This window comes from Vicia villosa, unplaced genomic scaffold (assembly GCF_029867415.1).
Source record: "Vicia villosa cultivar HV-30 ecotype Madison, WI unplaced genomic scaffold, Vvil1.0 ctg.000402F_1_1, whole genome shotgun sequence".
NCBI lineage: Eukaryota > Viridiplantae > Streptophyta > Magnoliopsida > Fabales > Fabaceae > Vicia > Vicia villosa.
Window position 1 is genome coordinate 615,687 of NW_026705181.1, and position 72,089 is coordinate 687,775.

The 72,089-nt window shown below is 35.7% G+C and overlaps 7 protein-coding genes and 1 pseudogene across 7 annotated transcripts; 4 read left to right on the top strand and 4 right to left on the bottom strand.

The window, feature by feature from the left end:
- Positions 1-7,014: 7,014 nt before the first annotated feature.
- On the bottom strand, positions 7,015-7,842 carry LOC131627783 (uncharacterized). Its single transcript, XM_058898638.1, has one exon. The coding sequence runs from the start codon at positions 7,840-7,842 to the stop codon at positions 7,015-7,017; it is 828 nt and encodes a 275-aa protein (XP_058754621.1).
- A 2,803-nt stretch (positions 7,843-10,645) lies between these two features.
- Positions 10,646-11,773, top strand: LOC131627784 (uncharacterized). The gene has a single exon (XM_058898640.1). It carries the CDS (start codon positions 10,646-10,648, stop codon positions 11,771-11,773), a length of 1,128 nt encoding a protein of 375 aa, XP_058754623.1.
- Positions 11,774-15,417: 3,644 nt separating this feature from the next.
- LOC131627810 (U-box domain-containing protein 15-like) lies at positions 15,418-18,563 on the bottom strand. Its single transcript, XM_058898670.1, has 4 exons — positions 18,107-18,563; positions 17,434-17,550; positions 16,639-17,073; positions 15,418-16,516 (listed from the first exon to the last, which is right to left on the bottom strand). The coding sequence occupies exons 1-4, from the start codon at positions 18,473-18,475 to the stop codon at positions 15,467-15,469; spliced, it is 1,971 nt and encodes a 656-aa protein (XP_058754653.1). The 5' UTR covers positions 18,476-18,563; the 3' UTR covers positions 15,418-15,466.
- A 4,533-nt stretch (positions 18,564-23,096) lies between these two features.
- On the top strand, positions 23,097-23,900 carry LOC131627785 (zinc finger BED domain-containing protein RICESLEEPER 2-like). Its single transcript, XM_058898641.1, has one exon. It carries the CDS (start codon positions 23,097-23,099, stop codon positions 23,898-23,900), a length of 804 nt encoding a protein of 267 aa, XP_058754624.1.
- Positions 23,901-26,352: 2,452 nt separating this feature from the next.
- LOC131627832 (TMV resistance protein N-like) lies at positions 26,353-30,695 on the top strand. The gene is made up of 5 exons (XM_058898694.1): positions 26,353-27,038; positions 27,146-28,241; positions 28,327-28,602; positions 28,697-29,752; positions 29,867-30,695. The coding sequence occupies exons 1-5, from the start codon at positions 26,503-26,505 to the stop codon at positions 30,341-30,343; spliced, it is 3,441 nt and encodes a 1,146-aa protein (XP_058754677.1). The 5' UTR covers positions 26,353-26,502; the 3' UTR covers positions 30,344-30,695.
- A 5,103-nt stretch (positions 30,696-35,798) lies between these two features.
- On the top strand, positions 35,799-37,669 carry LOC131627833 (probable receptor-like protein kinase At5g24010). The gene has a single exon (XM_058898695.1). It carries the CDS (start codon positions 36,000-36,002, stop codon positions 37,389-37,391), a length of 1,392 nt encoding a protein of 463 aa, XP_058754678.1. The 5' UTR covers positions 35,799-35,999; the 3' UTR covers positions 37,392-37,669.
- Positions 37,670-37,908: 239 nt separating this feature from the next.
- On the bottom strand, positions 37,909-40,047 carry LOC131627834 (heat shock cognate 70 kDa protein-like; annotated as a pseudogene).
- A 9,407-nt stretch (positions 40,048-49,454) lies between these two features.
- On the bottom strand, positions 49,455-59,753 carry LOC131627835 (uncharacterized). The gene is made up of 23 exons (XM_058898696.1): positions 59,391-59,753; positions 58,914-59,021; positions 58,470-58,618; positions 57,242-57,323; positions 56,653-57,068; positions 55,551-55,983; positions 55,245-55,468; positions 54,757-54,952; positions 54,466-54,611; positions 53,918-54,092; positions 53,724-53,777; positions 53,201-53,380; positions 52,919-53,031; positions 52,579-52,755; positions 51,905-51,962; positions 51,704-51,763; positions 51,572-51,613; positions 51,335-51,480; positions 51,106-51,241; positions 50,934-51,011; positions 50,481-50,597; positions 50,148-50,210; positions 49,455-50,050 (listed from the first exon to the last, which is right to left on the bottom strand). Exons 1-23 carry the CDS (start codon positions 59,535-59,537, stop codon positions 49,964-49,966), a joined length of 3,387 nt encoding a protein of 1,128 aa, XP_058754679.1. The 5' UTR covers positions 59,538-59,753; the 3' UTR covers positions 49,455-49,963.
- Between the last annotated feature and the right edge of the window lie 12,336 nt (positions 59,754-72,089).

Below are 72,089 nucleotides of genomic sequence, written 5' to 3' on the forward strand. Positions count from 1 at the left end.
TTAAACTTGGAACTTTCCGTTAATCTCTTCCCAATGCCTTTTCATACTAGGTAGATGCTTCCGGCCAACAATAGCCAGGATTGAGGGATTTTTTTGGAAATTTTAAATAGACCATCAACCATGTATCTGACCATCTGATCAAATGAAAAGGAAAAAAAATTATTTCTAAAACTAATTTTGATTAACAATATATTTAGGAATTAAGAACACTTTGTTATCTCTAAAATCACGGAAAATCTCAATAAAAACCTATATCGTAATGACATTTATCTGGAGAATAAAAATTAAAGATTATCATATTGATTTCTCTAATAAATAAAATAAATTATAGGTTACATTTAGTGCACACACAAAAATAAGCTGACATACCGATCTAGAGAGTTGCAATTTCGTCAATTTATCTATTCGTTTTGCTCTCATGACAAATTTAGACTGAAATAATTGAAATAATTACTCTGAAGATGACAACATTGATCACAACCCTAACCCTAATTATCTATATGGCATCTTCCCTAACTTTATATATCTGTGTCAATTTATTATAATATTCAATATTACATTAACTCTAATTTTTTTTACATGTCATCTTTCCTAAGCTTATGTATCTAACTCATAATAATAATTTAATAAAAAATTATAATATGATATTCATCTAATAATAATATCAAATAATAACACTATTAATAATATACATTTAATAATAATAATAAAATAATAATAATATTAATAACAAAAAGTTATTAATAAATATTATTAATAATAATAATAATAATATTAATCTAATATTAAATCTCCAATATTAATAATAATAATATAATAATAATAAAAATAATAATAAAGATCGATATAAATATCTCCCATTACAATTGGAATATCTAAACGCTTTAATTTTTTGTTGCAACATTGAACTAGCTGGAAGGCTGAAATATTTGAAAATTCAAATTATATTTCAAATACAACATATCCTGTTAGGTAGAAGTCGGGCTCCTGTATCGTCAGTTCTATGAATAGAATATCCGGCTTGAAGTGTTGCACCAGTGTTCTGGCATCATCTCTCGCCACATATGATACAAAATATTTTAAGCTGATATAAAGTTTTTAATTTTTTTATATATTTAATTAATATAAAATAAAGACAAAAATTAGTATAGCCGAGAACGAGTGACACCTAACATGTAGATTTTACATATTCCACTCATGACGGTGAATTTATTCGTCAAAATCTCTGCACACTCCGCCATAATAGGAGAACATGTCACCACATGGTGTAGAGGGATTATAAATATTATTATAAAATAAATTTCAAATGTCAAATAACAAGTAAAAATCTAAAAACAAAATTTTTAATTTTAATTATGAATTCAAAACAATTCATAAAATGTGAAATTTCACAATTGAAAATTTTGTGTTTAGATTTCTACTTCTTATTTGAAATTTGAAATTTATTTTATAATAATATTAATGATCCCTCTAGACATTGTGGTGGCGTGTCCTTCCTATTTTGGCGGAGCGTGCAGAGATTTTGACGACCGTCCCAATTGGAATATGTAAAATCTACTTGTGTGTCACTCATCGTTCTTAGCTATATTAATTTTTGTCTTTGTTTTATATTAATTTAATATATACAAAAAATTATAAACTTTATCTCAATTTAAAATATTTTGTATCATAGGTGGTGAGAGATGATACCAAAACACTGGTGCAACACCTTAAGTCGGATATTCTATTCATAGAACTGGACGACACAAGTCCGACTTCTACCTAGTAGGGTACGTTGTATTTGAAATATAATTTTTAGTTACTAATTTATGTTTTAATTGAAAATTATAAAATTGTTTAAATTTTATTACTTTATTCATAATTTTATATAATAACTTGTATGCCATAATTTCTATTTTCAAATAGTTCCATGTTGCAACAAAGAAAGTAAAGCGTTTAGATATTCGAATCGTTCTGGGAGATAATGATATCCGGCTTTATTATTATGTCTATTGTTAATAGTATTTTATTTGTTATTATTAATATTGGAGATTTAATATTATTATTAATAATTTTTGTTATTATTATTTATATATTAATATTATTATTACTAGATGTATATTGTTAATAGTGTTATTATTGGATATTAGATGAATATCATATTATAATTTGTTATTAAATTATTATTATGAGTTAGAAACATAAGGTTAGGGAAGATGCCATGTACTCCCTCCGTCCCAAATTATAAGAGAAAAAAACAAAATCACGCTTATTAAGAAAAGTAAAAACACATTTATTTGACTTATAATTTTCTTGAAATAAAGTGCTTTGGAAAATTATAAAAAAATTCTAATTGGTTGTAAGTTATGGAAATGATGAGAGAGAAGGTAAGTTAAATGCAATTTGCATTTAATTTTATCTTGAAAGAAATGAAAGATGATTTTTTCTCTTATATTTTGGGACAAGAAAAATACATTTTTTTCTCTTATATTTTGGGACGGAGGGAGTATATAATTAGAGTTAGTGTAATATTGAATATTATAATAAATTGACACATAGACATATAAGGTTACGGAAGATGTCAGGTAGATAATTAGGATTAGGGTTGTGATTGTCATCCTGACAACCTTCGGAATCAAGTAGAATAGATTTATAATATTTGTGTATTTATTAACAAAATAATTATTTCAGTCTACATTTGCCATGAGAGCAAAACGGATAGATGAATTGAGGAAATTGCAACCCTCTATATCAGTATGTTAGCTTATTTTTTTTGTGTGTGCATTAAATGTAACATATAGTTTATTTTATTTGTTAGATAAATAAATATAATAGTTTTAATACTAAAAAATTTGATAATCTTTAATTTTTATTCTTCAGATTAAGGACATTACTATGCAAGTTTTTTTTTATGAGATTTTCTGTGATTTTAGAGATAAGTAAGTGTTCTTAATTCCTAATTATTTTGTTATTCAAAATTAGTTTCAAAAATAATTTTTTTTTACTTCTCGAAGTCCGAAACGTTGTCATGACTATCCATATTGAAGTGCCTAGGTGCAGTAACAAATTTTAAAATGAGTTATTTAAAAGAGAAAATGATAAAGAAATTATGCATTTTAGAAAATAAACATAGTGTTACTTAAACCAACTCAGCAAGGTCTAATTTATATACTGCTTTTTCAATAATAATGTGGTATCAAATTATACTAATATTAGTCCACAAGATAGAAGATCAACACTTCGGTGAATTGATATTCTAATGTACGAGTGATTAGGAGAAAAACATGCACTTGTGAATTTACCTGAGGTTTCTCTACTTGGATATAAGAACTTATGGTTTTTCTATAGGATAGACAACCCTTAAAGTTGAACTGCACACTGGAACAGACATCCCAGACACACTGCCATACATTCAGCAGCATGCATCCAATATGCTAACCATACAAATTACATTTACAAGAAATAATTGTTCAGCAAAACAAGAACATTAGACTATGATAGTGGTTTATGCCTGTCATTGATACAAAATAAGCAATACACCATAACAATTTAGATGTTGTTGTTTAGAGTTGGATAATACTTATAGATTCTTTTATATATATAGTCCAAAAAAGTATATGCACTATAAGTCATAAAGACACTATGACTATTTTGTAGGAGATTTGGATATGATTATTTGTTTTATGACACTAACATGAAGTGCAGATTAACTAACATAAAAAGTGTAACTTTGTAATTTGTATCTTAAAAGTAAAGTTCCTTGAGTTGTTGACTGTTTGTAGAGTTTTAAACTTCCTTGAAATAAAAAAAACAGTGAAGTATATTGAGAGGTCATAAAAATAAATTTAAACTTCAGCATGTAAACTAAAATTTATATAGATCTATGTGATAATAATCATGTAAAACAATGATTCATTCATTCATTCCAGAAAAAGAGTATTAAACTGCATATAGAGTTAAACAAAAGGAACAAAATACACAATGGAATTCATAGCTACCATCCAAGACCAAATGACTTAACCTTATTACTTGAGACGACCCACCCAACCTTCTAGAGACACAGGCCTGGAAAATTGTAGCAGAGTTGTTGGAAAATTGCTTTAAAGTTAATATAATACCTAACACCCCTACTACAATTTTCACAATACATTTCTCATCAATTTTCACATTCAAAACACAAAACACAGCAAGCAAATAATGATTAAGGCAACAACAAGTAAGTTATTTCAATTCAAAGTGAAATTGAGAGCATAGATAGCAAGTTTACCTCAAAAAGAGTCAAGAGAAGACTTTGCACGAAGAAGATCAGAGTAGAAAAGGTGAAATCTGGTGAAATCGTTAAATTGAAATTGAGAGTAGAATAATCGCATTCCTCTAGCTACTATAGCAACCGCCGTAGCCTCCGCAATCAAAGTCACTCGTCAAAGTAGAAACCACCACCGAAGAACCTCTCAAAAAAGCTTGAATCCCTTGCCACTGCGAAACCCAAAAAGCACTCAAATTAGAAAATGAATCATAAATCCTCAAAACATAGCAAACAAACAATGATTAAGACAACAGGTTTACCTCAAAAAGAGCTTATGCGAACAAGATCGGAGTAGAGAAGGTGAAATCGAGAGAAATCGTTGAAATTGAAACCGAGTCGGAGTAGAGAAGGTGAAATCGAAATTGAATGAAAGCTAATAGAAGGTGAAAATGAAATTGAAATTGAATATGAGTTGAAGAGAAAGGTGGAAAGGTGTTTTCTGAAATTTGAGAATTTAGGGTTTACGATTCACATATTTGGGGAAGAACTGAGTAACGTGAAAATGTAGGAAAAAAAATTTGTAATTAAATTAATTATCATTTTAGTATAACGATTTTGAAAAAAATGCAAATAACCAAGTTTAAAAAAAAATTTACAAAAAAACTAGGTTTTAGGGAAAATTACCTGGATGACCAGGTTTGGAAGGTGCCCTACACGTAGGAGCCACCTCCCGTGGCGCCTAGCTTGAAACTTTTCTTCTTATGCGCCACCTGGGGTGGCGCCTTAGTTCTTCCAGAACTAATAAGCCACCTGGGGTGGCGCCTATGTGGTGTTCCTTTTTTTTTTTTTCACATATTTATAAAAAAAATCTATTAAATAAAAAATAAGATCAATGAATCAGTTAACATGAGCGTTCATGAAAAACATTCATTCATTCATTAATTAAAAGGTACATTGAAAATCACCAACACAAAAAAAAAACTAAAACATCTAAGAAATTACAACGGTTAAAACAATGTCATTTGGTCCATTCATCATTTGAATGCAATCAATGTCGTATTCCACCTTATTCCAAAAACTTATCGTTGATCCGGTCATAACATCGACCCTTGTTTTAAGCCTCTTGATGCTTCTGATCTATTCGTCGGATTCGTACTTCCCCTCTAAAAAAGACATGAGAGTCCTCTTGAGTTGCTTGACGGGAGAGATATTCCAAAACATAACCGGCATGGGAGGTTTGACGGGAGAGAATATCACATAACGGCATGAAGACGGCTTAACTACAAGACAAATACATGAGTAGTTGATTTAATTAAAGATAGTACAAATACATAACTAGTTGTTTTAATAAAAGATAGTACAAATACATGAAATACTAGTTGATTTAATAAAAGATAATACAAATACATAAGTAGTACAAATACAAATATAAATATTTAAGTAGTACAAATACAGGTACAAATACATAAGTAGTACAAACACATGACATACAATTAACTGTTGGTGGAGGTTGCTCCACGATTAGGACAAGTATTTTTATTGTGGCCGACTTGACGACATATGCCACATTTTCTTATCATTTTCTCATGATCATCCATTTCGGTTCGGATCCGTGTGCTGTTTGGTCGACCTTTTTTCTTTCGCCGCATGTTGTCATTATGCCAAACCACGTCCCCCTCATATGCAGGCCAATAATCCTCCTTTGCCATCACTTGAAACGCATTGTTGTATACTTCGAGCAAGGTATCCGCCTTGTAAATGAGAGATAAAAGTGCTAACGGATCTCGGTGCGCATACGAACATGCTGCTATAACATGAGAGCATGGCATGCGAAAGGCTTGAAACTTTCCGCAGTCGCACCACCCTTCGTCTGTAAGAACCCTGTATTGTTGTCTCGGAAGGCCCTCGTTATGGTCAATTGTTTCTTTGACACTGAAGGTCCGGTTGAATCGGTCGAAAGATGTAACAATGTGGCTGTTGGCTTTGGCAGATTGCTCTTTCATGAATTTGACGTAGGTTTCGCTGAATACTTGTCCGGATTCTAAAACTGCACTCCAACGCTCACCTCTTCGTGCGAAAAGAGAAGCCATCCTATAGTATGTTGCTTGCACCAAGGCAGTAAACGGAAGGTGTCTGATGCCCTTAAACACTCAGTTCATAGACTCCACAAGATTTGTAGTCATGTGCCCCCATCGCTGCCCGTTGTCGTATGATCTGGTCCATTTCTCTCTAGCAAGATTATCTATCCATCTGCCTGCATCTGGATTTGACGATGCAATTTCATGTCGATAATATTGGAACGTCGGTTGAGTCAATGCATATCCAGCACTGACAAGAGTCTTCCGAAGAACCTTATCCCTTATCTCTCGCATGAAATTTTGTGCGATATGTCGAATACAATAAACATGCGTTGAATGTGGGTTTTGCCACCCGTTTGCTGGATTGTTGTACGCACTCTCGATGGAAGCATGCCTATCTGAAATCAAACAGGGCCCAGGTTGGGGGGCAACGTGTGAACAAAGATTTTTGAGAAAGAAACCCCAACCTCCAGCAGTTTCTCCTTCCACAAGAGCGAACGCAACAGGAAAAATGTTAGTGTTTCCGTCTTTTGCCACAACCATCAACAAGGTCCCCTTATATTTCCCGTACAACCAAGTGCCATCTATTTGAAGAATTGGTTTTCAATACGCAAATCCTTGAACACATGGGCGGAAAGCCCAAAAAAGCCTATGGAATATCACATTTCCTTGAAGGCACGTTCCGTTTGGAGATTGCGCTGGAAGGGTCTCTTAAATAGTAACGGTTCTAGGAGCATAAATTTGAAGCGCGGATAAGAAACGTGGGAGTTGTTTGTACGAATCCTCCCAATTTCCATACACAAGTTCGATTGCTTTAGTTTTCGCCAGCCAAGCCTTTTTATAAGACGGAGTGTAATTGTAAGTTGCAACGATATGAGAGACTATCGTTTTCACCTTTACTGAAGGATCTTTGTCTACTAGGGGCAAGACTTCTTGACATATAATATCATAACTTAGCTTACGGTGATCTTGGGAAACATTTGTGTTAACACACGTGTGATCTTGGGAAATAGCTCCTATCACCCATGAATCACTTCTCTTCATGTATGAGGCACCCAACTTGAATCCACAGTCAGGGTTTCTACACTTAATTTTATACCTCTCAACGTTGGTGCGATCAACTTTAAAATCAACATTGTTTGCCATATGAAATCTTTTTATGGCCGTGATACATTCCTCATTTGAACGAAATCTGTCTCCTTCTTTTAACCGTGCATCTGTTTGAGTGTATGGATCATAGAAAATATCAGACGATGGTTCATCCCCATCGAAGTTCACGTTCCTCATGTGCGCTGGAGGCATATGCACTTGATCTGGTGGCACAACAACGTCCGGTTCGTCTTCGCTTTCCTCGTTGACCAAGTGATCAACTTCTATTTTCGGTGCTTCTTCTTCTTCATCTACGACGTCGACCTCTGCTTGCTCGTCGACAAGTGAATCAATGACTTGTGACTCAACCAATTGTGTGGGTTGAACTTCTGGTAGAGTAACATACAGTTCTATGTACTCGTAACCAGAATACTCATGATTGGCGAACATATTCTGCAGGTCTTCATCATCTTTGACCTCAACTTGGATAAACTTGACCGGGTTGTCCCCACGAAGAAATCGATATTGGTAAAAAAATTGGAATACATCACCCAGTGCAAGCTTCGTCTTTAATCTTTGTTTGAAGTAACTGAAATTTGCTTTTCTGCTTAAACAAAATCGTGTAACCTATGTGTTTTTAAACAGAAAACCAACTTCTTCGTTGTCATAGGTCTCGCCAAAAACATGAGCGTTGATAATGTATTATGGAGGGGCCATTGTTGAGTGTGTAATGAGATGTGTAATTTTTCACATTAGTGGCTTCCTTTATGTAGACGAACATTTGGTGAAGTCAATTAGGGTTTATGAATGCATACTGATGGTAAATGAATGCCTGTAAAAAACACAGACGTACTTAGTTGAGGTATGCATGACATTATTGCACAGTCGACTTGACCAAACACAGCCTTACTGAGTTGGGCATAGTGTACAATCACATGCGAAAACAGTTGATGAAAAATGAATGTCTGTATCGTCACAGACGTGTACAGTTGATTTGAGGTATGCATGACATTGTTGCACAGTCGAGTTGCGCATACTGTACACTAATTATTTACGGTGAAACAGCAAACCCTATTCAAACAGCAAACCCTAAATCCTAGCAGAAAAATAATAATAAAGGATTGCATGTAGCCGCCACCTGGGGTGGCGCATTAGTGCAAATCATCAACAGGTAGGCGCCACCTGGGGTGGCGCATATGTAAAATTTTGCCCTAATTTTGCATGTAGGCGCCACCTGGGGTGGCGCTTATGTAGGAAATGTGATCCCCACGCGAAAACCCTAATTTGGCCCACTCTTATGCATGCATGTGATCTGCTTGCAACAGAACACTGTATGCGTACCGTGTTCTGTGCCGAATAGACTAGGCATGCATGCATACTGTGTTCTATTGCAGGTAGATCACATGCATGCATAAGAGTGGGCCAAATTAGGGTTTTTGCGTGGGGATCACCTTTCCTACATAAGCGCCACCCCAGGTGGCGCCTACATGCAAAATTAGGGCAAATTTCTACATATGCGCCACCCCAGGTGGCGCCTACCTGTTGATGATTTGCACTAATGCGCCACCCCAGGTGGCGCCTACATGCAATCCTTTATTATTTTTTTTCTGCTAGGATTTAGGGTTTGCTGTTTGAATAGGGTTTGTTTTTTCACCGCAAATAATTAGTGTACAGTATGCGCAACTCGACTGTGCAACAATGTCATGCATACCTCAAATCAACTGTACACGTCTGTGACGATACAAACATTCATTTTTCATCAACTGTTTTCGCATGTGATTGTACAGTATGTGCAACTCAGTATGGCTGTGTCTGGTCAAGTCGACTGTGCAACAATGTCATGCATACCTCAACTCAGTATGTCTGTGTTTTTTATAGGCATTCATTTACCATCAGTATGCATTCATAAACCCTAATTGACTTCACCAAATGTTCGTCTACATAAAGGAAGCCACTAATGTGAAAAATTACACATCTCATTACACACTCAACAATGGCCCCTCCACAATACATTATCAACGCTCATGTTTTTGGCGAGACCTATGACAACGAAGAAGTTGGTTTTCTGTTTAAAAACACTGAGGTTACACGATTTTGTTTAAGCAGAAAAGCAAATTTCAGTTACTTCAAAAAAAGATTAGAGACGAAGCTTGCACTGGGTGATGTATTCCAAATTTTTTACCAATATCGATTTCTTCGTGGGGACAACCCGGTCAAGTTTATCCAAGTTGAGGTCAAAGATGATAAAGACCTGCATAATATGTTCGCCAATCATGAGTATTCTAGTTACGAGTACATAGAACTGTATGTTACTCTACCAGAAGTTCAACCCACACAATTGGTTGAGTCACAAGTCATTAATTCACTTGTCAACGAGCAAGCAGAGGTCGACGTCGTAGATGAAGAAGAAGCACCGGAAATAGAAGTTGATCACTTGGTCAACGAGGAAAGCGAAGACGAACCGGACGTTGTTGTGCCACCAGATCAAGTGCATATGCCTCCAGCGCACATGAGGAACGTGAACTTCGATGGGGATGAACCATCGTCTGATATTTTCTATGATCCATACACTCAAACAGATGCACGGTTAAAAGAAGGAGACAAATTTCGTTCAAATGAGGAATGTATCACGGCCATAAAAAGATTTCATATGGCAAACAATGTTGATTTTAAAGTTGATCGCACCAACGTTGAGAGGTATAAAATTAAGTGTAGAAACCCTGACTGTGGATTCAAGTTGGGTGCCTCATACATGAAGAGAAGTGATTCATGGGTGATAGGAGCTATTTCCCAAGATCACACGTGTGTTAACACAAATGTTTCCCAAGATCACCGTAAGCTAAGTTATGATATTATATGTTAAGAAGTCTTGCCCCTAGTAGACAAAGATCCTTCAGTAAAGGTGAAAACAATAGTCTCTCATATCGTTGCAACTTACAATTACACTCCGTCTTATAAAAAGGCTTGGCTGGCGAAAACTAAAGCGATCGAACTTGTGTATGGAAATTGGGAGGATTCGTACAAACAACAGCCACGTTTCTTATCCGCGCTTCAAATTTATGCTCCTAGAACCGTTACTATTTAAGAGACCCTTCCAGCGCAATCTCCAAACGGAACGTGCCTTCAAGGAAATGTGATATTCCATAGGCTTTTTTGGGCTTTCCGCCCATGTGTTCAAGGATTTGCATATTGAAAACCAATTCTTCAAATAGATGGCACTTGGTTGTACGGAAAATATAAGGGGACCTTGTTGATGGCTGTGGCAAAAGACGGAAACACTAACATTTTTCCTGTTGCGTTCGCTCTTGTGGAAGGAGAAACTGCTGGAGGTTGGGGTTTCTTTCTCAAAAATCTTTGTTCACACGTTGCCCTCCAACCTGGGCTCTGTTTGATTTCAGATAGGCATGCTTCCATCGAGAGTGCGTACAACAATCCAGCAAACGGGTGGCAAAACCCACATTCAACGCATGTTTATTGTATTCGACATATCGCACAAAATTTCATGCGAGAGATAAGGGATAAGGTTCTTCGGAAGACTCTTGTCAGTGCTGGATATGCATTGACTCAACCGACGTTCCAATATTATCGACATGAAATTGCATCGTCAAATCCAGATGCAGGCAGATGGATAGATAATCTTGCTAGAGAGAAATGGACCAGATCATACGACAACGGGCAACGATGGGGGCACATGACTACAAATCTTGCGGAGTCTATGAACGGAGTGTTTAAGGGCATCAGACACCTTCCGTTTACTGCCTTGGTGCAAGCAACATACTATAGGATGGCTTCTCCTTTCGCACGAAGAGGTGAGCGTTGGAGTGCAGTTTTAGAATCCGGACAAGTATTCAGCGAAACCTGCGTCAAATTCATGAAAGAGCAATCTGCCAAAGCCAACAGCCACATTGTTACATCTTTCGACCGATTTAACCGGACCTTCAGTGTCAAAGAAACAATTGAGCATAACGAGGGCCTTCTGAGACAACAATACAGGGTTTTTACAGACGAAGGGTGGTGCGACTACGGAAAGTTTCAAGCCTTTCGCATGCCATGCTCTCCTGTCATAGCAGCATGTTCGTATGCGCACCGAGATCCGTTAGCACTTTTATCTCTCATTTACAAGGCGGATACCTTGCTCGAAGTGTACAACAATGCGTTTCAAGTGATGGTAAAGGAGGATTATTGGCCTGCATATGAGGGGGACGTGGTTTGGCATAATGACAACATGCGGCGAAAGAAAAAAGGTCGACCAAACAGCACACGGATCCGAACCGAAATGGATGATCATGAGAAAATGATAAGAAAATGTGGCATATGTCGTCAAGTCGGGCACAATAAAAATACTTGTCCTAATCGTGGAGCAACCTCCACCAACATTTAATTGTATGTCATGTGTTTGTACTAATGTATTTCTACCTGTATTTGTACTACTTAAATATTTATATTTGTATTTGTACTACTTATGTATTTGTACCTGTATTTGTACTACTTAAATTTTTATATTTGTATTTGTACTACTTATGTATTTGTATTATTTTTTATTAAATCAACTAGTATTTCATGTATTTGTACTATCTTTTAACCGTTGTAATTTCTTAGATGTTTTAGTTTTTTTTTTCTGTTAGTGATTTTCAATGTACATTTTAATTAATAAATGTTTTCCATGAACGCTCATGTTAACTGATTCGTTGATCTTATTTTCTTATTTAATAGATATTTTTTAAAATATGTTTAAAAAAACAAAACAAAAAAAGCAACAAAAAAAAGAGGGAACACCACATAGGCGCCACCCCAAGTGGCTTATTAGTTCTGGAAGAACTAAGGCGCCACCCCAGGTGGCGCATAAGAAGCAAAGTTTCAAGGTAGGCGCCACGGGAGGTGGCTCATACGTGTAGGGCACTTTCCAAACCTGGTCATCCAGGTAATTTTCCCCAAAACCTGGTTTTTTGGGTAAATTTTTTTTAAACTTGGTTATTTGCATTTTTTTTCCACATTTTTTATAGAAGAGTTTATAACCGTTTAAATTGGTTTTTAAATTCAATTAGATTAACTGAATTGTTTAAAATATACAATTCAATTCAATTCAATTCATTAATCATTTTAATGGTTTAAATTTTTTATGGTTCAATTCAGTTCAGATATTTGGACCGGTTAACCAAACATTCGAACACCCGTAGTTTATATAGGCAGGGAGTGTGTGAGGAATGAGTGTTTGATGGCATAGTGGAATTTTTTCTTGGATTAAAACTTGGTTAACAAGTTTGTAGGTATGTGAGGTTTAGCAGGGTAGTGGGATGAGTGGAGGTGAGGCCCAGCTCTTGTACCATATACTTTTGTTTTTGCAATTTTTCTCTCTCTTGATGTACTATATTTTGTGCAAGGCTTTTTATGGTTTGATTTTTTGTAGCAGGTTTTGCAAGGTTATTTTGGGTAAGGTTTTGGCAAGTTATGGATATAGGTTGGCAGCTGTTTATGATAGTTTTCTGGACAGCATAGTTTGGAGCAAGTTTGTGGCAGCGTAGGCACATTACAGGGTTGTATGGAGCAACATGTTTTTTTGTGCAGCATAATTTTTAGAGTTTTGTGGACTGATGAAGAATGTTGAAGTCAACAAGGAAATGGATAAGCAAGCTAGCATGAAATTTCTTGTAATTGAAACTTTGAACATGTCTTGAATCATTTGAATCTAAATAACATTGTAATTTGGACACTTGAAATGAAATTTGAAATTAATCTTGAATGAACAATGATGATGCACTTGAATAATGCACAAAATCTTGTAACACGCATGCTAAGAACCCATATAAAAAAATGTGTCTCTTGATCTTAGCTTGAATCAAACTCTTAATGAACAAAATGTCTTGATAGATTTTGAGTAATGGAATCAATATCTCAAATTCATCATCAAATCAATGAAATCCCAATATCTCATGACCGAACTTCCAATTCTTAATGCCTTACACCTTAAATCACACCAGATGAATAATGCACCATATCGTGACCAACAGTTAAGGAGAATCCATGTTCCACTAGAAACAACACTTGAATCGAGCTCAATTGATATATCCAGCTCAAACCATGCAAAAACCTTAATTTTGATGAATAGATGAGACCTTCAATGCGCCTCAGTTGAACATTCTAATGTTGAGAAGAGGAGAATAGCCTTGTAGCTTGATGAAGAAGAAACCCCTGATAACCATACTTCAAAACCCTATCACATTAACCACTACCCAAGAGAAGAACCAGATGAATCTGGCTTATTTGGTTAAGAAGCCTCAAAACCAATGTAATCTCCACTTTAATCTTTTGTCTTATTTGGTTAAGAAGCCTCAAAACCAATGTAATCTCCACTGTAATCTTTTGTTACTGCTGTAATTTTCCACCATAAATAAACTCATCAAAGTGTAATTCAAATGAAAATTGAAATGAAATTATGCTTTTGGTTTATCTGTTAGTTTTATTTTCTTTTTGGTTTGAATGGATGGCAGTGTAAAGCATGTGATTAAAATGAACATGAAATTTCAATTCAAACTCAAAATTGATTTTGGCCTCAATCTCATTGCATTTTGATAAGTGTAGTTTTTGCAGTAATAAAGATTAATTTGATGTTAGCTGAATCCCCTTTTCTAATATTCAGATTTATATCTCATTGTGGTAGTATGGAAGTTCTATAAGCTTGGATTTGGTGGGTGGTATATAGAGATTGATGTAAGTAATGCAACTGCTAAAACTAGTATGGAAGTTCTATAAGCTAAACCTCGTAAAATTATAGTTGCAGGCTACTTAGTTATTGATTTGATTTAAATTATGTCATGGAAATTGTCAATGGTTACTATAGTTACATACTGCAGATCATAACCTCAACCTAATTAAATCCGACAGTGGTTACTATTAGTTTCTCAAGAAATTATGGAAATAATATCACCTAACTACTCAAACCTACAAGGATATTGTTGTGATGAGATTAAGAATTTATCATGTAATTTTCTTTAATTTTGAGGATGCAGCCAAATTAATGTATTAAAACCAAAATTTGAGGATGCAGCCAAATTAATGTATTAAAACCAAGGAGTCACCAGGTTAGCCATTGAACTCGTTGTCAATATGATTTTTAGTTGCATTATATTCTTGTGCAGCATCAACTTCAAAATTATGTGAATTTTGTATCAGTTTATCACATATAACTCATTAATTTGTACTACTTTCCACCCTAGTATAAAAGTCAGCGTTATATTTCACAGAAATGGTGCAGATGTGTATTGGCTGAGTTTCTTTCCCTTTTAAAGTATTCATATTACTTATATTAATTTCTTTTGATACACTTGTATTGCTTCATTTTGTTTACACGAAAAGGAAAAAATAAATACTCAAGTAATGAATGTTTTAAAAACCAGGCCGAACTAGAAACGGAGATGAATTCGATTGGGTCAACCTTTTAAAACCGCTAGTGGATCAAAACCGGAGTAAAACCGGATTGAACCATTCGAACCAGTGTTATCAAATTGCCTCGCCATGGCCGCTATGGCGGATATACATGGCGTTTTTTGGACTCGCCGCTATTGCGGGTTTTTCCGCTATAATCCGCAATAAGGGTGCCGCAAAGCGGCCAGTATGGTGGGATTTTGGCTCTCGCCATCGACAATACTGATTCCAACCAAAGAATCGGAGCCGGCTTTGTAAAACCGCCCGGTTCAAAAAATGTAATTGGCCTTTTTTTTTCTTAAGAAAGTTTAGTATGTCAATATCATAACTTATCATGCATTATACTTTTTCTTACAACCACACTCCATAATCATCATGCTGTCCCTTTCAAACATAATCACGCTATCCAGCTCAATATTGGTTGTCGTTCAAGTCAATATTATTTGTTGTTATTAATTATGACTTGTTTGTCATAGTTCAACTTGATTTTGCTTTTTGTTGTATAATTAAGTGTATTCTTTTGTTCATTATTAAAAAGAATCAATCAATATAACTAATCATAGGGATGTAACAACAATTTTAATTACACTTTTGAAGTTTTGACTGTACTTTGTACCTATATAAGAAAAAAAAAAAGAAGAAAAAAAATCAATTAAATTTGCTCACTCTTGCTTATGAGTTCTAAAATTGCATTAGCTTTCCTCTGTGCTCTATTTGTACCACTTTCTTTAATCTCAACTAAATGCTCATAAACTCCAAACTGAAGTGCTGCCAATGTAAAAGAAGAATTACTTGTACACAACTCAAGAAGAACAGAAGCTGCACATTCCTTATTCTTAGGAGTCCCTTCTCTAGTAAACTCAACAAGAGTTTCAATAAAAGGTAACTGTCCAATCTCTTGTCTCCCTTCATAATTCAACACAAGTAGTAATATAATAGATAGTGCTTCATCAACCATTCCCAAGTTTTTGTCCCTTAACAATCCAAGTAAAGGTGTCACAATTCCAGCTCTTATAGCTCTATCTTTATTTGCATGGTTTAGTGATAAGCTAAAAAGTGCTGTAGCTGCATCTTTTTTCCCTCTAACTGTTCCATTTTGTAGTAAATTTACCAAAGGTTGAATCCCATCTGACATTCCAACCACCTCTTTGTTTTCATCAATCATTGATAAGCTAAATAAAGCTGCGGCGGAGTTTTCTTTAGCTACAATACTTCCACTTTCCAGAACTTCTATTATGGCTGGAATAGCACCTTCTTTGGATATGAGCTTTTTGTTACCTTCATCAATTGATAGATTCAAAAGAGCTGTAACAGCATGTTCCTTTATTTTTGAATCTGGATAGGATAGTAATTGTACTAATGGCGGTATTCCTCCGTGCTCGGCAACTAAAATTCTGTTCTCTGAATTTTCTTTCGATAACATGCGTATTCTCTCGACCGCCTTTCTTTGATGTTCTAAGTTGATTGACCATAGGCTTTCAACCAAAGATGGAATTGCTTCTTGGTTCTCGGTGGATGATGTTTCTTGACATGAAGTGCAGATTTTTGGAAGTTTGAAGTTGTGGTTCTCACACCATTCAGCAATTAAGTTCTTTAAGGCACAGTTTGGTGCTAATTGAAGATGTTCCAGTGGTTGCCTTGTCTTAGGGCAAGAGTTGTGATTGGAATTGAACCACTTCTCTATGCTTTCCCTTTCATATGTCTTTGATGGAAACAAACACACACACACACAATCACAAGAAAATGAGTAAAATTAGTTTTGTTAGCATCATACATATATGTGGGAAAAAATGAATTTCTTTTGAAGAACTATGTGATTATTACCTGTCCACTTGCAACAATAACAGGATCGGTCATGATTTCGAGTGTTATTGGACATAGAAACTCATGAGGGATGACCAAAGAAGTGCTTCTTTCAAACATCTTATTAGGCATGGCAGGATCATTATCAAGAACAACACTGGTTTCTTCCATACCTGCAATCCTTTTGAATTTGTTAAGAAGGCCAATTATTTTCTGTGTGCTCTCTTCTTGTTGTCCCTTTCTTTCTCTAGCAAGGTATCCAACAGCCGCTGTTTCTACCTCAAGATCCTCAACACTGTGAAGTTCCAACTTTTTCGCAAGCCTTTCGATTATAGCACTATCGGCATTACGATCATCTTCGTCGGAGAACACAACCATCATATCCATTGCTAACTCTATGTCTTGTGTATCAGTCCTTCTCCTTGCCCGCCTGAGTTGCACGTGCATTAGCTCAAGCTGAATTAAGCCACAGTATATAACATTATCTCAATATGTACATCAAGAGTACCAACATAAATAGTAAACTGAAATCTTCATGATTTAACTAAGAAATATTGATAAGCAAGGAACCAAAAGTGAATTGAAATAGAAATAGTTAAAATCTGAGCTATCAAAATTCGAAAGAGAATCTGATTTTGCTGCAGTCACATTTTCCACACATCCATACATTCATCATATCAATAGTCGTTGGAACAAAATGCGCTTGTTTCTACTCTTAATTCAGGATCAAAATGATTCTTTCTACGTCTTAATTCGACAATCATACATTAACATGATCATAAATTATTTTAACATAATTACAATTTACAAATATACCTGTTCTTTCACTTCATCGGAGATTCCTAATTCTTCAAAAGGCACACCTTTAAAAGCTCGGCTTAATTTTTTATAAACCTTCTGAAATTTGCTCATAACAGCCTCACCCTCCAATGCCTAAAGTTCAAAAACATAAAATCGAAAACATCATTATCCTGTTTGTTAAATAACAATCAAATACAAAATATCATAATATGATCATAGTTTTAAATTGCAGTACGTAACCACAATATTGCTCATGCGGTAGTTTCCGCAACCGTATCGAACCGCAATTGCAGTTTGATTTGAAATCACACGCCCTTCCATATTAGAATCCCATCAGACAACTTTGCCCAAATTTCTTCAAGTATTTTCTTCAAAATTCAAAATTTAGACCCCAAAACTCAATTTAAATCTGAAAAATCTTAATATTAAGTGTTTTTCAATGGTTAATTTCAAACTCTTCGCAATTAAAATTCACGCTCAATGACCGCAATGCGAATAGTGGTAACCGTAATAACCGCAATGCACATGGCAGACTCTGATAACCGCAATCACAACACCCACAACCTCAACCGCATCCGTGACCGCATTTTAAAACCATGGATATGATGAGTAACTTTATCAATCAAAGACCTAAACACAGAAAGAACCAGAAAAAAGTGAAAAGCAAGATGGCATGAATGTTGCTTACGAGGTGAATTTTGCTTCCTTGGCTGCACAATTTCAACAAATCCTTAGCGAACAAAAGCGCATCCCTAAGGCTCTCCAACCAAGCAACGCCGTTCTGAGGAACAGGTTGATGAAGGTCACGAAGGTCTTCCATAAGCGGCAACATGTGTTTGAAACGACGAGCGAGATTGTGCGATTCCTTCCTTTGTATTCTTCGATATTCGCCGAATTGAACAACCGATTCGATGACTCGTTGGATCTCTTCAACCACGGCCACCGCGTCGGGTTCTTCATCGTCTTCGGTGTCATCTTCTGGACGAGTTGACTCGTCCGAGTTTTTGGGTTCCGGTTCTGCAGCATTCTCCTCCCTCTCTTCTGTTCCTTCCATCATCGACGTCACATGTCTCGTACACCATGCATGTCCCTACGTACATATTTGTTATTATTGAATATCGCAAAAACTAAAATAACTATTTTGTAGTTTTGGTTGATTTGAGTTTTTTTATTTTTAAATAGTTTTGATTGTGAATAATCGAGGCCTTTCTTATTGTTGACACAATAAAATCGAAGGTTGGTACTCCCCTCGCCACTTTTAGTTCTTTTTTCTAAATTTGTTTGACCATGTTCAAGAATTGTTTTAGAAGTTAAGCACCAAGGTGGTCGGTGACAAAAAAAACAGAGAAATATTATTTTGTTTCTCACTACTAAACATAAAATATTTTAGTCTCTTGTAAAAGTAAATTGGATCACTTGAATCTTTTAGTGATTTTTTTTTTTATATTTTTGTGAAATTTATGTGACCATCATGACATGCCACCAAATTGATATGTTGACTATTAATCGTATCTGATTAGATTGGATCGTCGATGGCCTTCAACAGTTGGACTTTGAATGAATGGAAGGGGGTGTGCTTGACCTTCTATGGAAAGAGAGTATTTATATCCCCGACGCAGGGCCAAGATCTCCACTTTAGATTGGATGCCCACAGGGCCGGTCCTGGCATTTTAGAGGTTCAGGGCAAAAATTAAAATATTTTAAAAAATATATATATCATCCATTTAAATTATAAAATATAACTCATATTTAAAAAATCAAAATTAGTCATTTATCCATATAATTAACATACAAAAGTACCATATTATAATCAATATTCAATATGAGGATTGGCTCTATTTTAATTTTAAAAATAGGTGTTTGATCAGGGCCGTCTTTGAGGGCGTGCAAGGCGACCTACAGCACAGGGCCTCACACTTTTTCATGTTTAAGCTATGGCAAAAAAGGCCTCCGATTATATATTCCAATGCTAATTTACGCTTAAATAGGACCTCTTAAAAATATTTCACAATTTAATTAATGATAACTTCAACTTCTTACACAGGGCCTCTCAAAAGTTTGAGACGGCTCTGTGTTTGATAATATATATTTATTAAATTTATTACTTTAATTCTTGTTCAAAAATATTTTAAAATCTACTAATTTAATTATATTTATTTAATCATAATAATTTAGTTAAAAATAATATTAATATTAATAAAATTTTAAAATAATTATAAAGTATCACTATCCATGATTGTTTAAACACATGGTGTACTTTTAAAATTGTTAAATGTGACAGTTTTGTAAACAATTGTAAAAAAAATCATATGTTTGTCTCTAGGCTCGAACACGCAACCTACAAGTTTAGCTTAAAGAGGACAACCGTTGCACTGAAGATACATTCATGTATCATTTTGCAACATAAAGTATTCACAAATAATTTATTTTATAATTTAAAAACCCAAACCCAAAAAATATGAGGCCCCTATTTCTTATGAGGCCCTAGGCTGTAGGCCTGCTTGCCCTGGCCCAGGGCCGGCCCTGGATGCTTAAGCCCAAAGGGAAGACTAACAGGATTTACGTGAGTATTGGAGATCAACACGTGATCAATCCTGGATCAACTGCTCAGAAGTATCAGGAGGGATGCGGTCTTCTCGGAAGTGCGAAGCTCCGGGTTATTAGGAGTGTTGAGACATGAAGAACCCTACGAGGAGGAGGTTCCTCGTGTACGGCGGGTAGGCAGGTAGCTTCCCTGTTGTTCCTGCCTGACAATCTGAAGACAGTTCTGCTCGGTGCAAGAGTATGCTCGCGACAATCACGGCCTCGTCGATTAGAATCAAGAATAACCCTGCTCCTTTGTCGGACATGTGTGTACACGCTCGGGCAGGTTCTAAACATGCATTCTCTTTGACTTAAGCTGGACTAGGCTTTGCGCTATACTTAGGTCAAGTGTCGGCCCAGTCCAGAACAACTATGATTGGTCATGAGGAAGGGCATCAATAATGGGTTAAACCCGGTAACATACAAATAAGAGACACTTTTACTATATATTCATCCAAAACTTTAAGACATTAAGTATATGAATTATCTGAAAGATTCAACCTTGTCTTAAAGTCTTAAAGATGCAATCTCTTGTGGAAGGAAACCTTCAAAGATTCAAAGAAAAAGGATTGCAAAGTTTCGCCCTATATTTAGCAAAATATGGATTCTTGTCACTTTGAGAAAATCTCAAAGGTGACAAGATCAAAGGAGGCATGGGATATCTAGGAGAAGTATCATGATGATGGAAAAAAGGTGAAGCAGGTAAAGGTTTAATCTTGGAGAAAAAATAGGAGTTTATGCAGATGGAAGAAGATCACATAATAAGTGATTGTTTCTCAAAGCTAATTGTTGTGGTGAATCAAATGAAAATTTATGGTAAAGTCGTTTCTGATCAACAAATTATAGAAAAAATGATGAGATCTATAACTTACAAGTTTGATTTCATAGTGATGGCAAGAAATCAAAGAATTAAGGAAAAAGATGTTTATGACAAGAAATCAAAGAATGAAGGAAAAGGAAATTTCAATAATGGAAACTGGACTATAAATGGCAAGGCCAATATTGATGATAAAATTGAATCCTCCAAGAGAGAATGAGGTTTTAACACCAATCAAGCAACGAAGAAGGACTTTGATAAGATATGAGTGCAATGCTATAACTATAAGAAGTATGGGCACTTTGCTAATGAAAATTGACCCAAGAAATATGGCAAGAAAGATCCAAAAGGGGATGAAAAGGCACAGAGATCACATGATGATGATTATGAATCAAGATCAGTTTTGTCAATAGCTACACTTCTTAACACAATTCTTTGGTAGAAAGAAGAAACAAAATCGTACTTGATATGGCCATAAGCATTCTAAAACATAAGAATATGTGTCATAGGTTTTAGAGAGAGACAACTAAAATAGGTGCCTATATTTTAAACAAGTGTTCCACCAACTGAAGATGAAAGTGCATGAGGAAACATGAAGTGGAGGAAAACCAAGCGAGAAGAAGCTAAAAGTGTTAGGCTCACTATGTTCCAAATAAATACCTGATGTTGGAAGAAGTAAGCTTGATGATCAAATTGAAATCGTGGTTTTCATAAGATACCATCAAATAAAGGCCAATAAATTATACACTTCTATAACTCAAAAGGTGCATATCAGTGTAGATGTAATTGTCAATTAGTCAAAATCATGGATAATTGCATGTTAAACTTGTTAACTAATCTGGGCATTGAAGTGCTAATCTTGCAGGTCCATCATAAATTCAACACTACAACTAGGGCTATTTTTGGTGTTATAGAACTGAAAACCACCCGGGAACCGGTCCATTGGAACCGGACAATTGGACCAGCCAAAACGGTAAGCATTAAGATATAAATTCTTAAGTTTCATTTGATATTTGTGAACCGAAAAATTGTATCCAGAATGAAGAACTAGACCAATTGTCCAACAGGTGCCCGGTAAGCATTAAGATATAAATTCTTAAGTTTCATTTCCTCATTTTTTCCTTTCTCCTTTCAGTCACTCTCTCTCGTCTCTCACACTCATTTGTTCTCTCTCTCTCTCTCTCTCTCTCTCTCTCTCTCTCTCTCTCTTCTAGGGCTTCGTCTTCCTTCCAAATTCCGATCAAGGCACAATGTTTCCTTGTATGAGTGTTTGAATCATTTCTATTAGAGGCTTAGTGTGATTTGTTCAAGCCTACAACAATCGTGTAATGTATCAAAACACTATTAATTTTTATTTCTGTTATAATATTGTTTACAATGTTTTCATGTTTGAGATGTTGAATAGCTCTCTACATGGTATCAATTTTCACATAAAAGGTTGGGATTTTGGAATCGTTCTTGACCCTGTTTCAATTTTGAACAAAATTTTGACCTAAATTGTTTGAGTATTTGATTTGTTGTTTATATTGCTTGAGTTTTGATAAAAAAAATGTTTGAGTATTTGATTCTGTTGCTGAGTATTCTTCTTCATTAGGGTTCGGCCTAGGGTTTTGAATTGAGGTTTTTGACCCTGTTTCAATTTTGAACAAAATTTTGACCTAAATTGTTTGAGTATTTTGTTTTTTGTTTATATTGCTTGAGTTTTGATAAAAATACAAATACTACTCGAAATACTTCTACTACTCAAAATACAACTACTGCTGATGATGGGGCAACCCCTCCAGTTGACCTAGATCATAGTTCTCATATCCAGATAAATGCATTTGGTAAAGCTTCTCGTCCCAAGAAATCTGTTGTTTATACTGAAATGGTACATATTGAAATGTCTGGTGGTAACAAGAAGTAGAAATGCAGATGGTGTGGTAAGCTTTACACTTATGATGTGAAATGGAAAAGTACTTCTAATGGTAAGAAACCTTTAGAAAATTGTATTCATAGAAATTTGAGGCTGAAAGGTAATATTGACAAAGAGGTTGCACAGTTTAGGTTAAATGTAGGTGGTGATAGTACTCCTAGTTTGGCAACTTAGACATGTAATCATGCTAGGGTTAGAGAGGTTGCAGCTCATATGATTCTAGGTCATGAATTTTCTTTTTCTATTATGGAAGGTGTTATCTTTAATGAGTTTATTAGAAATATTTATATATGATACAAAAAGATTACTAAATAACATGTTAAGTTTGATTGTGAGACATTTTATGACGCTGAGAGAGTTAAGATGAAAAACTCTATGTCTTTGATTAACACGATCAATCTTACAACTGACCTGTGGTGGTCTGGTGAGCAGAGGATAGGTTATATGACTGTGTCTGGTCATTTTATTGATTCAAAATGGCAGCTTCACAAAAGAGTTTTATCTTTTAAAAATGTGTCACCACCACATTCAGGTGAGGCTTTATGTAGGGAATTGATTAAGGTCATGGATGATGGGGGCATAAAGGATAAGGTTGTTTCAATTTCAGTTGATAATGCTAGTGCCAACGATAATTGCATTTCTAGATTGAAGAAAGATTATTCTGGTAGGAGAAATCTACCATTGAATGGTAAACTATTTCATGTGAGATGTTGTGTACACATTTTAAATTTGTTGGTTCAGGATGGTCTTGATATGATTAAGGTGATTGTTGATAAGATTAGAAACGGGGTCAAATACTTGCTGAATTTTGAAACTAGATGCAAAGCATTCAAAAAGATTGTTGATGAGTTACAACTTGAAGGCAAAATGCAAGTGTTGGATACTAAGACAAGGTGGAACTCAACTTGGTTAATATTGTCCACTACATACCACTACAGAGAAGTCTGGCCTAGATATGCTGAAGAAAATGGTGCATTTCTCAACTTTTTGCCCGATGCAAATGATTGGGAAGATGTTCATGATATTTGCAAGTTTTTAGAGGTTTTTGCTGATGTTACATCAATTATTAGTGGCACCTCTTATCCTACTGCTAATTTGTTTTTGGTTGAGCTGTACAGGGTGAAGGTTCTAGTTGATAAACCTTCAAGCATCTCAAATAATCCTTAGCTGCAAGTGCTTGCTAATGAAATGAAGTTGAAATATGACAAGTATTGGTCAAAGTCTAATACAGTGATTTATATTGGTGCAGTTCTTGATCCAAGGTATGTACAAGTAGATAGTTAATTAAGTTTCCATTGCATTGTACATTAGGTAGCTATTATTCTGCTTGGTATGTTGCCTTGTGATTCAACCTTGGCCTATGATAAATTATGTTGCCTATGAAATATTATTTGAGGACACTTCTGTCTGATATACTTGTGAATTATGTTTGATCAATTGTTCATATGTGATATGTTTCCTATAATGAAAAATTATGTTACCTATGAAAAATTATTTGAGAGCTCTTCTGTCTGTCTAAACTACTTGTGATTCTGTTTGATCAATTGTTCATATGTGATATGTTGCATATGATGAATTATGTTTCCTTGTTGTGAGTTGTGATTCAACCTTGGCCTATGATAAATTTTGTTGCCTATGAAAAATTATTTGAGGCCACTTCTGTCTGAACTGCTTATGAATTTTATTTGATCAATTGTTCAGATGTGATTCAACATTGGCCTATGATGAATTCTATTGCCTTGTTTGATCTGAGTTCAATTCTGTTTGATCTGCTAGTGAAATGATTCAATTATCTTACATTGTGTGTTATGACTCAATTGTGCCTAGGATTTAATTATATTGTCTTGTGAGTTGTGATTTACTTGTTCCTATGATGAATTCCGTTTGATCTGCTTGATATGATTATAGTAGTCTTTGAGGCCAATTCGGTTACCTCCTTGTGACTTTAGTTGTGTCTAAGGTCAATTCTGTTACATCCTTGTGACTTTTATTGCCTATGATGAAATCAAATTCTGAGGCCAAACAATATTGAAAATAAATTATGCAAATAGGTATAGATGAATTTAAGTTGGTTGACAACTCTACTTGTTCAAATATGTATAAAATGATCTTCATCAAATGTGTATATCCCTTCCTTGTATCCAAACCCTACTCAAGTCACTGCCTATGAGCAAGAATTGACAACCAACTTAAAATCTCTCTTCCAATTGTATCAAAATACCTATGGAACCAATGATGAGAATGTCCCTGTATCTGAAACTCCAGAGGTAGGTTCTAGTTCTGGGTTGGGAAGGAGGAATTTTAAGATGTTTTTAGAAACTGTTGTTGGTAATACTAATTCAAAATCTGATCTTGAATTATATCTTGAGGAGCCTCCCTTGAAAGTTCTCCCTTAAGCTAAGTTTGATGTTTTAACATGGTGGATGGGGAATGAAGCCAAGTATCCTGTTCTTAGTAAATTGACAAAGGATATCCTAACTGTTCCAGTTACAATTGTTGCTTCAGAAGCAACTTTTAGTGTTAGTAAAAGGATTATTGATCCGAAATGATCTTTTATGAAAACTAAGACAATTGAAATGGTTCTTTGTCGGGGTGTTTGAGTGAAGGAGAAGTATGGAATTAAAAAGGGTTGCACTGCTAGTATTGTAAGTAACTTTTATTTATGGTCTATTTTAATTGAATATTCGTATGGCTTATGCTTTTACATTTGTGGTGCTTATGAAGTTATCCTTTTACTTTTGTAGCTTGAAGAACCACAAGATGAACCTTTAACATATCATTTTGGAGAGGATCCGACTGTCGTTTATTCTACAACAACAACTTGAAGATATATAATTGCAATAATAATGATGAGATTGTTCTGAGGCATCATTAACAAATGTAATGATATTTTGTGTTTTTTTTTAAAACATAAGTTTCATAACTTATGTTTGAACAAGGTTTAATTGTTTGCATTAACTTCTATTTTGAACATGTGAAATGATTATGTGAATTTTGATTAAAATGTAATATGAATGTCAAATTGCAATGAAAATATGGAAATTTAATGTAATTGCAATTTATTGTGAATTTTGAAATTAAAAATTTTAATTTTTTTATTTTTCCTCTCTAATTCGGGTAGTCTGGATACCCGATCCGAAAATTATCGGTCTAGTCTCGATTTTTATTAACAAATCATCTATTATCCGGTCCAGTCCCTGTTTACCCGAACGTACTAGATCAATTTCGGTCTAAAAATTAACCAACATTGTTCTGATCCGGTTTACCCGATTAAATTTTCGGTCCAACTCTCGCAACCTTGAATATCCGGACTGGTCCGGACCGAAAAACAGCCCTAACTACAATGCAAACATAATTTTGGTTAGATCAAGAATAATATAGATTAACAAACAAATAATGAGACTAACGGGATTAGTGGTTTTAGAATACACATGGATCAAAAATTAAAGATGTAAATTATATTTATATTTTGATCTTCATCCATGGTACTCCCAATGTAAATACTAAAAAAAAAAAAAAAATCTCTTTCCCTGGTAGACCATATTTGTAAAAGTCTTGGTTATTCTTATTCTATGTTAAATACACTTCATCTTTCTCTTTATAGTCATGGATGGTTCTCTCTTTCACACTAGAATCTACCATACCACCTTCCACTCAAACCGAACATTACTTTTATTCCCACTTGCACTCTTTAATAAAAGCTTGTATTCATTTCATGTAAAATAACACAGAAAAATACAAGCTCAGAGTTGTGGCTATTGTTGAACAAATGGAAGCACTCACTCTATGTGCAGCATCCTCTTCTTCTTCTTCTCCTTGCAGTTCAAGTTCAACCACAAGGCTATGCACCTACCATGTGTTTTTGAGTTTTAGAGGAGAAGATACTCGCAAAGGATTCACCGATCATCTATGTGCTTCCCTTGAAAGAAAAGGGATCACAACTTTCAGAGATGACAAAGATCTTGAGAGAGGCCAAGTCATTTCCCAAAAGCTAATCAATGCAATTCAAGATTCTATGTTTGCCATCACTATTCTCTCACCAGACTATGCTTCTTCCACTTGGTGTTTGGATGAGCTGCAAATGATCATGGAGTGTAGCACTAGCAAGAACAACCTGCAGGGTCTTGAAGTTTTGCCAGTCTTCTATGGTGTGGATCCGTCTGATGTTCGGCATCAAAGAGGAAGCTATGAGGATGCTTTCAGAAAACATCAAGAGAAATTTGGTGAACACAGTGACAGGGTTGAAAGATGGAGAGATGCTTTGGCACAAGTTGCCAGTTACTCTGGATGGGACTCCAATGGCCAGTAAGCTAGCTATTTCATTATTAGACATATTTGTATGTGTTTAAGATTGTTGAATTCATTGCATGTGTTTAAGATTTTACATTGGATTTTGCTTGTTGTCTGAACAGGCATGAGGCATCACTAGTGGAAAACATTGCTCAACACATACATAGAAAGTTGGTTCCGAAGTTGCCATCTTGCACCGAGAGCCTTGTTGGGATTGCTTCAAAGGTGGATGAAGTGAACAAGCTCATAGGTATGCAGTTAAACGATGTGCGCTTTATAGGCATATGGGGTATGGGTGGCATAGGCAAATCAACTATTGCTAGATCTGTCTATAAAGCAATCCAAGGTGAATTTGAACTTACTTGCTTTGTTGAGAATGTCAGAGAGTTGTCTGAGAGAAAAGGTTTAGTTCACATACAAAGACAACTTCTATCTCAGCTAAGTATAAGTAAGAATGATTTTCATAATTTGTACGATGGGAAAAACACAATACGAAACTCTTTATGCAGAAAAAAGGTTCTGCTTGTTCTTGATGATGTGAATGATGTAAACCAGTTGGAGAATTTAGCTGCGAAACAAGATTGGTTCGGTCCGGGAAGTAGAGTAATAATCACAACTAGAGATAAACACTTGCTAGTGACACATGGAGTACATAAAACTTATGAAGTTGGAATGCTATTCCAAAAAGATGCCCTTAATCTCTTTTGTTTGAAAGCCTTTAAAGGAGATAAACCACAAGAAGGGTATTTGGATTTGACCAAAGAAGTGGTGGACTATACGGGTGGTCTTCCATTGGCACTCGAGGTGTTAGGTTCCTATCTCTATGGAAGAAATGTCGATGTTTGGCATAGTGCGATTAAGAAAATAAGAAGTGTTCCACACCCTAGAATCCAAGATAAACTGAAAATAAGTTATGAGAGTTTAGATCCCATGGAGAAGGATATTTTTCTAGATATTGCATGTTTCTTCAAGGGAATGAAGACAGATAAAGTAATAGATTTATTGGAATGTTACGGTTATTTCCCTCAAATTGGAATCGAAATTTTGATTGAAAGATCTTTGATAACTATAGATTGCAGGGATGAAAAACTTGATATGCATGATTTGCTTCAAGAAATGGGCAGGGATATTGTATTTCAGGAGTCTCCAAATGATCCAAGCAGACGTAGTAGGTTATGGTCTCGAGACGACATTGATCATGTGTTGACAAAAAATAAGGTAAGTGCTAATGCAACGATTTGCTTGCTTAAGTTTGTGTTTTCCCTCATTCTTTAAGATTATGCTTTTGGTTATGGTTTTATAGGGAACTGATGCGATTAACAGCATAGCTATGAAGTTACTTCAACCATATGAAGCATGCTGGAGCACTGAAGCATTCTTTAAGACAAGTCAGCTAAAATATCTCAGTTTATGCGAGATGCAACTTCCCCTCGGCCTCAATTGCCTCCCTAGCTCTTTGAAAGTTCTTCGCTGGAGAGGATGTCCTTTGAAAGCTTTGCCACTAACAAATCCACTCGATGAAGTTGTTAACATTAAACTATCTCATAGCAAAATTCAACAACTTTGGCAAGGAATAAAGGTAAGAGAGTCTTTCATCGAGAGCTCTATTAAATTTCATCACCGTGACATTTCATGCTGATAACTTGTTCTCACATCTTTACGATTTTGAGCAGTTTATGGAAAAGCTGAAGTACTTGAATATGGCTTTTTCCAAGAACCTAAAGAGATTGCCTGATTTTTCCGGTGTTCCAAATCTTGAAAACTTGATTCTTAAAGGATGTGCAAGCCTAAACGAAGTTCATCCGTCTCTTGTACGTCACAAGAAAGTTGTTTTGATGAATTTCGAAGACTGCAAAAGTCTTAAGTCTCTTCCAGGGAAATTGGAGATGAGTTCTCTGCAGATGTTAACTCTTTCTGGCTGTTCCGAATTTAAATTCCTTCCGGAATTCGGGGAAAACATGGAAAATCTATCATTGCTTGAGTTACAAGGAACAGCTATAAGAAAACTACCCTCATCACTTGGATCCCTAGTTGGACTTATTATGTTGAACTTAAAGGACTGCAAAAGTCTTGTTTGCATACCAGACACGATTCATGGATTGAATTCCCTCGTAACGTTGGACATTTCCGGATGTTCAAAACTTTGTAGATTGCCAGATGGTTTAAAGGAAATCAAGAGTTTGGAGGAACTCCTTGCCAATGATACTGCTATCGATGAACTACCTTCCTCCATTTTTTATCTAGATAGACTTAGAGTATTATCATTTTCCGGTTGCAAAGGTCCATTATCCAAGTCGAAGAATTGGTTTCTTCCCTTCAATTGGATGTTTGGGAGTCAACCAGATTCCACTGGATTCAGATTTCCAACTTCTGTCTCGAGTCTACCCTCTTTGAGATATATAAATCTAAGTTACTGTAACCTTTCTGACAAATCAATACCAGATTATTTTTGCCACCTATCATCGTTGAGTTCTTTGAATCTAACTGGTAACAATTTTGTTAGCATACCGAGCGCAATTTCTAAACTTCCACGACTGGATTTGCTTACTCTAAATTCCTGCCAGAAGCTACAATCGTTGCCAGAGCTTGCATCAAGTATGACACAGTTGGATGCAAGCAATTGTGATTCACTGGAAACTACGAAATTTAATCCAGCAAAGCCATGTAGTCTCTTTGCATCACCTAGACGACTAAACAATGTTCAAAAACTTTTTGGCAGCTTTATTGAGGTAAGTATAGTAGATTTATCTGTCGCTCAATAAAAATTCTTGAAGTACTTTGATTGTGATACATTAAGATTTAAGACAGTCAATGCATAATAACATACGACACAAATATTTCAGGCATTTTGTCTTCCATCTGCAAGATTTGACATGCTTATCCCTGGGGAAGTAATTCCCTCTTGGTTTGTTCCTCAAAGAACTGTTTCCTGGGCAAAAATACAAGTTCCTAAGAATTGTCCTCTAGATGATTGGGTAGGATTTTCTCTGTGTTTTCTATTAGAGAGTTATGCTGATCCACCTGAACTATGTAAGCATGAGATTGATTGTTATCTGTTTTCACCTAATGGTAAGCTGTTTATCAGCTCCAGAAGATTACCTCCTATGAATCCATGTCATCCTCATCTTTATATTCTCTACTTGTCCATTGATCAATTTCGCGACAGAATACTCAAAGATGATTGTTGGAATGACATTGAATTTGCATTGAAATGTTATTGCTGTCAATCGCTGCAAATAGTGAGGTGTGGTTCACGATTGGTATGTAAGCAAGATGTTGAAGTTTGGAACAAAGCGAAGAGTCAATTCAATGAGAGTTGAAGATAATTGGAGATCATATACCTTTGTAGCAAGAACAAGATGTCTCAGTGTCAATGTTCTTGTGTGTCGGTGTTTCAAAGTCCTTGACGATCATATCATTCCTTGATGAACATGAAGCTGAAAGTAGCATGATGTTACAAATTTGACCAACAAGATGCTGCACTAGCAAACAACCTTGAAGCTGTATCAGAGGCAGATGAATCTTAGATATTACAAAGTGTGAAACTTGTTTTAGTGTCTATTGTTTACCATGAAAATGATTAGATTCAGTCGAAAATAAAATTTGAATGTGACTTGTAAAAACGATTGAATTTACTGCACATGTCCATTACTCCGATAATAAATGTTGATTCGTTGCTTGCATATATGTTGTTCATTGTTCCACCATTGCGACATCATGATAGCTTTTTCTTTACCTGGTTAGGTTGATCTTTGGTATTATTCCAAACCATTGTTTATCTCCCAGACCAACATGACAAATTGTCGCACCAATTGTGCAGCCAAATTTCAACACATTTGTTCCCCGCCAGCCAAAGGCGCAAGCGGCAAACTCAATTACGAAGGCCTAATCCAGAACTCCACCAAGTAGGACGGACAATAAAGTGGAACCTCGTAAAAAACCGAGCACCTAATCCCTAATCACCCAAGCATCATTTATCATTAGAATTGATCACACAGCTCCCCCATTACACGTAGGGTTAGACAGAGGCGTTTTAAACAGCCCGTCATATATAAACCCTACCACGCGTTGATTGCAGGTATTATCTCACTCTCATTCTCAAACTATATCTTTTTGACTTCACTGACTGACAACTTTAGCATTGAAGTGTTAACCTTGACGGTCTTCCCCACTCTACTGAACCTGAAGGTCTCACCGCCGTACTAGAAGAGCTCATTCTCGCATCACCTTTTTTTCTCATTCCACCACAAAACAATGACACCGTGTGTGGGAATCAACTTTTGATTCTAACGCACTCGCACATCAAATTCATCTAATTCTAAAAGTCGCATCTCATCAACAACAATCTCGTGCGATTAGCGATGATGATCTCTTATCTCGCTAACAAAGTAACCTCCCACGTGTCTCCTTCAAGAATTCCATCAAACCTTGTCGTGTTCCCCAATGATAGAGGATTATTCAACAAGAAGGAGCCGAGAAAGAAACCTAGAATAAGAATTCCTCAAGATTGTTGACAGCAGAAAAGGGAAACCAAAGAAAGAAAAATTCATCCTAACATTCCAAGATAGCAAAAAGTTGGAAGGTATCCCAAACGCAACACTTTCATTAGTAGTGACTGCTATTGTGGATAACCATACAGTCTCAAGAGTGTTTATCTACGACGGAAGTTCGAGCGACGTACTGTACGCCAACATAATCATGTGACATCATGTACACCAACATCTCTGTCACTCGCCCTTACGGTACTAAATAATGGTTTGGTTTTCATTGAAGAAAGACACAACTAGACAGTGAATCTGGGTGTCTAATAATTAAATTTCGACCTCTTCGTGATCTCCACTGATAAAATTCCTGCCATTTACCCCAATGTAGCTTGTCACCAGCTAAATATTGATCCTTTCATCCGATACGTGGCCCAAAGAATGAGACAACTATTCTCAAGAAAGTCTAAGTCCCCATGAACACGATTTAAGGCCTACTTCATTCCAACTTTATTTATGAAGTAAGATACACTAAATGGATCTCCAATTTTGTCCTAGTTAAAACGGCGTCGAGAAAATGGGAGGTGGAATGTAGATTACACCAAGCTCAATCGGACTTGCCCCTAAAATTCGTATCCATTCCCCAACATCAACAATCTGGTAGATAACTCTGTCGACTACAAATTGTTGTCATTCATGAACTCGTACTCTGGATACAACCAACTCCTTATGCACGAAGCAGACTGAGACAAAACCGCCTTCATGACGAAACACGCCAACTTGCGATACAATGTCATGCCATTGGACTTAATAATGCTGGTGCAACATATCAAAGGATGATAAATAATATTTTTGAAAAGGAAATCGAAGAAACACTGAGATATACAGGGACGACAAGATCGTAAAATCTAGTGAAGAAAAGAGGCACAACGTGTTGAGACTAGTTTGAGAGTATAATACGAGGCTTACACTTGAGAAGTGCACCTTCGGGACCAGAGCTAGCAAGCTAGCAAATTCTTGGGATTCTACTTAACGGAGAGAAGCGTGGAAGCTAACTCGTACAAGTGTGAAACACTTGTAAAAATGGAGACACTAACTATGACGAAAGGGATAATGAAAGTGAACGGGATTCTCACATACCTAAATAGGTTCATCTCGAGATCAACTCAACATGTTTTACCGTTCAACATATTATTGAAGAAACAAGCTCACTTCGAGTGGACTCGAGAGTGAAAATAGGTGTAGTTGTAGTCGAAACTAACGTGTGACTCACTACAGGAGTAGTTACTCCAATGGTTGTTGAAGTGTTTGCACCTCCAACCGTCATTCCGATTGGTTGTTCTTCTGCACTTGGAGCGTTTTTATGGGGAGGAGGAATTCCTTGAGGGGATGATTTTCCAAATGGTATAGACATACTAACAATTTTTCCACTCCTCAAATGCATAAACACTCAATAATTGACAACATTTAGATGTAAAGAACGAAACAATCATAAAAGCACATATACTTTCTGTAAAATGTAGTGTTTTTGATAAACAATCAACGGGTTTTAGTTCACTTATAGGATCAAATTGGAAAATCCTAAAGGACACTTTGTGTTAAACTTTTGAAAAAATGTGACGGTGCTAAAAGGTTTTCAATGTAAAGATTCAAGAAAGTAAATGCATAAGTGCTTGAATGGATAAAGTAAATAAAGGAAAATAGTTAAGCACTTGCATAAAAAATGCTCGAATTAAGACTGGGACGTAAGTTCATATATTTCTTACAAATTCTTTATCTATGTGTTTTGGGAATGTGAATTTTAAAGAGAGCAAAATGAAATGTGAACCCCTATTACAATATCAAAATCTATTTATATATTAGTTACATCAATAACTGCCAATGACAGTTATATCTCCATGATTTGTCATGTATCTTCTAGGTGGGCTTTAGTCTTCTGATGTATTTCTAGGTGTCTTTGGTTCTCAAACCACTTCAAATTGTTATTTTTGTTGAAAACGTGTTCAAGTTACCTAATCATATATGTCGCAAACTCCACTTGTCGAATTTGCAGCTTGGTGTTGACAACATGACTTAGCTACCTAAACTTAGTATTTATATCCACCTCAATCTCACATTCATGTAGAAAAGGCTAAGGCAAAAATCTCAGGCTAACACCGGTATACTTCACATCTAAAGCGCTAATAAGGCAGAAAACACTTTACCAAAAGATAGGGAATATTGCATTAGTGTTTATGATGGCCTCGAGATATCTACGAAGGTATTTCCTAGCACACATCATCCTCTTTTAGACCAACCAACATCTTAAACATATTCATTCACATACCTGATTTTGCAAGGCGAATGACTAAATGGTCATTTGAGATTTCTGAATTCGACATCGACTTCGAACCAAGTAAGGTATTGAAGGCTCAAGTGTTTACAGACTTCCTAGAAGAAATGACATTGGCCACCCTAGAGACAAGTGCAAAATGGACTAAGTTCCCAGATGGGTCGTCCAACAACAAGGGAAGTGACAGTTGAGATATCCTTACGTTTTTAATTCACAACCATTAACAACCATGAAGAATATGAAGCCTTCAACAATTGTCTTACATTGGCATCCAAGATGGAGGCAAAAGAAGTCAAGTAGCAAACAGAATCACTACTTGTTGTATCCTAAGGCAAGGGAGATGTGTAAATCAAAGATCTATTACTATAAAGGTATGTCGCCATGGCCATAGAAAAACTGGCCAGGTTCAGATCACATAAGATCGTGCATAACTCGAGGGAGCAGAACATCAGGACAGACGTCTTGACCAAGATTTCAGGCACAAGAGCTACAGTAATCAACTACTCCTTTATATATGAATCTTTGGGCAAGCCTAACATCGAAACTCCTAAAGTGATGATGGCGATCATACATGGTACCTCATAGTCTTCCTGGATATCTACAATTATGGCATATAACGAACATGGTATATTTCCCATTGATTCTGTTGATGCTAATCTTGTGAAGATGAGAGCAAGTTCGTACTTTATTGCATTGGAGTATGAACATCCTCAGCTTTTTTCACTTAATCCTTAGGAAGTTGAAGTTCCTAATTGTCGCTTAAGATTATTTTACCAAATGGGTATAAGTGGGAGCCTTAACAAAAAGAGAAGCTAAAAAATGGGTTTCCACCTTCACAAGTGTCGTCATGGCGCAACCTATAGACGAAAAAGACAACAAGTTAGACCTCAAAATTTCCAACCCGACAATATTTCTTGTATTATTGAAATGGGGCTAGAAACGGTACCTGAATAAATAAGTGACGCAAAGAAATGGTTAAAAGCAAATGAAACTTGAAAATAAAGGTGAATCAGAAAATATAGAACCCAAATAAAAGGAAAAGTTGGCGAAATCAAAGGTCACTGGAGCTTAGGGAAGGAGGAAAGAGTTTATGAGAAGAAAGTAAGTCTAGGTTATAAGAAAGAGTGAAAAATATTTGAAAGGCAAAAATGATCTCTATACAATGGAGGAAGATGAATAAATTAACAATTTAGAATAAAATAAAATAGAAAAGTGAAAAGCAATTGTCAAATTCCGCCTAAAAATACAACAAAGCTTAAGTGCATGAATGTGTCACGCACTAAGCTATAAATCTAAGACCACATTTAAAAAAATCATGTGAAGTCTCCTTTTAATTATGTAAATTTATTTTATAAAAATTTTCATAAATTTTCATTTTCATTCAAGAATCATTATTTATTTATTTTTTTACTAAATAAAATATTCATTCATTCCAATCGATAGAGTACATTGTTGCGATACAAATTAAAAATCGCCAAAAACAAAAAGGATGAATCTGCAAACAAACTCACAGCATCTATGTTAATAGCATAAAACGGCAAATTACATATGCCTACGAATATAAATATGACTATATTGAAATGTCTGAAATACTCATGCCTCCAGATCTGTAGCGTTAATGGCACTAAAGTCATAGATAGGATCTGCACTAGATCGAAACTCATCTTTCAACCTGAAACAAATGAACACTGCGCACAACGACAGAAAAACAAAATACACCGCATAAAGACGGGAAATCAAAACAAACAACGACGCACTAAAATGACGAAATCACAAAAAAAACAATAAATATATGTGAAAATCACTTATTTAACTTATAGAGAAACAAGAACGATTCGGAGGAGTGATTTTGAATCAAAATCGATCCTAAATCACCCCCTCTCTAGGACATACAAAAGAAGAAGAAAAGTAATTAAAAAATCCAAACCAATTATAATAAAATTAATTTGGAAAGTTCTTGGAAATGGTGTAAGGAGAACAACGAGAGTGACTGGGTGGAATGAATCAATGAAAAAGAAAGAAAGAAAAGTGATTCCAACAGCCTGTGAGTTCTGACAACGTGTGGGTCCCACTCGACTCGTCTGGCCAGGTCAGTCTTCCCCCTCCTTCTTCTTCTTCCTCCTCCTCCTCATCCCACATCTTCCACACAGCCACAAACCAACCATGAAAAACCTCTTCTCTCTCCTCTTCCTCCTTTCCTTCTCCACACTCTCTGTCTTCTCCCACCTCTTCTCTCCCCCCGACAACTACCTCATCAACTGCGGTTCCACTTCCCCCACCACCCTCCTCAACAACCGTCCTTTCACCGCCGAACACTCCCCTTCTTTTTCCACTTCCTCACACCCCCTTTTCATCAAAAACCAAAACCCACTTCCCAATTTGCCCCAAATCTACCATACCGCCAGGGTTTTCACTAAACCTACAAAATACTCATTTCCAATCAAAAACAAAGGGACCCACTTCGTTCGTTTCCACTTTCACGCCTTCAATTCATCAAATCTCGACCTGGGTCTTGCTAAATTTAGCATGTTGGTTGATGGGTATATCGTTTTGAGTAATTTCACTCGTTTTGTTACTGACAGCGAAAGAAACCCTAGGGTTGTTGAGTATCTTATATGGGTTGATTCTGAAAAGCTTGAGATCGTGTTTGTGCCTGGTAAAGATTCGGACTTTGCGTTTGTCAATGCTATTGAGGTGATTTCTGCACCTACAGATCTTATTCCTGAAACAGCACAGTATTTGATGGGTTCAGGGAATTTGAAGAGTTTTAATGATTTGAACAAACAAGCTCTTGAGGTTGTGTATAGGGTCACTGTTGGGGGTCCTAAAGTTACGCCTTTTAATGATTCATTGTGGAGGACTTGGGTTCCTGATGAGGAGTTTCTCAAATCAAGTGTTGGGTTTGAGAAATTTTACTTTGGTGGTAGGATCAATTATCATGTTGGAGGTGCTAGTCGCGAGGTTGGACCGGATAATGTCTATAACACTGCTAGGTTGATTAGAAGTAAGAATGATTCTGTGCCGAATGTTAATATGACTTGGATGTTTCCGATTACGGGTGGATATAAGTATCTGGTTAGGTTGCATTTCTGTGATATTGCTAGCATTTCGGGTGGTTTGCTGTATTTCAATGTTTATGTGAATGGTTATTTGGCTGTTGAGGATTTGGATATCTCTTCTATTACGAGTTCGCTGGCTTCCCCGTATTATGTTGACTTTGTTGTCGATGGAGATAGTAGTGTAGGGGCGTTGAGTGTTAGTATAGGTCCTTCAAAGAGCAGTCTTCCGCATGTCATTGATGGTATGTTGAATGCGGTTGAGGTTATGAAGTTGAACAATCAATACAAGAGTCTTGATGGAAATGTTTGTGCTGATTTTGTTCTTAAGAGCCGCCGGTCACGTGGAAATACTGGTATTTTTCTTACTATGGTGGCTGCTGTATGCATTGTGTTAAGCTTATCCATAGTGATTCGTAGAAGGATTATTGAGTCGAGGGAATCTGTATCATGGTCAAGGTTGCCTATGAGTTCATCTGAGGATAATGTTAAGTCTTAAGACTCGCAACTTATAGTTTTATTGAAAGAAAAAAGTGAGTCGCAGTGTTTATTCTACAAGTAAATAAGTTGTTTGTAGAATATCTGCAAATCAAGCCATCTAAGTAAGTGGCTTTGATAGGAAAAGAGAAACATGAAAGAACATGCTGCCGATCAACCTATGAAGGATGCAGAGTATGAAATTCCGACTGATAACACGTTTTAGGAATTGTTGTAATATATCTAAGTTGTCTTACTTGTTTATATCATAATATTATTAAGCCGTACCTTTTGCCATTACACTATTTTGTTTCGAGCATTTTTCGTTTTGTTCTGTTTTAAATATTGTAGCTTTTATCATTGTAACTGTTTGAAGTGTGAAAATGATTATGCAACTTTCATTGAGTAGTAATATGAGGTTACTGATGCACCAAATTATGTGTTATGGTATGACCAATATTCATATATGATCTTATCATTATTCATGAGTGAACTGAAGTTAACAAACGCAAATAAAAAAACTAAAACATTCCAAATTATTTTCCTCATAAGAATAAGAAACCTTTGTCGATCTTGTTCAACATGGATTCAAAGATGATTTGGAGCTCCTTCATAAAGTCCACAAACACACATGTTTCTTGGTGTTGGTTGCAATGATTATCCATCAAACTTTTTCCGTTCATAATTGCAGAATTAATCTTCAAGTTGTCTGCTGGAGTCAGCATGGAACTAACACTATCATCTTTCATAACTTTACTCATCTTGTAAAGATAATTGTCCAGAGCATTCATTGCTCTAGCTTTCTCTTGGAACTTCATATCTTCAACCTTAAAATCCTCAGCTTCTTGGATCATTCTCTCAATTTCTTCCTTTGACAATCTTCCATTAACATTTGTTATTGTAATCTCCTTAGCTTCAGTGGTTTCTTCCTTGGCAGTGACAGTTAATATACCATCTACATCTATAGCAAATCTTACTTTGATACAAAGGCCTCGAGGAGCACGAGGAACTGAGAGACTAAACAAACCGAGCAAGTTGTTCTCACTGGCTTTCATTCTCTCCCTCATAAACTTAATTGAGACGCCAAATTGGTTATCTACACTTGTCTTACATCTTTCTTCTGTCAAGATGACAGGGATAGGAGTGTTCTTAGGAATCACCACGCTCATGATATCTCCTTTTGTCGAGATACCAAGAGACAATGGTGTAATATCTTGCAAAAGCAAATTTGGAACACTCTTGATGCCTTCAGTCAGCAAAGCAGCCTGCACAGCTGCACCATAAGCAACAACCTCGTCTGGATTCATGCTCATGCACAAATCCTTTCCCTTGAAAAACTCTTGCAATAGCTGTTGCACTTTGGGAATTCTAGAAGAACCCCCGACAAGAGCAATATCATCTACACTACTCTTGACCATGTTAGCATCACGTAGACAACTCCCGACAATCTGCATACATTTGTCAAAGAGATCCATGTTGATTTGCTCAAACTTGGCTCGAGTTACTAATGAACAGAAGTCAATACCCTGACATTCTATGTCAACTGTAGTCTCAATGTCAAATGAAAGTGCCCTCTTTGCTCTCTCACAAGCAGCTCTTAGCTTCCTTAAAGCTTTTGGATTCCCACTAATGTCCACATTGTTTTTCCTCTTTAACTCTTCAACAAAGTGGTTCACCATTCTATTATCAAAGTCCACTCCTCCTAGGTGAGTATCCCCAGCAGTGGCCTCTACCTCAAATCTATTATCCTTAATTGTTAGAAGAGACACATCAAAAGTGCCACCACCAAGATCAAAGACTAATACATTTTGCTTTCCAACAAAATTACCTCTCTTTTGAATGCCATATGCAAGTGCAGCAGCAGTTGGTTCGTTGATTATCCGCATTACATTGAGGCCAGCAATAAGACCAGCATCCTTGGTGGCCTTTCTCTGAGAATCATTAAAATAAGCAGGCACAGTAATCACTGCATTGTTTACAGGAAATTCCAAAAATTTCTCTGCAATCTCCTGCATCTTTGAGAGGATCATAGATGATATTTCTTCGGCAACAAAGCACTTCTCTTTACCCTTGTACTTAACAACGATCATGGGAGTGTCATCAGCACCAGCAATGACCTTAAAGGGCCACAACTTTATATCTTTCTGAATAATAGAATCACTATATTTCCTTCCAATTAACCTCTTTGCATCTGCGTAAATAAAAAATGTTAATGATGTATAATTTGTTCTTCTCTAATGAAAGCATAGAAAATAGGTAGAAACAAGTATAAAAATATTTATAAACCAAAGTAAGAACAGAAAAAATATCAATTACCAAAGACAGTATTGGTTGGGTTATATGCAGCCTGATTTTTGGCGGCATTGCCAATCAACCTTTGCGAATCATTGAAAGCAACAAAAGAAGGTGTGGTTCTATTGCCTTGATCATTGTGGATAATCTCAGCTCGGTTGTTATTATCCTGCCACACTGCTACACAAGAATAGGTGGTGCCAAGGTCGATTCCGATAGCAGGTGCTTCATAGTTTTTGGCCATTCTCTTGTAAGTGAAGGATTAGTGTTCTAGACTGTGGAAGAGAAAGAGATACAGCATTGTGAATATCTCAGGTAGGTTTTTATAAGGTGGAATATGAAAATGAATTAGCTGAAATATCTTTAGTATCTTAAAGCTGTGTACATAAATTTATCTTGACTCCATAAAATGAATTTATATCTTCTTATTAGTAGCCATGGCTGTTATTCTTCCCGTGTGTATTAAAGAGAGTCCCTCGGTAGTGGATTGAAAGGTAATTATTGCATTTTTAACTTTTATTAAAAAAAGTGTTAAGTGGGTAGAGCAATTCTTGCATGGACACGACCATAAATCCACATTCTTAGGCACAACCAATAAGAAAGAGTCTTTTTTAAATTTATTTTAATTTTAATTTTGGTTTTAATTAGATTCATGGGGTCGTTGGAATTATGAAGGAGAGAGAAAAATTAATATTTATTTTTTTAATTAATTAAAATTCTGTGATTGGTTGTGTGTAAAACAATTTCTTAGGTATGTGTCCACCTAAGAATTTTCCTAGTGGGGATGCACGTCAAAAAAATCCAAATTCGGTAGCATCCAGCCTTGGGGTGGCAAACGGATATGTCCGTCCTGCAAAAATCCGCAAAAAAATGGAGCGAGGTGGACATATTTGAGTGTTCTGGTCTAAAATTTTGCCTTACTCTGCAAAAAAAAGTGAAGGCAGGGCGGGGAAGGTCCGTAGACATTGAACTTTTTAGGTCTAAAAATAGTAAAATTGTATGAAAAATCTCGTGTCCGCAAAAAATGGAACGGGGCGGAACTGACACATTAAAGGGAACGGGCCTAAAACCTTGTCCCGCCCCACAAAAAAGTGCGCGCAAAACAGGTATGTCCGACGGGCCGGGCCCGTTTTGCCACCCTTAATCCAGCTGCTTCACCCTGCATATAATCGAGAAAAACCAATTTAATTGGAGTCATGGGACGGAGGAAAATCTGATTTTTAATCATGGGAGTAAGTGCGGGGCGGCGATACTAATACCCGACCTGCCCCCACCCTGCGTAGCCCAATTAGTATCTCCGCCATCCCATCCGGTCCTGTTAAATTTAATTTATCACTCTCAGATTTAGGGAAATGTACTTTTCATCTTTATAGGTGCTCCCACACCACCGTGAAAAGTTCATAATGTCTCTAGCGTTCGGAGATGCGTTTTCGGACACACCTATTTTCACAATTTTTTAAATCAAATTGAAGAGACAACTTTTTACGTTAAAACTTAATTTGGAGATGCATTTCCGTATGTGAAAAAAAGTGTGTACGAAGATGCATATCCATAAACACCATTTATTAAAAAAAACGTGTTGGTGGTCTCGAAATAAATCTCTGAACGCTTTTCTTTCATTAACCCGCGCCAGAACCCTTCTCTCTTCCCCCTTCATTTTTTGAAAAAAGAAACACTTGATTTCTCCCTCTTACAACCATTGCTTTGAAGCATTGCATTGAAGCATCATTTCATCTCTTCTCATTTTCATCATCTCATATTTTATTTTATTTCCGCCTCTAGCACCTTGCATCATGTGTTTGATTCCTGCATGGTTTTTGCTACCCAATACTGCTTCCAGATCGTACCTTGATTTTTATTTTCAACTTATAAAAAATTGTGTTCCAGTTCAAACATCCCCGATTTCACTTTGATTTTTTGTTTTTTCAGCCAAGGGAGACACAGATTTTGTCTCGTTTACCAAAGTTCTACTTATCCCGTGTGAAAAATTAACTGGGACATCCAACTACAACATATGGACTGGTGCGGTCAAGATGTGGTTTCACGGTCAGGGATTTAAAGATCACCTAACCACAAAAGTGGATGATGTTCCTACCGCCAAACTCGCTAAATGGAAGAAAACTCGTGTGCTTGGAGATTAGGACATGTGGAAAACCATAACGCAATGCATAGAGATGCGTTAGTGTTGGGAAAGGTCAAGAAAGTCTTCTCCAACGATGTTCATTATCTATACAGTGTCATCCTCCAACCTAACTCTCTGAAAGAAAATTTTACAATCCTAATTCCCTTCATAACATATGCAACAACTCATGCCGAACAATAGAGTAAGTATTTCATGATCATGACACTTATCAGACTACCACCAGAACTCGATTTTGTGCATAATCATATTTTACCAGGCTATATTGTTCCTAACTATGATATAGTTAGTGAAAAAATATTGCGCTTGGCTACACCTCATGCTTTAGAACGGTCTCCTCTTCATCTCTTGTTGCCCATGTACCAGGTAATATTGTTGCTCTTGCATCCCTTGGCAACAATCAGAATCACATTTGAGGTGGGTTTATTATTAACGGTTTCATGGCAGACCTCCACGTCAGGTGAAAATAGCTCAAATTGATCACTCGTTCACTCTTCTGACATCACCATCTCTTCAGAGCTCTACACCAAGCTACGATGATTTCATCAGGTGGTGTCAGAATGATAAAAAAAATCTAGCTCTACTGCTTCGGTTGCACATGCTAGTAATTCATCTGTTTGTCTCTCTCAATCACATTCTCTTGGCCCTTGGATCCTTGATTCTGATGTGTATGCTCATGTTACCGGTAATAAAGGTATTTTCTCTTCCTTCTCTACTCATGGTTTCTTACCTACTATAACTTCTTCCAAAGGCTCTCAAAATTGATCTGAAGGGATTGGTACTGTTTAAATTCAACCTTTTCTCTTTGTTACTTTTGTTCTCTATGTACCTAATTGTCCATTTAATTTACTTTCAATCAGTCGATCAACGCGTTCTCTTGATTGTATTGTCACCTTCACTAACGATAATATTACCCTATAAGATCAGAGTTCGGGACAGATGATTGGCGTCAGATATGAGTCTCAAGGTCTTTACTACCTCTCTGTGTCATCTAAGGCATGCTCAGCCACAAACTCTCCACTCACTATCCATGCTTAGTTAGGTCATCCAGGTCTTCCCAAACTATAGAAGTTAGTGTCAAGTTTATCCAAGTTATCTAATTTACATTGTGATTTGTGTCATTTAGGGAAACATACTCTTAGTCACTTTCTCTATCGAGTCAATAAACTGGCTTCATCCTCTTTTGCTTTAGTCCGCTATGATGTTTGGGGACCCTCATGTATTGTCTCTACTTTTGAGTCTAGGTATTTTGTAACCTTTATTGATTTTTTTCACGTTACACATGGTTGTTTTTAATGAATAATATATCTGAATTATTTTCTATTTTTGAACAATTTTATTGAGAAATAAGAACTTAATTCGGTGTGGCTATCCGTACCTTAAGAAGTAACAATGCCCTGGAATATTTATCCCAACAATTTCAAAATTTATGTCACGTAATGGTATTTTCCATCAAACATATTGTCCTCACACACCTCAATAAAACGGGGTAGCGGAACGCAAAAATCGGCATCTCGTAGAATCCACCCGACCCTACTTATGTTTTGGAGGGATGTTGTGCTAACGACATGTTACCTTATCAATCACATGCCCTTATCTATCCTTAACAATAAAACCCCTCATTTACTTCTTTTTCCTAATTCCCCACTTCGCCCAATTCCTCCCTGAGTCTTCGGGTCGACATATTCTGTACACAATCTCTCTCCTGATCTTGATGAACTATCAACTCGATCACTAAAGTGTTTCTTTCTTGGTTATCGTTGATCCCAAAAAGGTTATCATTTGTATTCACTTACACTACAATGATACCTCATATCGGTCGATGTTACCTTCTTCGAGTTTGTTCAATATTTTGAGTACAACCACGTAACTCCGGAATGCCTTCAGGAAATTACTCCCACAACTCTTCCGGCAGTTATTAATGTGTCGTCTACCATTATTCCCCATAATTCTATAGCTCTTGACCCCCCCCTAACTTGTCAACCACTTCAAACATATCAGCGTCATCACGCAGTGTATGTCGTCCCTGTCCCAAAGTCAGACATGTCCTTGAGGTCATTACAGACTCTCCTTCAAAGTCCCCACCATCACCAGATTCGATTCTGCCACCTAAGTTCGATCTTCTGATGCCCTTCAAAAAGGTATATGTCAAACATGAAATCCTTCTTCACATTATATTGATTTATGTTATCACCATTTTTCCCTTATGCATTATACTTGTCTTATTTGTCTTCAATTTCTATTCCTAAAACTCCAAGTGAAGCATTATCTTACCCTAAGTAGAGACAAATAACGATTGTTGAGATGTGTATTCTTCAAAGCAATGGTACCTAGGAAGTAGATCCTCTTCCTTTGGGAAATCTTTGGTAAGTTTCCATTGGCTTTATACATTGAAGGTTGGTCCATATGGTAAGATTGGTTGATTCAAAGCTCTCTTAGTAGTCAAAGAATACACTTAGATTCTTGGGTTGGATTATACTGATATTTTCTCACTTGTGGCTAAGATGGTATCAGTTTGACTTCTTCTCGCCATTACAGCCATTCGACATTTATCTCTTCGTCAACTTGATATCAAAAATGCATTTTTACATGGTGATCTTGAAGAGGAAGTTTATATCCAGCAACCACTTGGGTTTATTGCTCAGGGGGGGTCATCGAATATGGTTTGTAGGTTACACATATCTATTTATGGTCTTAAGAAGTTTTCGAGATCTTGGATTGGCAAATTCAGCATTGTAGTTCCATAGTTTGGTGTGGTTTGTAATGAAGCTGGTCATTCTTTGTTTTATTGTCACTCAGCCCAATGGTTTATTTATCTTATTATGTATATAGATGGTACTATCATAACTAGGGGTGGTAAAACGGGCCGGGGCCCGCCGGGCCGCCCGCGCACCCGCCAAAAAATGGCGGGTTGGGTTGGGATTTTAGGCTCGCCGCTCGCCAAAGTCCGCCCCGCCAAAACCCGCCGCCCGCCATACTCGCCCCGCCAAAGCCCGCCGCTCGTCAAAACCCGCTCCTCCTCTAAAACTCACTCTTTTTTTAGTTAATTCTAGTAATTGCAATTCTTGATGGTTTATTTTATACATTTATTTATAAATATATGTAATATTTTTTAGAGTAAATTTGTCAAAAAATTACTTTTATAAAAAATTGTTTTAAAAAATAAGTGAAAAGTTTAATTAAAAGATAAAAAAAAAGCATATTAATCTATTAAAAAAATATAAATAAAAATAGGCGGGTAAGCCCGCCGCTCGCCAACCCGCCATCTTGGCGGGGCGGGCATGATTTTGATGCCTATTTTACTTTGCGGGCATGCCCGCCCCGCTCGTTTTTTTGCGGGCATAAGGCGGGGCAGGCGGCCCGTTTTGCCACCCCTAATCATAACTGGTAGTGATCAAGAGGGAATAATCCAATTGAAACAATATCTCTCCAATCAACTTCAGACAAAAGACCTTGGTAAACTACACTTTTTAGGTATTAAGGCAACTCAATCTAAATATGGTTTGGTGATTCCTCGGCGGAAATATGCTATGGATATTTTGGAAGAAATGTGTTTGTTGAATGTTAAACCAGCTAATACTCCTATGGATCCAAGTGTTAAACTCCTACAAAATTAAGGGAAACCTCTCTCTAACTCATGAAGGTATAGGAGATTGGTTGGAAAATTAAATTATCTCATAGTTACTCATCCGGATAGTTCTTTTGCAGTTAGTATGGTAAGCCAATTCTTAAGTCCTCCTTGCCAAGAACACATGGATGATGTTGTCCAGATTCTGAGATACATCAACTATGCTCCAGGAAAAGGCCTCATGTATGAAGATAAAGGACATACTCATATAGTTAAATACTCCGATGTTGATTGGGCAGAGTCACCCATTTATAGATGATCCACCTCTAGGTATTGTGTACTTGTTGGAGGAAACTTTAAATCCTATAAAAGTAAGAAACCAAATGTAGTTGCAAGATCAAGCGTCGAGGCAGAGTATAGGGCCATGAAAATGGAAACAAATGAACTCATTTGGTTAAAACAGTTTCTCAAAGAACTTCAAATTGAATAAGTAAGACCAATGAAACTTGTTTGTGATAATCAAGTTTCATTGCACATTGCTTCAAATCTAGTCTTCCATGAGAGGACCAAACATATTGAGATAGACTGTCACTTTGTCATAGATAAGATTGAATCAGGCGACATCGTCTCTAGCTTTATCAACTTAATGATCAATTGGAAGATGTGTTTATAAAATCCATGTGAAGTCCCAAAAATAACTATATATGTGGCAAGCTTGATGCATTTGACTTGTATGCTCAAGCTTGAGGGGGAGTGTTGATATTTGTAAATATATAGTGTTAAAAATATTTGTATATAGAATAGTCTCATATTGACTATATTATGCAATTAGATGTAATCTATCTATATATATAATACATTATCCGTAGTGCTTTTCAAAACACACGGTTTAATTCAAATGCCTCTTAGCCTCTCTCATCTCAACAATTATGATGATTTAACACTTTGTAATCAAATATCAATTTTTAATCAATCAATTTGATAGGGCTTTGGTTAATATGCATAAGGATTTACTTATTCACCATGCATAAGCCTACATAAGTCATTGGATCATGTTTTTAATCCAGCACTGAGTATTGAGTATTGAGTGGTGAGTATTGAGTAATAACAATTGATGTCTAGAATTTGATTCAAGAGTCCATAATAATCTATGCATGGTGCATAAATTTTTATCTATGCACGGTAACTGAACCCAATTTGATAGTATGATGATTTAACAGTTTGCACGTAACATCCTGTTGTACCAATTTGACAATACCAATCTGTATTTGATATCAGTTTGACAATACTCAATTTGTATTCAATATAAGTTTGACAGTTTGTAACCGTTAGTAAATATCAGTTTGTAACCAAATTCTTTTAATCAAATGACAGTAAAAAATTTGTAATATACAAAAGTAATATCCTGTACCAAAATAGAATTGCATCAACTAGAGAAGCATGGCAGAACATGTTCATTACAAACTGCAGTGCATGACAGAAACAAACATTACAGTTACACATATTACAAACTTGTTCATAGACATGTCAAAATATGGCATGACATAAACTGTTTCATGAAAAATATTACAAATAGTACTTCAACATCCTAAAGCTATTCTTGAGTTGGTTGTGTAGGAATTGGTATTTGTGATGAAGACCTAATTTTAGTTGTGTTTGTCTTCTTGGTATTGTTTATATCACAGTTAGTCTTTGTCTTAGACTTCTTAGTTTGGTTTCCACCTTTTGGTATAGCCCTATAAACAATTTTTTTTCCTTACAATTCCTCATGTTGTGTTCCATGACTCCACACTAATGATAGTTATACCTGCAAGTCTTCTTGGCAACATATGTGGGTATCTTGGCTCCTCACAAGTCTTATTCCTCAGTTTTTTGGGGTGTCCAATTTCCCTTTTGAATAGTAATCCTTTTAGTCTGGTAATGTTTAATCCCTTATAATAAAGTGATTATAGGTTTGTCTATATGCTCTAAGGTTGGCATGTTAAATTCCTCACCCATATTATTTACCTGTAGGTCACACTTAGATGGGACATCATTCATATCCTTCAATGAAGCCTAATTCAATGTTTTCATCTTTAACATTGCCCTCTCTCATGCAGGAGTTGTTGTAGTATTTATTGCACTCCACATACTTTCTTTCAATTCCATCTCAGGGTCCTTCTTTTCCCAATTTCCATACAGATGCTCATACTCTTGCTCATGAAATCCAATAAGAATATTTTCATACTCTTGCTCATATTCTTGCTCATGGAATCCAATAAGAATTAATTCTCTCACCAGTTTTGTAACTTGGAAATTTTCCATACTCTTACTCATCCTCGCTATCAAGTGGTGTATGTAATTGATCTGAATCCCCATCATGACCCTGCTCAAACTCAACTGAATATTTCTCCAAGGGTAGGTTTGTTGTTTCCTTATATAACAAACTGACGCCTACTACTTCCTCACATAAGTTAATGCTTCTTGAAGTTGTAGTCACCATAAAAAAACTCCGTTTATCTTTGGAAAAAAGACATCAAGGCAACATCACTATTACAAGGTGCATCGCTACCAAAACTATCTCTATATTAACTCCTGTAACTCCCAAACATTTATGTCTTATTAAACCTGCAATTTACTATACTATTGATCCGGTTTGAACTCGTCAAGCATAAAGTCATTAACTCGTATCTCTCAAAATGTATTTTAGGCTCAATCACCTTCCCAGTAGAGTCACAGTCTTTAATGAAAACCATGACTAGATAAAAGGAAATGAAAGGACACTAGAGAATAAGATAAAAATATATGTGTTTGCACTTCAGAATTGCTGGAAATTTGATTAAGCTTAGGCAGCAGTTAAAGAAAACAAGGACAATTTTTGCAAAAAATGATTTGTAAATTGAAACAGTAAAAGGAAGAAATGGAAAAGCCAGACCTTTATAGAAGATTCTCATAGTGTGAGTGGCTATCATGATCGGATATAAATAGAGGATAAGCTCGATTAATGAAGGGACATAATAATAAAGGATAAGCTCGATTAATGGATCACCCAATAATCATTAGGAGGCTGTGAACCACTGTTGTTTCCTTCTTAATCATCCTTACATATCTCGTGCTTAGGACTATGAATCACTATCTTTTCTACGTAATCACTTCTCCCGTATATGCTCACCGTGAACCACCATGTTGCATGGCAATAAAACCCAGACCCACGGGTACCCACCTGAACCCGCCCCGAAGTTGACGGGGAAAACCCGCTTTGACTGGGTTTAGATTCGGGTTTGAATTTTTCCCGATTAGAAAATATGGGGATGGGTCGGGTAATGGGGACACTAGTATCCACCCCGAACCCGCCCCGTTTATTTCAATATGTACATTATTATTTATATTTTATATTGTTAAATATGTGGCTAATATTTTAATAATTTGATTTGTATTTATTATTTTAAATATTTGAAATATATGTATGAGATTTTTTTATTTTGTTATTTATAATGTAATTTGATTTTTGAAAAAGTAAATATTTTTATTAAAAAAATTGATTTTACGAAATACATGGTGGCGGGGCGGGGATATCCGAACCCGTTAAGGACGGGTTTGGGTTTTAATTTCCCATCCCCGTTTGGGGCGGGTAACGGGGATTGATTGGAGATTCGGGTTTGGGGGAGGTAAAAACCGTCCCCGACCCGCTCCGTTGTCATGCCTAATGTTGCCTGCTTAGCTCTTACATACCTCATGTTTGGTTAAGAGTGAGAACCACCGTGTTTTTTACTTAATCACCTTACCCCTACGTTCCTTGTGCTTAAAGAATATAAATGAAAAAATAATACATTAATGATATAGTAAAATAATTTGTAATTTAAGACTAGTTTTATGTTTTTAAATAATTTATAATTTGAGATAGAGCTAACACAATTTATTGCAATACTCGTATTTTAGATTTTGAAACTGGAACTACTTTAATGTATCCTATCATATTGTTGCAGAAACTTGTATTTATGTTTGAGCCAACATAAGGAAAAGAGGAATGTAAGCAACATACTATCTAATACATTATTGAGTAGAATCCATATCCATGTCATCATTTTTAAAATGAGCCTTATAAATAGAGAGAAGGATCACATGATCAAGTGAAATTCATATAAATCTCACTAAAATAGTAAGTGCATAAAATCCACTCTGAATGTTGAACTGATCAAAGAGCATATAACCAATATATACAGATGGATCTGTTCATGCTTATACAAAAATCACATGTTACAAAATTTGGTTTAAGAAGTGAAAAAGAATAGTGAAATCCTCAGACATGAACAAGCCTCCCTACAAATATTTCTAACCTCTATCTACAAGTACTATATTCCGGACGGGATTCATTGGATTATAACACCGCGAAAATGGTGTTACCGTAGTCATCTTAATTTAAGCTCCACATAAATGTGATTTTCTCGCCCTCCCCCCACGATCGAATCCAAGGGAAAGGATGCATAGTTCTTTCTGTGGGACATGATCGATCAAACTATGATGCGGGCTGAGGTTAAAAGCCTCCCAGGCAAACTACTTTAGCGGGAAAGCAATGAGGACCACAGTACAGATGTGAAATCTATGTTTACTTTCATCATTCTTCTTCCTCATTTGTAACAGATGAAAGTTTCTCTTCGAGGTCTTCCAATAAATCTTGATATTCAGTAAATGCTGGGTGTGACTGTGCATAAAAAACCAGCAGGAACCATAATTTTGTTCATTAAGTATAAATTATGCAATTACTATCATTTACATCAGAAAAACTAAGATAGTTATACCTGCAGGGTGCTGCTGTAAGCTTTCCATAACCGAAAATCGTGACGGAATAAGTCAAACAGAACCTGTAAAAGCACACCAGAAGAATATTCCAATTATCAACAAAGTGAATCCTTTTATCCATAAGCTAAAATCTAATTAAAACTGAGTATAAATATAATAGGACTAGGAGTATTAATTAAATGTTGTGTCCTCTCATTTAATATACCATAACTCAGAATTGGATTTTCTATCATTCTCTCCTTTCCATCTTTTCCCTAAAATCTTGACACTGCCCGCATCACCAAAATTTTATATCTCTGTCAGTGTATAGTACACAATGAACCTTAACATACCTCGGAACGTCTTAAGAGAGTAGCCAGGACAACTATCCATTCCTTAAATTTGACAGAGCACATATGAGCCAGGAGAAAGTCGGCATCCAATCGGCTCTGTAGTGTTTCCATTTGAAGCTGAAAACACAATAGCGTTCATTAACAGTGTGAAGATTTAAAGCTAATGAAAAACACTGTGATAAATCTACACAAGCTTCTTCCAAATGAATAAAGAGTGCATAATCAGTGTTTAAGATTGGTTTCCGCAGTGAATAATCAGTGTTCCACCATATATGGTCATAATCATAATTTATGGTTTATTTCGATGTAATGAGTTTTTTTCCCTTAGAAAAGGAAATGTTTTCAAAAGAAGGGAATATCAGGAGGGTGAAGTATCCTCATGTACCATATAGCCATTTAGAATATAACTGATCAAAAAGTAAGTTTTTTTTTTCAAATGTTAAAATCTCAAACCTTTTGGCTTATTAGTTCAAGCCCTGATGCAAAATTCTCCAGCCGAGCACTCCCATATCTTTCGCGTTGTAAATATTCCTGAAATTGGTTATCATTAAACAACTTACACATTAAAATAAAGAAAAATTGACTCAAGGGGATTAGAACAATTCAACCAGCAAGATCTTCTTACCACTAAATCAAATTGAGTGCCTTTTACAAATGCAACAAGCTTGGAGAGCTCTTTCCCTGCCATCAAGTAACTAGCGTGGTTTTCTAAAATATTCTTAACTGAGGTGACATGAGCACTTTGTTCCTTGGATGAGGGGCTGCTCCAAAGAAAATTATTTGTTGGTATGATTTATTTTTTTTGAACTCTGAAGCTAGGACAAAAGAAAAAATTCACTAAGTTTTACACAAACCTTTTATCCAATGCTTGCTTGCGCTCAGTAGAACGAAAAAGAAAATAGCCTAAAAATCTGGGAGACAGTTTATCTGAATCGGATAGTTTATCTGAATCAGATGATGCTTGGTCATACTCCCTACCAGATCTTAGCAAGAATCTCACCTGAGGACCCAAATCAAAAATTTATGTAAAAGGTCATGAACTCTTGTATGAGATATATTAGTGAATAATCTTAAGTGTTTCAAGACAGTACCAGCTCCCCAGCAAGCTCATATAAAGAATCAACGAGTGTCGCCTGCATAAGTTTAATAATTCACATCAAAGATGGAGCTTGAGCTAAATATAAGGAAATAAAATAAAATAATTGAAGCAGTGAAGCTCAAACCTGTAATAACCGTAAAGCACAATACTGACTCACAGCAGGACCTTCAAGTTTGGCAATTACCTGTTACATTTGAGATGAAATGAACTTGATCATATGAGTATGTCTTTATTAAGATTCTCACTACTAGTTGTCATTCAGAATGATAATCTTTTTACTCTTTACAGATAAAGAAACTTATTGAGAAAGGCAAGTGATTCTCACAAGTATATAGCAAGCTGCAGTGCGGTACCATCTACGTTGAAAACATTCCTCAAACAATCTATATAGAAGTAAAAAATTAATCACCCACATTAAAATACAGCAACAGAAAAAACATTATAGTATAAAGTATTAATAAGCCAAAAGAGGAAACAAAATTCAGATGACTTTGCAAGGGAAAAACAGCTTATCAATCTTGTTCAAAATAAAGGTAAAATTATTTATTATATTATATTATAAAGGTAAAACAGCTTATCAATCTTTTCTTTGTTTCTTTAGGCTAAGTTTCGAAGCGGAACAATGAAAAAACTGAAAATTCTCAATTAAATCAAATTAGTCTTTTGACCCTGTTTGACACAAAAAAATATGTCCCATTCACATTTCATTTCAATCTGTCCATTCATAACATACAGGAGCATGGAAAAAAATGAAGCATTTAGTTGCAGAGGTAGTAATTTAATAAAGTTTATCAAACTGAAATGTTGCAACATTATTGTAATATTCTTGAAAGCCATAAAAAAATTGCATCTAGCACAATGGCAAATGGTATTACCAAGTTCATCCATTAAGGATTTTTTTACATGATTCCATATTTCAAAAGAAGATTTTAGTACATTTTAAGAATATTAATGAACGATGAAATCAAAAGGAAACGTATAGATGTTTGAAAGACATACTCTGTTGATCTTCCAGCGGCAGAGAACAAATCTGCCCAATGACGACCATCTGTTTTTCTTGCGACACTAACAACAACATCTAAGTACTCTGGAAAATTTCGGATAAGATCGCAGGTCTTCTCCAAAAGAGTTTTTACATGTTTAAGAACTGAGATCTGGTTCTTGTCTACATTTGGCCTGGAATAGTTGGCATGAAAATTAACCAATCAAGATAAAAACCAATTGGCAACTAAGTTTTGTATTGAGAAATTGTTACACTCATGCTCAAGAAAAGGAAATTTGCTAGAAACTATAGCCAAAATCCTGGTAGTTGTTTATTAATGTTTCCAAATTATAGTACCTGGATATATCTGCTTCAAATACTGTAAAAAGAAGCCACTCTAGACAATGTGAAAAATGAGGCTTTTCTGCTGATAGTTCTGCCAACCTTAAAGCTTCCTCGATTTTGTCTCTCTGGCAGATACATAAATAATAGGAAAGAATCACATAGGTTATACCTTTAAGGGTTTAGGAGGAAAAAAATTGGAAAGAAAAACACAAGAAAATCAGCAATGTCTCAGAAATGAAATATGGATTACAAACTAAAGCAATTCTAATCACTTCAATTTACCCATTGCAATACCTGAAGAAGATGGCGGAGTAGGCAGTGCAGTATAGTTTGTGCTTGAGGAGATGGCTCAAAACACGGGAATTCTGCACTTGATGGAAATGACATTCTCTGGGAAACACCAACAACTACACCAGCATTCGGAAGAAGTCCCAGAGGGTATACTTCACGATCAAACTCCAGCTCCGGATCCAACTGAAAATCAATTAATGATCAAATCAGAAAATTAACAGATTCCAGAATAAAGGAAGGACTGAATTTAGTGAAGTTGCTTCAAATAGCCTAAAATATTCTTTTTATGGACAATTTCTATATACCTAGCAGATAAAAGTAAGATGATGCAAAATGAAGACAATCAACAATATAAGAAACCTACAGTTGCATGTGATTCTTTATAATAAAATTAACAAAAAAGTTTGAAGAAATGAATTACAAAATATGTTACGAAAATCAATTTTAAAACAATGACCTAGAAAATAAATTGTGTTATGTACAACGCAGCCTACAAGATCATAAACATCCTCATAAATATCCATACCTGCAAGAAGTCTTCCTGCTTAAAAGAATTTGGACCTGGAGATGGATACCAAACCTGCAACAATGAACTTCCATGTAAAAACTATCAGAGAAGTAAAAAGAAAACACACTAGAGGGTGGATCACAAGTTATTTAATCTAATAAAATATAAGGATGCAAATACAGGGATTAAGAAAGATCTTGACAGTTAATTACCTGCATGCCCCGATGACCATAATCTAACCACGAAACTTCCTCAATCAAATTTGTTTTATCCTCAAACTGGCCACAAGTGACCCAAAAAAGCTCAACTGAATCCGTAAGATTTCTCTCCCGCCCATCATCCAAATCAAGAAGTGAAAGCTCCCCATTTGACCTCAATATCAGACATCTAGAACAAATACTTTTCATCAGTAACATGATAGAAAGAACCTCCACCATTGCATCTGACCCAGAACTCTAACTATATTTATCTCAACACAAACACTTCAAAGAACTCAATTTTCTTGACGATGAATTATTAATAGGGGAAAAAATGGCTCTAATAGCAGCAACAAAAGTAACCGAGTTTAGACTAGCATATCGATTATTATTCAATAAAGCCGGAACTCAGATGCCAGTTCATGACAATAATAATAAGGGATTCTGAGTTATAATGCATTCTGACTTTACAGATTGTGACATTTTCCCTTTGGATCATTTCTATGAGAGAAATGGAAAATAAACTGGAGAAAGGGATTACATGTTGGTCAAAAGGATATTACCTTGCTGGTTCTCCACTAAATGAATCTGCTGAAGATGAAATGTAACTTTTTGAAATAGGTTCTCGTGGGATTTGATCAGGAATGAATCGCATTGCTGCAGGATGACTCTTGGCAGTCATAATTGAAAGTTCTCGTACTGCAGAAAGCTGTATGTCATGTTATCACTTAAAAATGTATAACAAACAAGGTTTTATAGAAGAAAATTTGAAGAAAAAAAAAGAGCATGCTGAACAAGAGTATCATTGAAAACCCAAAAACATGGGAAAATTAATTTTATAATTGTGCATTTACCTGTAAATCAGGATTTCCTGAAGGAGTTAATTCACCAAATAATTTAACATTGAATATATGGACATCAAATGGTCTATACGTAACCAGTATATAATCTTGGTACACATCCATCACAATTGGTTTCGCTAGCAATGGTTTTCGACAGAGCAATGAGCTTTGATCAAGGTGATATCTTGGGTAAAAGAGCAATTCATACCTGAGATAAATAAGGAGACCTAAGAGACCATTGCATGTAGAATAAAATGTTTTCTATGTTGTATAATGCTACAGTTATTGCTACGAAAAACATTAGTTTTGGGTTCAATCAGACCTATACTAAAAAGACAAATTAAGAGGGTAAAAAGTAAAAACACTTAACGCCCTTTAAATTCAGGCTTTTTGAGGCATGTTCATTGTTTAACAACAATTGGCTAAAAACAATATTTTGTACCTACTAAATTATAAGGAACCAGCCACATGAAATACGTAAGCAAATAAAAGTATCTCACATGTTGGAAGAATCAATATAGTTGCAGACAACAACAATCTTTCCCAGCCATAGCAAGCCCTTACACTGAATCTTTTGTTCCTGGGTAACATCTCCAAATACTCTCCATCTTTTCAATCGTATATCATACAATATCAAACCATGGAGACCAGCGACTGCTAAGTACATTCCATCCTGACTAGCAGCCACATGTTGAACAGGCCAGTTTTGGGAAATATAAGAAACCTGCAAAAAAAATTTAAACTTTAGAAGTGATGTTCATTTGATTAAGATTACACATTTAAAGTTTGACAATCAAACACATAACTGGAAGCTTAAGATGTAGCATTTTAAGCTCGTCGATCTCTTCTGACTGCACAATGAGCAACCGGTCTTCCCCATAAATCACTTGCCGGATGTATGCAGTTCCGGAAACACCTCTGCTAAGACAGCATTTTCCAAAAGAGAATGAAATAATTCTCTCTGAAGATCTCTCCTCAATAACATAAAGTCTGTATCCATGTTCACCCCACTGCATCAGTGAGGTACCACCCATCAATGGCTCATACTTGCAATCACGGTTTGGCTTAGCAATTGGAGAAGAAGCAGAACTTAAACCTATCTGTCGGATTGTTGACATCAAGCGGCACCCAGAAACTGACCAAACTGTAAGCCCTCTTAATTTCCACCCAACTGCAAAAGCAGAGTTATCAGGTGTCCATGCAATGCAACTAACAGGGCCAGTATCATCCATTGAATATCTGCAAAAAGTAGCATACTTCATGACATAGAACCAAAGTCCATCTACATGACATTGAACGTAAGTCCCAACATACTGATAAGATGGAGAAACTACGAATGCAGTCATTTCTGAAACTGAAATTGCATGGAGTCATAAAATAGGAGAGCGAGCGCTGTAATTTAATTAAGATGAATGATGCTGGAATAACGTAGAATGTTTTAACCTTTCCTGAGTAGCTAAGTTGCACTAAAAGACTTTCAAACCAAACAAATAAACAGAAAGGAGACAGCATTGAGATTGAAGAGCAGGTGAGATAACATTAAGCAAGAGTATTGAGCACAATCTGCTGGAGAAATTGAGCATCAAGCTCAGAAGTAAATTGCAGAAATGTCCAATTTGTGACTGATTCCCTGGATGCATGTTTAATACTCTCTCTATTCCTTTTTAAGCGTTGCTTTTGTAGAAGACTTTTGTTTCTATTTATTTGTGACTATCAAATTTCAACACAACATTAATATATGTTTTGTAACTAATACCCTAAATATTTACTGCGAAGAGAGAAATAGGTAGAATGAGATGATAAATAGTTACGGGTATTAAAGAAAAAGATAAATGATTTCATCAAAAGTGACAAACTTATGGATTTATTTGGTATGTGTAAATAACTTTAAAATGACACAAAACATACCCCCAGTCATACAAAGAAACTGTGCGTATAAGCATTAATGATTCGGCCAAATCATACAACTCCACAATTCCTCTTCTGGTACCAACAGCAAGAATATCCTGCTCAAGAGCTACTGAAGCACATACAGCGTCCCCACAAGCCAACCTCTTTTCTGCTTTAATACAGTCAACTTGCTTTAAACCTTTCTTACTAAAGGAACATGAGACAAGGTGCCCATCAGAATACAAGACAAATAGCAACCTCAATGAAAGGGAAAGCTCCAGCTGTTTGATTTCAGAATTTTTTGGAATAATGTGATTAGGCACAGGAACCTTCGGTTGGCCTTTATGACAAACACCATTCTCTAAAGAATGTGGTAACTGAGAATCATCAAAGCTAGCAGAAGGATTTGGATCAAATTGAAAAGCTCCATAGAACTGCATAGGAGATCATAAAATAAAATGAGTAACATTGTTATACGTCAAAACAAAAATGAACGCTGTAAAGTCAGTTGAATATTTTCTGTAAATCAGGGACCAATTGACCATAGAAAATAAGTTAAATTGGGATGCAATGTCCAAAATTGCTGGGTGCTCTATGTTTAAATTACCTCTCCCTTCCAAGACATACTGTACAATGTTCCATCAGAAAGTCCAAGCAGCAAATGTTTGTTATCACTAACGATGTTGCTCCTGACAAAACGGTTGTATAAAGAGTAGTGTCAAGATCATGTAGCAAATGGCTTCAACTTTTGATTATTACATACAGAGTGAAGTGCAAAATTTTGACATTTTTTCAGAAAGTATTGAGTAATGACCGTATCATGAGTTCAATATATCATATCGCTTTAGATAATGCCAATGAGTTAAAAGAAATCATGTAGACATTCAATTGTCACAATAACTAATGTCCCATATGGATGCAGACTTCTATAAGAAACATATCTTCGGAGCTAATATAATATTTCTTCAACTTTTGATTTATAGTATACCTAACTCCTCTACTCCTCACTGCATTTCTTACTTATCAGCAATCTTGGGAGTAAGTAGCATGGTGGAACCAAATTTTATGAGAAGTGATAGATATAAAATAAATTATGTTTTACTTAACAATCTAAGTTTTTTGGTAGTTGACTCATAACAGTTTATCAAAGCCTCTATGAACAAGTGGCTAAGAGTTCAATCCTCTACTTACACTCTCGTTCCTCTAATTAAAAGTTGTGTCTCAGCACAAGGTAGGCTGATCTATGCATTGTCCATGCTTTCAACTCAAAAGGACTCACGCAGGAGGGGGTATGTTGGAGATATATAACATACAATTAATATGTCTTCATCAAAAGCTAGGATGGTTGGTTCATGACAGAAACCAAGAAATCAATCAACATATCTTTCATCATAAGAAAAATATATTATCCCGTGTATAGCATACTTATAACAACAACCAAGCCTTATCTCACTAAGTGGAGTCGGCTACATGGATCAACTTCCGCCATAATGTTCTATCTAGGACCATGCTTCTATCCAACTCGTTAATCTCGATATCTTTCTTAATAACTTCTCTTATAGTTTTTCTAGGTCTTCCTCTACCTCTAGTTGTTTGACTCCTCTCCATCTGATCTACTCTCATTACCACGGAATCTTCAGGTGTTCTCTCACATGCCCAAACCACCTAAGTCTATTTTCCACCATCTACATGCCCATACTTATAAAAACAAAATATTGTTCCACTATAGGACTCCAATTAATATTCCACTGTCCATACCAATAGAAGATTTGTTGAATTGCACTAACTCACATAGACAAAAGAAGTTTTAAAAACAACATTAGCAAGAAACTTACACCGACAAACTCTTTACTGCAAAAGGAACTTGCTCACTGAGAAGAAGAGATATAGTAGCTAGGGACAAAGCAGAAGGTTGTTTCCCACCAATGTGTATTTTTTTATCCAAGAATTGGACCTTGAAAATGTGAAGATAGAAAGAAGATGTCTGCAAATAGAAAATACACATCAATCAGGAATATAATACAAGATACTTAAAACACATCATTAACTTCAAGGAATGTGTTAATTGCAGCATGAACAAAATAAAGGCACAAAATGTGCACAACACAGCTGATCCGAATGAAAAAACATCTAAATATAATTCCAATGGGGTAAGGTGCATCTTTCATTTCAGAGCATAGTCCACTTATAAATTCACGAGCATATTAAAGATGCTATCGAAAACACCGAGAATACATAACTGACAAACCACATTGTTAATCACACGGCAGCACACTTACAAGAATAGCAATTAATTTAGCATCAGGACTCCACACAGCCTGCAAGTTTTCACCTTCTCTCTTCAACGAATCCGAATCTCTCTTGTACTTTCCCAATCTCACTCTATGCTGAATAAATAACCAACAGAAAATCAAAAAAACACTGTTAAGCCCAAATTATATCCACATTACATCAATACACCTCCATGAAAACCACTTCAACATTTCCCCCAAAAATCTCGAAAATTAAACAAATAATAAAAACTCATCACACAGAAATTCAAATACAAACTCCAAAACACCACATTACAAAAACTCTACTCCTCATCAAATCAAAATCAAGTTCGTATTTTTTTTCCAAAAATATATATCCAAAAACTCCTAAAATTGAGTATATATATTCAAAAATTTCCAATGCCCACATTTCAAAATTGACCCAAAAACATAAATTTAACAAATTCAAATCCGAAAACCAATCCAATGAACGGATCCAAGTACCTGAGAAGAGTTCCACAGTTCAAAGTGAGTAGGAGAAACAACAAGCAACAAACGATTAATCAGTTTGAAATACACAATCTTCTGCACAGAAGGACACAGTCCTTGCTCCAGAGGGATGACCTGAGGCCACCCATAAGCCATATACATGTTTTTTTTTTGTTAGATTCGTTACAAATTAGTGCAATTGATCATAGATCTAGAATCTGGAGATGGAATTGGTTGAAAGGAAGAAGATTGATGGGAATGGTTGTTTGAGGTTTGATCCGCGATTGCGATTTGGATTTGGGATTGGGAATTGGGAAGAACCAAGTTCAACTACAAGGCCCCAACCCAACAGCATCACACACACTGGAAATTAAAATTAAAAATAAATTTTCGTTTATGCAATAAATTAATAGTAATTTGATTTTCTTAATAAAATCGAGAGAGTTTTTAAAATTAAATATTAATATTAAAATAAAAGACAATATTTCAATTGATACTCTTAGCCTAGGGCTGGAAATGAGTCGAGTCGAGTCGAACTCGCTTCAGCTCAGTTTGACTCGTTAAGAATTGGCCGAGTTCGAGTTTGAGTTTGAGTTTAAGACGAACTTTTTTTTCAGCTCAAACTCGACTCGTTAAAAATTGACCGAGTTTGAGTTCGAGTTCGAGTTTATCACGAACTTTTTTTCAGCTCAAACTTGACGTGTTAGAAGTTCACGAACATCTCGGTTCAACTCGCTTATTTCACGGACTTAAAAATAATTTTTTAAAGTCTATTTTATATATATATATATATATATATATATATATATATATATATATATATATATATATATATATATATATATATATATATTTTACATTTTAAATTAATATTTTTAAATAAAAAAATATAGAAATCAATTAAAAGTAAGATTGGAATTTATACGATGTTAATTTTATTTGTATAATTATTTGTAGAAATATTTTTCTCACTTGAGAATATAAATTATCAATTATAACGGTTAGATTAAAATAAAATATGATACTAAGATTTAGAGAAAATCTTTAAACCTACTCTTAAAGACAATATAATATATCTCATATATAATCGAGTTGACTAATGAACCTAACGAGTCGAACTATGTATAGTTCAAGTTCAGCTCATTTAGTTAACGAACTTAGTTTTTAGCTCATACTCAGCTCATTTGGTTCATGAACCTAGTTCAACGATTTAATTTCCGAATCGAATTTCGAACTATTTTCGAGTTAGTTTGGTTCATTGCCAGCCCTACTCTTAGCTATTTGCCAAAATTTCCATTATGTTCTCTTATTTTGTAGATACACATCAGAAAGTATTTTTTTTTAACAAAATTTGATTTTTTTCGGAGGTACATCTACGAAAACATAAAAACATAGTGAACATTAGAAAAATTCAAATTAGTTCAGTTCAGACAATCTTTCGTAGATATATCTACGGAACATATTAAAACAAAGTGTTTTTAGATGTACATACGGAACATTTTGTTACATTTCAAATCAACTACATTTCACTCCGAAATTTAATTTTTATAACAAAAATCAAAAATCAAATTATAGTACATCAAAGTAGTGCAATTTAAAGGCAATGGAATATAGTACACTAAAAGAATACATCGTATAGATCATACAAATAGTGTCATATACAAAATCAAAATAAAGTACAAAAATATAATCAAAATACATACATCAATAAAATCATATGCACCACTACTGTGTGTGTCGGACAACATCCTCATCCCCTCTGCCTCTAGCCCCGCCTCTGCATCCACCACGTCACCTGCTGGCTACTCTGTCTCTACCGTCAAGTGCCCACCTGTCCTGGCACGATGTCGACAGTATAAAAATGTCTCATCTGCCACCCTAATGATACCGTCTAGTATACGCTTGTGATCAGACCCCTTACGGAAGAAACCATTGGCAATGCTTGTCCGCACCATGTCAAGTATCTCACGACAGCTAGGAAGAACATCGTCAGTATGGTCCAACTGAGAATGATGAGTCTGCAAGATCTCCTGATGGGATGGTATGGGTGGTGATCCCGTTGTAGTGGGGATTGTGTAAGGGGTGTGACATCGTGAAGTACCAAGTGATCCCACAATGAAGTTTTGTGGAAGTTTGATTCTTTGAGGTTGAGAGAGATTGAGACAGTACATAAGATGAAAGTGTGAGAATGAGGGCAAGGATCATCATATCTTTCAATTAAATTTGCAGAAATGGCTAGAATAAAACATGAATCACAATCAAGGCAAGGATGAAGTTGATTGGCGGAGAGTTTGGGCCACTACGTGTTATAATATTCGGTTTTGGAGATATCAAAGACTTCACGTTCCAAATTATATTATGCTTCGAAACATGTCATACGAAATTCAGCAGCAAGTAGAGAAGTAAAACAGGAGTATGAATATACAGAACAAGGGGAATTTCTAATCAAAAAGAGAGATGTATGTAAGTTGGGTTGGAAATCCACCAATATCTATGATGAATTTCTACCAATCTTGATGAACAAGATTGTTATCATTCTCACAAAAACGGTGAAAATAAGAAAGGAAATTTAAAGAAGAAAAGAGATTAGGGTATCTACAAAGTAACTCTTCGCTCACAAATTGTAAAAAACTTTATTATTCACTTGCAACTGCAAATTCTGTGAATACAACCTTTTGACTTGATTACAAAAAATAGGGGTTACTCCCTCTATTTATAGATTTAGGTTAGTTTGCTCTCTAAGCCAATGTTCAAAACTATAAAAGTCCAAAATACTTATTTTGAAACTAAATCAAATCTGTGTGTGACAAACTGTTTCCACACTTCTAAATCAAATCAAATCTTTTTTGACACAAGGAATTACAATTTAACACACCACCTAATTTATTGTGTCTAACTTATCCATGTTCATCATAGCTCTTAGTTTTCTGAACACTTCGACTTACACTCCCTTCGTTATGATATCTGCAATCTTCTTATTCCAAGCTCTCCGAGCTTATTTCAATCCATACAGGGCTTTATGAAGCCTGTACACCTTTCTCTCTTCGTCATGTTTCACAAACCCAATTGGTTGTTTAACATAAACTTCTTCGTTTAAGGGTCCATTTAGGAATTCACACTTCACTTCCATCTGACATATGTGCCAACTGTTTATTTCTGCAAGACCAACAACCAACATGATTGTTTCGATTCTAGCAACAGGTACAAATACTTTATCAAAGTCAATCCCTTCTTTCTAAATAAATCCTTTCGCCACAAGCCTTGCCTCATGTCGAGTCACTTCTCTTTTTGGATTACACTTCACCTTGTATACCCACTTCACATAAGTTGCCTTCTTGCCTTTAGGCAATTCAATAAGTGACCAAGTGTTGTTGTCTTCGATGGACTTCAATTCCTCATTCATAGCTTTCACCCACTTCGAATCCTTCAATGTCTCAGCTGCATTGACAGGTTCGACATCTACGTAGAAAGCGTAATGTACCAGCTCACCTTCATCATTGATCACATCATCTGATGTAACCACGCAATCTTGTAATCTTGCAGGCATGTGTCTAGTTCTCTGAGGTCTGCTTGTACTTGGTGATCTCTAACCTCCTCTTGTCGAACTTCTCTTTCGACTTGAGTTTCTGGTTCTTCAAGTAAGATTCGTAATGAATCTTTCTTGATATTTTCAGTTTAATTCCATTCTTTAAGCTCATCTATGATCACGTCCCTGCTGATCACAACTTTCTTATTCACTGGGTCAAACAACTTGTAACCTCTGGTCGAATGATATCTTATTAGGATCATTTGACTCGAATTGTCAAGTTTTCTTCTCAACTGATCTAGCACATGTCTATGTGCTATAGATCAAAATAATTTTAGATGACTCAAGCTAGGCTTTACCCCAAACCAACATTTTTCTGGAGTAATTTCTTCTAGCTTCTTCGTCGGACATCTGTTCAAAATATATGTTGCGGTCGACACAACTTCACCCCAAAACTCTTTAGGTAAATTCTTGCCTTTCAATATACTTCTCACCATATTCATGATGGTTCGATTCTGCCTTTCTGCAGTTCCATTTTACTGTGGAGTGTAGGGTGGCACCACCTCATGCACAATCCCTTCTTTCTCACATAATATGTCGAATACTTTCATACATATTCTCCACCACCATCAGTTCTCCAAACCTTGAGCTTTCGACCACTTTGTCTTTCCACCATTGATTTAAACTTGACAAATACCTCAATCACTTCACTTTTCTTCTTGATAAGGTAAACCCACATTTTTCGATTGAAATCATCTATGAATGTAACAAAGTATTTGTTACCTCCATTCGAATCCACCTGGATAGGACCACATACATCAGAGTATATGATTTCGAGAATAGCCTTCGACTTACTTCATGCATCCTTGCTGAAGTTATTCTTGTGCTACTTCGCCTGCACACATTCCTCACATACCTCGTTTGGAATATTGATTTTTGGCAATCCTGAAAACATATTCTTTCTTTTCAAGTCTCTGATGTCTTTGAAGTTGAGATGACCTAGTCGATGGTGCCATATCCATTCATCTCTGCTAGCTGCAGTCGAAAGGCACTTGTGCTCCATCACATCAAGTTCGATCTTGAAGGTTCTATTTTGAGACATAGGAGTCTTCAAGATTAAACTTCCACTTGCGTTGACGACTCTCATAATCTTGTATTCAATCGACACTTTATAGTTCTTTTTTACCAACTGCACAATACTAAGCAAGTTGCTCTTCATGCCTGGTATGTACAACACATTGGAAATTACTGACCTTTTTCCATCTTTCCTCGTAATCATAACATCACCAATACCTTCAGCTTCTAGAGTATTGTCATTTGCAAATTTCACCATGTTCTTCATTGGGGGTTTATGTTGACAAACCAATCTTTTTTTCTACACATGTGATGAGCATCCTGAATCCAAGTACCATTGGTCCTTGAATTTATCTTCATCTTTTGTTGTGACCATCAACAACATTTCTTCTTCTTCTTCTTCTTCTTCTTCCTCTTCTTCTTCTTTTGCAAACTTTGCATCACTTTCTTGATTCTTATTCTTTTTTGGATACTTTGTAGAATAGTGACCATACTTTTGACAATTGAAACACTGAATGTGACTCTTGTCAGGCTTTCGACCACCACCTCTTCCTCTACCTGCATCACCACCTCTTTGGTTGCTTTGGTATGAGGGTTTTCTCTAATTCGACCAGTTTCCTTCTTGCTGACTTCGACTAATTGAATTGTTGTATATACCTCCACCTTTATTTCCATTCCAACTTCCTTTGCCTTTCTTTTTGTTTGTCGACTGAGCATGCAAAGCCACATCACTCTTTGACTTGCCTGCAGCTCTTTCATCCATTTGTTGTCCATGAGATTCATGTATCCCTTGAAGCTCTTCTTTTGTCAATTTCGTCAAAACCTTCGACTCTTCTATGGCTACCACCACGTGGTCGAACTTAGGGGCTAGAGACCTCAAGATCTTTGAAACAATAGCTATTGTTGTTAACACTTATCCACATATCTTGATTTGATTCACTAGTTTCGTAACCCTAGTAAAGAAATCAGTTATGCTTTCGTTATCTTCCATCCGAAGCAATTCATACGTTCTTTTGGGAGTTTGTAACCAATACTTATCCCTCAATCTTCCAATACAATTGCAACATAATCCTTACTAACTTGCCAACCATTTTAGCAATATCTTGAAAAACATCTTACAACGTAGCAACAGCTACCATTCGCTTATGTCTGGTTATACAATCTCACCTCATCATCCTCAACAACATATTCAACACCAAACACGGATGCAAATCTTATTTCCATATTCAGGTGTCCTTCACTACCAAAGCACCAACAACTTACAACTGAAGCATAACCGAGAAGCACAGTGTAATACGGTGGGAGAACTAACTTGTAATTTAGCAAAGAAATGTTGCGGTGAGCAAGAGTCGTCACTGACTTTTATTGTCCAATTGAAAAGTATAAAAGCACATGAAATATATATATATATATATATATATATATATATATATATATATATATATATATATATATATATATATATATATATATTTCACAAGATAACCAAACAAGTACCACATTAGAACAAACAAAATCCGGTCCCACCAAAAACAACTATTTTCCCTTCCTAATGGAAGTGCCGACCGACATACTCCCTCCCTTAATGCCTGCCGACCGTCTCCTCTCTCCATACCACCTGGTTTCCCTGCCTAATGGAGGTGTCGACCGGTATACTCCCTCCCCTAATGTCTGCCGACCGTCTCCTCTCTCCATACCACCTGGAGACATCCGTCTCCCCTTCTCCCATGACCATGGAGGCGCCCGCATCTTCTTCTAGGTGGGTCCCACCACCAAATTTCAATTGGCCACCACAATCACTTATAACTTTTCCTCGGTCTACTTATAATTTCTAAATTCTTGTTTCAATTAAAACAACAACTTTACCCAAAGACTTAAATCGATCAACAAAATTCATAAAATAGTGAATTCTTCATAAATCCAAACAATATAGTAACAACACACAATTCATGGTATTAATTTATACAATCCCAATCCTACATACTAATCATCATATTCCCGATTATATAATTCGAACCACACCCTTACCTTCTATATGGAGATCGCCTCTAATATTCAATCGAGTGCAAGCCTTTGCCTTTTTCCCGAGATCAACGATCAATTCCTCCTTTTTGCCAAAACCTCGTTCCTCTTCGTCGGCAACTTCGTTTCACGATCTATTCTTCCAAAAAGTCAAACCTTATTTCCAAAGAAACCTAATTCCATATATTCTCCTTTTCAATCCGATAAATCAAATAATAATAATATAGTTACTATTATTCCCTATTGGGCCTACTAATCGTACACCTCCATATTGCTATACACACCATACCACAACTAATCCAAATTAAATAATATTATTACCAATATTATTTTCTTAAACATAATCCAACTTTATTAATTCTTAGATTAACCGACTAAATAATCCAATTCCTCGTCTTATAATATCACTAATAAATCTAACTTCGATCGAATTTCCTAAATCCTTGAATAATTTATTTAAATAATTAAATAAATTTCTGGGTGTTAGATTACAGATGTTAGTTAATGATCTGACAGCTTCAATATGGTATATAGAAGGTGTTTGAATGATTAATTGGACCAATGTGCTTATGGAATGAAGATTTGAAGGTTAAGGCTTTTATGGAAGCTTTAATGGAGGTGGAGTGGTGATTCTGAGTTTGGAGTGTTTTTGGAAGTGGTGGCTATACTAGACAGCTTCTAAATGGTATTTAGAAGGTGTTTGAAAGGTTATTTGACACTTAGAACTACTACAACTCAGAATGGCTCTCAAAATGCAAAGACACAAAAAATGGAGTTTTGGATCATATGGTGACTTGGAGATTTTTTGTGTGTTTAATGCCAAGATCAATGCTCTCTATTTATAGGCATAAGTTAGGGTTTATGGAGGGAAAAATCTGATCAAATGGAAGTCACATGTGAGAGTTAGCCAACTTTGCTTCTTTGTGAAGTTAACTTGAAAATTATGGTTCCCATGGTGAAATACAAAATTTAGGCATGCTTGGAGAGATTCCCTTACACTTTGGAGGCTTGTTTGTTGAGTTTAAATTGCTTTTGGTTCATTAGGAACAAGTTGGGAGCTCAATGCAAGAGTGGTTGGTGATTAAAGCCACTTTACAAGAATGGAAGTGTGATCTTTATGCTTGAAATTGAATGATTCAATGGTTAATGGCTTAATCATTTGGGTCATAGCTCAAAAGACAGTATAAACTTCTGATTATGGTGTGTTAAACAAGTTAGAGTGGATGTACTTTGAAGATTTTTCAGATTTGGAACAAGACTCATCTTTGTTCTTCATGTTCATACCTTCCATTTCAAGTGCCATGGAACCATATTGACAAAATCATATCTCATAGCTCAAGTGATGAAATTCCATGCTAATGGTTTATTTGGAAAGCCCTTGCTACATACTTCAATCCACTTATTAAAAGTTTTCTCAAACTCTTTTTGGATCATGGAAAAAAATGGCCACAAAGTTGACAAAAATTCAAGTGAAAACACTTAAAAAATTTCCAAGTTTTTTGAACATAAACTTCATAATTCCATATCTCTAAAAATAATCATTTTTTGATGAATCTTGATAAGAGGAAAAGTTGTTTATTTGACCAAGATCTACAACTTTTATGTTGGGAGATTTTTTAGTTTGTAGGTGAAATTTGAAGTTCCCAAAATGAGGTCAAAATCACTTAAAAACCCTAATTTTGACTTTTGTTGACTTTTTTATTCTTGATGAATTTTCTTGATTTATCTTGGTCAAATGTCTTCATTAATCATATGTTGATGATTTGAGTCCTCAAAAGTTCATGGTTGACCAATTTTCTCAAAAGTCAAAGGTTGACCCACACATTTGACTTTTTCAAATGAACTGCAGTTTTGTGGATTCCACATTAATCAAGGTCTTCTCTTCAAATGAATAATTTGAATGGATTATAATGTTGATTTTGATGCCCTTGAATCATGGTTTGAGCTATGGATCCGTGTCCTGATTAAAAGCCAACCCTCTAGTGGAATTAGGTCAAAACCCTAATTTTGGCCTCAGGTGATCTTGAAAGTGGTTGATCTTGAATTGGGCTATCCTTGAACTTGGATATTGATGGGAGAACCCTTTGAATCATAGGATAATGTTGAACTTACTTTTGGGCCTCAAAACCCTAATTTGCTCCATATCCTCTTTGATCAGTCTCCTGTCTTAGGACACAAGCAACAAACAACAATATTTTGTATTTTTTTGGTTATCAAATGATATATGCATGATGATAATGATGATGATGAGGATCCTAATATTTGGAATATGGTGGGATCTCAGTGGTCAAAAATTAACGTACAACACAAAGCACAATGATGGAAATTTTTTGCTTGATGTTTGATTTCTCCTCTTATCTTGTATATCTCCCCCTATCTTACATATATCCCCATTTCTTTTGCATTTTACACTATGGTGTCTTTATTATTTTGAAAACAACAAAAACAACCATACGATTATGCACATACAACACATAGTAATGTTTACAACGCAAACTATACACGACACACAATTCAAAGTTATATACACCTATATAATTATTCACGTCACCAAACAACGACATTAATATGCAACTCAATAACAACATTCAAATAACTCTATTATAATCCAAACTTTGATAATAATCACAGTTAGGCATACTTCACCTAATCATTCACCATAACATGCAACGACATCAAATGGCATAATCAATTCAAATATAAACACATATATAATTTGTAAATAAATTATTATCACTTAAAAACACAATTTAACCCTACATTTAATTAATTAAAGTCACCAAAACATGCCCAACTGCAGTTAACATAAACCGCATGACAAAACAACACAGAAACCCCAACCCAGTAGCTAAAAACGCAGCCATTGACATTACATTTTAAGTAAAACGATATATTCATGTCCTTAAGTAAACATTTAGCCTCTTAAGGCATCACCACGAGATATTAATACGCGTTAGCTTTCCAACATTTCAAACTGCATTTTAATCGGAGTCACGAAACTCAAGTTATGACAAAAAACCATATTTGAACCAAATATGTCTGGTCGCAACGCGTAGACCATTGGCGTCCACAAATCTGTGACGACCTGGTCGTCACAAGGGTGATGACCGTCACACTGTTGCAAAATGCATAATTTTTGTGTTTTTTATCGTATGAGGCCTTTCGGATCTCCGATTTGGATTCTGTAAAATGCCTCGATCTTAGAATTCGACATACAACAATAATCCAATGATTAAAATAGAAAATTCACAATTTAGAACATATTGGCATCAACAAAATCATGTATTTTCATCATAATCATATCACTCATATGAACACATACTCAATTGATATTCACTAATAGAGGCACACAAAATTCATATTAAAATTAGTGCATGAGCATCATAATATTTTCATCAATTACATCATATGATCATACCAATTCTCATTCATCTCATCAAACATTCAGCAATGAAGTAAAAGAGAGGAAAACCTAATGGAGATTAAGGATTTTCCATACACAACCATGCAATCAATACCATATTTAGAATAACTCCCCTTACCTTAGATTTCCAGCAAAAGTACCTTCAAGCTCTAACAATAGATATTCTTCTTTCTCCAAAGCACTTTTGCCTCTCTAGCCCAATTTCCAAGATACGTATTGTAAACTCTCCCATTTCTTACCTCTTCTAATTTTAAAAAAACCTAATACTCTCATTTAGGTTATTCTCACACTACCCCCAACTTACTTTTTCAATCACCACATTACCCTTATCTCCTCTACTACTAATTTCTTTTATTTTAATTAATAAATCTAATTTTCTACTAAATTCACCAAAATATAATAAACCTCTTATTTTCCAATTAGTTAAAATATTCTAATTATCTAATTATCTAGTTGAACAAATAAGCTATATCTCACCACCCCAACCATCACATAAACATATATATCATCCAAACGTCAATCAAATGCATATAACAATTTGATTTAAATAATTAATCAGTATGCAAATTCAATTAAATAAATAAATTAGGAAAACAGGGTGTTACACATATCACCAGTCTTATCATAGTTGTCCAAATTTAATGGGTTCTCAAGAAACTTGGGAATCCTATAGTCAAAAATTGCTTTGAAAATGGGTTCCTCTGTCGATGAAAGACATCTTAATCCTTAACATTTTCCCCATCTATTTAATGAGAATTGTGTACGGTAGATCTCTTATCATGATTATCCTCATGAGGTGCGTGACTACCATATCCATCTCATTATGACCCACAATGAGAATAGTGGTGGGCTCAAGAACAACAATGTTCTAACAATCTAGAAACGTTCAGCAGCGTCGCTAACCGCTCTAGGTGTAGGTACACAGTTATTGCGCTATAGTTCTTCTTATTGTGTAGGGGCTTGAGACTGAGTTATTTGTTGATTTTCCCTTCCTTGCTAAAATATTTCGTTCAGAAAGTGTGTGTTTTGTTACTGCGCCAAATTGTAAATACATGTGATGAGTTCACTCACTCAGTGCATTCCTAATGTTCCCTGGCGTTGTTTAAGCCTTTAAAACATTTCTAATTAATGTGTTTGCATTTGCAATTGAGGTTGTTTAGAAGTTTGGTCTTGGAGTAACTATTGAAAAAGTTAGAAGGAAGACATGACATGGAAAGTACCTTGGCTGATCGGTGGAGGAATTATGGAGCCTGAAGAGAAGAAACAATCGGAAAGGTTACTACAACCTGATCGCCTCCTCCAGGGGTAGAAGGAGGAGCTTCTTGAGTTGGAGCTAGGATCAATGGCACGACTTCAGTCTTGGGATCAATTTTATTTGGGAGCTGCCTGCCATTATATGTTGAGAAAATTAATAGGGATTTGATCCACTGACAAGAGCGTTTACAACGATGCAACATAAGGGTTCTGACTCAACATGGAAATTTATGAGTACCAAAACACGATTCCCACAAATGGCGTCACTATTCCAGCAGAGAACATAAGATTGGTAACATGTTGAATAGGAACTTTCCGAAACGGTAACATAAATCTCTGATACGATAGAGTGGAATGTTAGCACTCGAAAGTTCAAGTTAATGAGGTAAGAGGGGTGTAACTTTGTAAGAGTGAATAAAATCGTACCTATTAGGAGGCGCAAATGAGATATATATGGTTGACGGTAACTATTCCTAGTTAGTGCGACGTGAATTGTGGGAAGCTGTTGGATTGAACCTAATTGACCGAAATCGCTCAAGACTCGACTCTGATGTACGTCTTTCTCGCAAGAGCCCGTCTATTAGTTAATCTAAAAGGAGGATATTTTGAATTAGATCTCTAGTGTTAGGTGGGTCTTATCGGATCATTTGATCACTTAGAAGAGTAATAAAAATGATTAATAATATAAGTGATAAAACGAAAATTGGTACTATCCACCAAATTTATACGGTGAAAATATCAAGTGTTCCATTTTTGTATCAAATCTATATAACATTACTCAATATATAACTTACTCTTTGAAGCAAATATCGTGATTTTTTTTAAATAACCAAAATTTTCAAAAAAATTCCACATACAACCAAACTTTCAAAGTAATTTTATAAATGACCATTTTTCACTATTTTAACACATTGTCGCCACTTGCATTGGCGAATTGCAAATTGGGGCAGTTGAAAACCTCCGCAAATCATTTTCTTAAGGCAAGTCGCCACTTGCATTGGCGACTACACTTAAAATTTTAATTTTTTTTTAAAATTTGTGGCGGTTTTGAACCCCAACAATTTAAAGTAAAACTTAAAATTTAAGTGTAGTCGCCAATGCAAGTGGCGATTTGTCTTAAGAAAAAGATTTGCGGGGGTTTTAAACCGCCCCAATTTGAAATCCGCCAATGCAAGTGACGACAATGTGTTAAAATAGTGAAAAAAATAGTCATTTATGTAATTACTTTGAAAGTTTGGTTATATGCGGAATTTTCGAAAAACTTCATTATTAATTTTTTTTTCTCAAATATCGTCAAATCATTGATAGTTATGCCTCACTTATAATCTATGCACTACAAGAAAAATGTCGATTAGCGGGGTGATTTTTCCAGGTGACAAACACCACGCAAACTATCGCAATTGCGGGGTGCAAA

What these genes read in the sequence shown, in the direction of transcription:
- LOC131627783 (XM_058898638.1), bottom strand. Translation starts at nt 7,842, where the DNA reads ATGTTCGCCAATCATGAGTATTCTGGTTACGAGTACATAGAACTGTAT.
- LOC131627810 (XM_058898670.1), bottom strand. Translation starts at nt 18,475, where the DNA reads ATGATGGAAGGAACAGAAGAGAGGGAGGAGAATGCTGCAGAACCGGAA. An exon ending in CCGATGAAGTGAAAGAACAG is followed by an intron (nt 17,074 to 17,433) that starts GTATATTTGTAA and finishes GGCTTAATTCAG; the next exon opens with CTTGAGCTAATGCACGTGCA. An exon ending in TTATTGTTGCAAGTGGACAG is followed by an intron (nt 16,517 to 16,638) that starts GTAATAATCACA and finishes TTTCCATCAAAG; the next exon opens with ACATATGAAAGGGAAAGCAT.
- LOC131627833 (XM_058898695.1), top strand. Translation starts at nt 36,000, where the DNA reads ATGAAAAACCTCTTCTCTCTCCTCTTCCTCCTTTCCTTCTCCACACTC.
- LOC131627835 (XM_058898696.1), bottom strand. Translation starts at nt 59,537, where the DNA reads ATGTATATGGCTTATGGGTGGCCTCAGGTCATCCCTCTGGAGCAAGGA. An exon ending in ATGGTCATCGGGGCATGCAG is followed by an intron (nt 53,778 to 53,917) that starts GTAATTAACTGT and finishes TCATTGTTGCAG; the next exon opens with GTTTGGTATCCATCTCCAGG. An exon ending in CTCTCTTAAGACGTTCCGAG is followed by an intron (nt 50,211 to 50,480) that starts GTATGTTAAGGT and finishes GTGCTTTTACAG; the next exon opens with GTTCTGTTTGACTTATTCCG.
- LOC131627785 (XM_058898641.1), top strand. Translation starts at nt 23,097, where the DNA reads ATGAAAAACTCTATGTCTTTGATTAACACGATCAATCTTACAACTGAC.
- LOC131627832 (XM_058898694.1), top strand. Translation starts at nt 26,503, where the DNA reads ATGGAAGCACTCACTCTATGTGCAGCATCCTCTTCTTCTTCTTCTCCT. An exon ending in AACTTTGGCAAGGAATAAAG is followed by an intron (nt 28,603 to 28,696) that starts GTAAGAGAGTCT and finishes GATTTTGAGCAG; the next exon opens with TTTATGGAAAAGCTGAAGTA. An exon ending in TTTTTGGCAGCTTTATTGAG is followed by an intron (nt 29,753 to 29,866) that starts GTAAGTATAGTA and finishes CAAATATTTCAG; the next exon opens with GCATTTTGTCTTCCATCTGC.
- LOC131627784 (XM_058898640.1), top strand. Translation starts at nt 10,646, where the DNA reads ATGGCTGTGGCAAAAGACGGAAACACTAACATTTTTCCTGTTGCGTTC.